Source organism: Gymnogyps californianus, chromosome 14, assembly GCF_018139145.2.
Source record: "Gymnogyps californianus isolate 813 chromosome 14, ASM1813914v2, whole genome shotgun sequence".
Lineage (NCBI taxonomy): Eukaryota > Metazoa > Chordata > Aves > Accipitriformes > Cathartidae > Gymnogyps > Gymnogyps californianus.
The window spans coordinates 21,068,703-21,140,791 of NC_059484.1; the positions used below are offsets into that span (position 1 = coordinate 21,068,703).

General features: G+C 43.7%; 1 long non-coding RNA gene across 1 annotated transcript; it reads right to left on the minus strand.

Annotated features, from left to right (window-relative positions):
- Positions 1–14,719: 14,719 nt before the first annotated feature.
- On the minus strand, positions 14,720–54,892 carry LOC127022120 (uncharacterized). The gene is made up of 5 exons (XR_007767305.1): positions 54,844–54,892; positions 24,126–24,214; positions 20,138–20,317; positions 18,229–18,314; positions 14,720–15,397 (listed from the first exon to the last, which is right to left on the minus strand). It is a non-coding gene; the product is annotated as an uncharacterized LOC127022120 (long non-coding RNA).
- Positions 54,893–72,089: the final 17,197 nt, after the last annotated feature.

Consider the following 72,089-nt stretch of genomic DNA (forward strand, 5'->3'; position numbering starts at 1 on the left):
CTGAAAGACGTGACCCAAATAGTAATGAAAACTAACCAAAAAACATTGAGTTTTATAATTCTTGTGAGGTATAAAAACAACCCTAGTTTATAAAAGAATATAACTTTTGGTAAAATAAACAAAAAAGGGATTACTAGTAACTGTTTTGTGAGATAACCATTATTTTAACTGAGTTTAGTGCAGTTTTCCGAAATGCTTTAAGGTTAAGAACTTATTTGCATGTTGCCCACGAGGAAATGGTTTTGTGCTGAATTACTGACCATTTAGTTATTTCTTGCACTTCCTAGCAGTCAGCTACGGCTCTGGACACCAATGTCAGCCAAGAGCCATCATCTGCAATTACCGAGATGGTTAAATCTTGTGACAAAGAATGCGTAGAGGAAACAAAAACATTACATATGTAAATAACAGAGAGTCACTAACCCTCTTTAATTTATCTGCCCCGGGAAAATGCCGTGCAGGCTGCAAAGCAAGATAATGTTCCCTGCCCCAGAGCAGATAGTGCTGGGTGGCAGCTTGTCCTTTTCTGAGAGAAACAAGGATGAACAAAAATCCAGCGTGTGAGTTATTTGAAAAATGCTGGTAAAATTGTCTTGATCTGAAAGAAAGCAGTGCTTTTCCAGCTTTCCCCAGCGGCATTTTGGATGCTTGTGATTCTTTTCTGCTTCTGAGGAATTTTGTGCTTTGCCAACTGCAACTCATCCTCCTTGCACAGCCACTGCTGCGGCACCTGCATTTTACATTTAGATTCTTGGCACAAGGGAAGAAATACTGCCTATTGTCATTTGTCTTCGCTTCCTTCTATTGTGATATTGTGCTTATTACAAGAGCGATTTAAATTTTAAATTCTGTAACTGAAATACAGAAACTATGCAGTAAAAGCCGATTGACGAGTAACTGTGTCACCTGCACATCTTCATCTTTGTTTATCCTCAGCATCAGATCTTCATCTTTTCTGCTGCCCAGCATTCAGCAGCTTTCTGCTGGTCTGCCTGAGCACAATGGTCTAAGGAGGAAAGAATGAGCAAGAAATACACACGGTTATGTTCAGTATAATCCAGTTTAAGGATATGAAAATACCCTGCCAGACACAGCAGACTCACTCTACACCACCTTCTTTCATAAAAACAGAAAATGGGTTTCTGAAGTTCAGTGGCAGGAACTGGCTGATGCCAATGGGGACCCAACTGATGACCAGCCACCAAGCACTGACGTTTTATCGCACGGAGATACCCCTGCATAAATGCCCCTTAGGTCAATAATCCCACCTCTCATACCCCAACCTCCCCAACCCAGCCTCTTTCAAATGGGCAGATGAAATCAGACTTTCAAGATTACTTTGTTCTGCAGGATTTGGGCAAAGGCATAGCTCGAGACACTGCCTCCACCCGAATCCTCCTCCACCCAAGTACCCTCATTCCGTTCCCTGATAAATTCACTGCGCTTTTAAGGATCTCCACATTTAACTCAATCACGTTCCCAGGGGCTGGCAGGAGAGAACAGAAATAAAGAAATCAATCACTCGATGAGAGACAGGCTTGAACCAGTGCCAGAACTAATACTCCCAAATTCTGGGAAGGGTGTATTTCAATATTTATTAGAAAGGCACTTCTTTGTCAGATGTTTACAAGTCTGTTTTTCCCAGCACTGCCTTCAGAAAGCTCACGCACCTTCCCCGAGGCACAGAGGGCATTCCTTTGCAAAGCAATCTCTATAAGCATCGTAGAGGATTGCCATCGCGGTTTCTGCAGTAACAACGTCCTTTGTGTCCTGGGGCAGCAGCAGCGGCGGCACCGGTGACTGGAGACACGCTGCCCGTGGTGTCACTCAGCCCATTTAAAACTTTAACACTTCTTTTTCCCTTTCGTGGACTTTAGGTTTTTCCCCCTCCTTCTTCGCAGCTGACTCCATTTTCAGACTGTTGAACTGTACTCGGTAACCTAAGAATAATTGAGGGCAACAGGTAACAGCTTATTGCCATAGGAATGTGAGTTCCCTGAGCAGTACTGATTATAATTCAGAAACATTTCAAGCAGCGCATCAGGTTAAGCCATTTAATGTTGAAAAGTACAGGTCAGCCTTCGGAAAGCAGGACTGAAGGTGTAATATTGCTTCTCTTCCTTTCACTCCTGTGCCAGCCACTTATTTAATTTACTTGCAACAGCATGAATTATAACTTAAAATACTCTATTGTTTATTTAATCTACTATCTTCAATCTCCAGTTCAATTTTTAATCATCTGAATTACTGAAACAGGCAGTTCAGACTCATACAAAAATGAATTTTTCCATCCAATCTTAGTTATATCTTTGAGAGGCTATTTTCAGTCTTAATTAAAATCTATACACCAAAACTACCGTTTTCCCACTAAAAGCAACATCAATGTAAATAAAATAAGTAGAAGCCCCTACCTTTCCAGCACCATATTGAACAGATTGATTCACATTAGCCAATGTAAGAATAATTTAATTCACCCATCAGAATGGGAAAAACCGTCGAATAGAATCCCTCCGACTGCGAGTGGAAGCGCGGCAGCAGCAGCCGTGGCGGGGCGGTGCCCACCGTGGCCACGGCTTGGCATGGCGTGGTGGGGCTCCCCAGCGCCCGCGCCCTGTCCCCATCCCATGCTGGGTACCTTCAGGCTTGTGCAACGCTCCCATCCACCAACTCGAGCCTTATCCCACGGGATGGGTGTGCGTAAGGCGTCCCAACGCCAACGCAAGGCAACGTGTCTCAGCGTGGGGCCACGAGAGCACATCCAGCCACCCCTGTGTGCAGGAGCTGCATTCTCTGGCCACGCAGCCTCAGCACAGCAGCAGACCCAGATATAAAACTACAGCTAGATAACCTTTTCTTGAACTAAACATACTCATCAGAAATCCAATTTGAACAAAAAGTGCATCTTCTAACACACCATCAAGAGAGAAGATGGTCCACGGAGGAAAGCCGGGGCAGCTGCCAGAGTATTAGGCAGGGTACTGGGAAGCGCTGGGCACTGGCGTTAGTTCCCACTTATCTCAGTTGCTCAGTCAGTGTTCTTCATCCTGACCTTCAGATAAAAGCAAAGTAATCTGATAAATAGAAGCACACTGCTTTGTTTACAGCTGACCAGAATAAACTTTGTTGTTAGCTTTTGGCTCAGAAAAATAACCAGAATAATTACTTGAATCAAGAAGAGATAGCTGAAACAGCTTTTAAACGTTTCATCTCCTGCCACTTTGTTTTTAGAGAAGAAAACCATGTGGCCACATGGAGAAGACAAAGGGCAACGGGTACAAGTTGCACTGGGAGAAATTTCATCTCAATTTAAAAAGTAACTTTTTTTGCCATGAGAACAATCAGCCACTGGAACAACCTCCCCAGGGACGCGGTGGAGGCCCCAGCTGGAGGTGTTCAAGATGCAACTGGACAGGGTGCCAGATAATCTCATCTAGGCTCCCTTGCCCACAGAAGGTTGGACCAGATGATGTTTTGAGGTCCCTTCCAGCCTGGGCTGTTCTATCTGATTCTAAAACCAAATCCCTAACTTTGTGTTTCTCCAGGAAAACAAAACAAGAGAGAGAGGCAGAATCAATAGCTAAGTAAGAAACAGGTCATATCATTAGTTTTAATATTTTACTCATTGACAAAAAGTATCGACTTTCATTGATGTTCTGTAATATGTATTTAAAGAGCAGATGATGCTTTACAGAAATATTTGGAGTGCATTAAGAAAAAGAATAATTCCACCCATGACAGAAAAATCTATTTTTGTTTGCCATCATTTTTTTATTAGGAGGAGCATTCACATCAAAAAATGATGCATCAAAAGGCTGATCTCCTTTCTGAGCTGACAATTTGTGTACTTATGGAACAGTTCTACAGAATTTAATTGCAAATAATAGATTTTTGCAGATTTATTGATCGCCTTTATAGAATTTAATCAGAAGTTACATTTGTGCTACAGAATTCACAACTAGATAAAGATGATGATTTTATACTGGACGTTACAGATTTTTGAAAAAAATCTGGAAAATGCTATTATGTTTCTTTTGAATTTCATAAATTTCATTCCACAATACCTTATGTGGTACTGATGATGAAAGACCTACAGAAATGGGACTGTTTAGGCAATGTTATCCTGGTGCTTTAGTTTTGCAAGTGCTACACCAGAAATCTAAGTTGCATAGGCAGCCATTTATTTCTACCTGTCTGCAACTATTCCTGTCCATTCTGGGAGTCTGACGGAGCAATATCTTCAGGTAAAACTTTTAGAAAGCATTTAGGGTTTAAAAGGAGGTTTTAGGACTTGACCCACATTTTCAAATTAACTCGGAGATAAAGTTTTAAAAAGCTCTACAATACTTAGAGTGCCTGAATTTTTATAATCACTGATTATTAACTCTTCCCTTACATGTAGGACAAGGGGTAACAGTTTTAAACTGAATAAGGGTAGATTTAGATTAGATATTAGGAAGAAATTCTTTACTGTGAGGGTGGTGAGGCACTGGAACAGGTTACCCAGGGAGGTTGTGGATGCCCCATCCCTGGTAGTGTTCAGGGCCAGGTTGGATGGGGCTTGGAGCAACCTGGTCTAGTGGAAGGTGTCCCTGCCCATGGTGGGGGGGTTGGAACTAGATGATCTTGAAGGTCCCTTCCAACCCAAGTCATTCTACGATTCTGTGTCTTTAACGAAGGTGTTTTTGACAATTATTTGGTCTGGTAGAGCTCTTTAAAGCTCAATTTTTTGAGTAGTGCCTCAACACTCAAATGTCTACCACACTGGACATCGCACCCTCGGTAGAAGCCCCAAACCACAGAGCCTGACCACGGGGCTGGACCGCGTCCAGTCCGTCCCCTGACGGGGGTGGCAGGACGTCCCCTCCACCCCCGAGGTGGACGAGCAGCATCAGGAACTGCCGCCTGCGCTCCCGCACCCCCAGCAGCGCTGGAGAGGTGAACCCCAGCAGAAGACGCAACCCTGTCATTTAGCTGCAGTCCATTAAATAGCCAGATGTGCCCGAGATCAGGTTCCTCCAATCTATTCCATTATGGATTAAGTGGAGTCACTGAAGAAAATCATTAAGACCGTTTTGCTGTCACATCACCTCCAAATGACTAAACGATTTACTGGAGTGCTTTCCCCTCTGCGGAGGCTGGACCTGGCTCACATTTGTTATGTGCAGAAGTCCCTACGCTCAACCACTGAAATCAAAATTCAAACTGAATTTCTCATTTCCCATGGGAATCTTAAATCAGTGCTTTTCATTACAAATCGATTTTTAAGTGCCATCTTCCAGATAGGTATTTTGGTTTAAAAACTGGAAACAAAAAGACGACTTACATTCAAATGCTAACCCAAAATGAAATAAAACATTTTCTCCAATATATCTTATGATTTTCTTTCATTCCTAACACTGAAATTTGAGTTCCAGCATATATCAAAACAGCTTTTGAAGTGCTGACTTGGAAGAAAAATTTTTGTTCTAAATTGAGTCACTGGAGACCTAATATTCAGAATATTAAATTAATACAGTGACTGTCATTGGTATAATGGTCTTATTTACTTGGTAGAAGAAAGAGAAAGCATTAAGAAAACACGAATTAACAGAGTACTACCATTGAAAACTAACCATAGAGCAGGCATGCTCTTATAGAAGCATAGGTGCAACTGTGCAAACTATTATGTTTTGTCCAGCTTTTCTCTTCTTGTGTGGAGAGAAGGAATAAAGCAATTTCATTCAATTTATATTTGATTTCACTGTTCAGATCTAGATAATTAATGCTGTTATATATAGCCTTCTATTTATTGGTTAAACATCAGTGTGCGTGAACTGGCATACTCACATGTATTGCATATATATATATATATATACACACAGACATATGGGAACGTGTGGTAAACGAAATGTGAATCAGTTTAACATGGAAGCTGCGATGAAATTCCTGCACGTCAAACAGAAAGCAATTAATAAAAAGATAGAGAAGAAACAAGTCAGAATTTAAAATCAACACCCCAAATGTCCACACAAAGGAAATGTCTATTAAAACCAACCTAAGCAACATTTTTTGTCAGCTGTGCTAGGTCTTTGGCCATCAGCTAATCCATTTCAAAAAACATTTCTAGCATTTGTTTTTGTTGAGCACTTACTATTTTTATACGCACTAGAACCACTAAGCCATATAGTTTCTCCTTCACTGCAAACTCTATACAAACCATAGAAAAGAAAAACTTCCGTTAAAGAAACATGGTCCCTGGGTTGTACACAGACAACCGCATGGCTCCAGATGTTTGCAGCAGGCTGCTGTTTGTGTAAGAACTCACATTAGCAGAACAATTTTATTCTGGCAACTGGCTGAAGCACTATTATGTTTCATTATGTAAACCACAATTTTTAAGGATACATGCCTGGGCCCACACGGATATGCACCACCTAAAACTGAAAGGTATTTCTAAATTGAGCAATATTACCAAAAGTGGAACCTGCCCTGATTGCCCTGGGACTGACCTCTGCTGAGGAACTGGCTTTGTGGAAAACTCGCTTCACTTCCCTAATATCCAGGATATTAAATCAGAGGTCAGTGCAAAGCTTTTTGCAAAAATCGTGAGTTATTACGTTTCACAATGGACTAAAGACAACCAAGTGTTGTGAATTCTAGACTTCATAAAATCTCCATTAAAGGGACAGTTGGCAGACACTCTGATGGGAGTAAAGGGGAAAATAAAAGCTAAAAAACCAGCACACGTGAGAATGATGAAGTGCAAACAGTTACATATAGGGTGACTGGAATGGCATTTGAAACAGTGGTCCATCTCACAGGTATTTTCACTATTACATTTAACATGGGTATTAAAGCAGTGCCCTGAAACCGTAAGTAAGAGCACAGCCCTGCCGTGCCAGGAGCTGCACAAGGGCACCAGCCCTGCCCTCAGCAAAGGTGCTTTCCCACCGCTGTCTTCCCTTTCTTCTGAAAGCACTGCTGGGATCTGACTTACGAGGGAAATCAGCACCAAAGTATTACGCATAGTCCAAAATCACAGGATAAGATGGAAAGCCAAAAGAGAATCCAAAGTTACAATTTCACAGTTTTTCAAGGCATTTTCCAGGCACCTCGCAGTGACCTGGGAGAGATTATTCAGCTCCGGATCAAGTACTCTGGTTCCTCACGAGCTACCTTGGTCCCGCAGCCGCCTGCAGTAAATGGTGCAGGTGCATATGGGGACGTCTCCTTTTTTAAGCCTACGAACAAACTGGTCTTTTCTCTGTGCCCCCCCTGCAGCCGTCCTGCACGCTCTCGTCGCCCAGCCTGGTGCTGGCCACCTCAGCCCCTTCCCCACGGAGCAGGGTCTGGCTCTCACAGGAGTGATGCTAAGAAGAGCAGAAGTATCCTTTCCACCCTTTTTTTTCCAGTTAAAAAGTAATTTTAAAAGTCTTAATACAAAACCTAGTAGTTACAGGTAAAAATGGATCTCCTTCAGAAAGGAGACAAAGCTTTTACGTTTTCTGGTAACTTATACTGAAACTCTATTACAGAAGTAAGCTGCTAGCCTGTCATTTTCACGTGTATAGCATTAGCTGCTACTCCTAATCTCATAGTCTCGTCACCAAGTCACCATCACTTTTGGGACAAAATATCATGTGCTCCAGTAAAATTAGAAGAGACTATGCAAATATAAAACCATAGATTATCATGCTCTATTACCATTTAGAATAATATATTATTATCCTATCGATAAATTTCAGTATTATCAAAATCTTCAAGATTCATTCTACTGGCAAAATTCAGTACCATCAAAATCTTGGAAATGTATAATTCCAGCAGTGCCCAGGACTGACAGTTCATCATGAGGCAATTGTATTTGCTGAGCCCTCATTCAGCGTCTTTTGACTCTGAGCAGTTATTTTGTGTCTTGATTCAACTGAAATCCACATAATGTGGCAGCCGTAAACTTGCTTGAAGGCTATAGTAACTGTTTTAGCACCTTCCCGTTAAATGAGGGAAGGTAAAGATAAATTACAGATCCCCACCGTTTCTATGAGATACGTAGAGATAGAAGAAGGTCAGGTGAGCTGTCTGCTTGGACGTTTTGAAGCAGACAGTATTGCTCTTTTGGGCCACTCTCTGTGTCCAGGCAAGACCAAAACAGCATCCCCAAAGTCCCGTTAGTCTCCTGAAGAGCTCCCGTATGTGGCAGAAGGCAAACCTTCAGCCCTTTGCTCCGGTCTTTGCTCTGCCCGCGGATGCTGGGAGGCAGGGGCTGCAGAGCGGCAGGGGCTGCAGAGCAGCAGGGCTTTCGCAGGGGAGCTGCGCAGATCCTGCCGGCCTTGGGCTCCTGACCGCTGTGCGGGTGGAAACGGGCCGGGAGGAGGGCAGCAGGTTTCTCTCCCAGGGAGTCACAGAGCCGAAGTGCCACGATGCCCCAAAACTTACAGCCCAGTTTCGTTGGGGACAAAACGCTTAAGGAACGTTATCAGATCTGAGGGAAAGCAAAACTGTTCTTGTAGTCAGGGCCGTCTTCACTGAATCTGGGTTTTTTGGGGAATGTTAAAGCTGACGTCATTACACTGACACCCCTGGGGCAGCTCTCGGCTTGTGCTCAGGTAAGCAAGAGGAAAATAAAAGCCGGTTAGCACGGTCTGTATGAGCTAGGAATTGGGTCCCGGATCTTTGGTGGACTTTTTTCTTTCCTTTCTTTTAAGTGAGCTGTGGGTCTATTATTTAGTAGTGATGTTTGTTTGGAGAATTTTGATGTATTGGAAAGGAAATCTGTAAGTTCTGAGATTAACAAATAGGAAAATCAACTTGGTTAATGCAAGAGTCATCCCATCCTTCCCCCCCGCTAATTTTAATAGAGGATAAATATTTACGGAGGAAGGGTGATGTCTGGAGGTGCATTTATCTCCTTGTCCACATGGCACCGATGCAATAGGCGCTGAGGACATGCCCTGGTAGAGATGCTACCGTAAAGCCTTTTCTCTGGGGTCGACAGATTAATTGTTAATATGGCATTCATGTTCTGCATCGTGGTTTTGGCTGTTACTGTCACCCATTTGGGGCCTCAGATAAGAGTGAAAACCTGGTGCTACCTGTCAGAGTGTGTAATATCCCTTCAATATGCCCGACCTGACGATCTCGGCATGGCTGTTGAAGACGGCTGCAGCTGGCAGGTGATTTCTGGTAAAACACAGCCTATTTCCTTACTGGTTTTCACGTTCCTACATCTGGTTCTAAATGTGGACAGCAGCACTTGAGAAGTCCCAAAGGCTCGTGTCACCTATTCATGGTTTAAAACAATTATGCTGATACTTACTTTTGGAAAGGAGTGGTAAGAGGTCACTGCATACCTGCGGCATACACACAGGCAAAATGCTCAAACCAGGTATCACTAAATGTATCAGCCGACAACCAGAGGGCTGCGAATCAAAGTACAAGTGCTAGATATCTCATTCAAGAACTGTGTTAAAATACTGGGAGCATGGGGCTAGGAGGGATGAGGAAGATGAGGAGGGATGAGGATAGCGCCTGCAAGGACACACAGCAATGAGCATACCTGTCACAGCAGAACTCTGGATTTCCTGGCTTTCCCATTGTCTTTCTTAAGTCGGAAAATTTTTTGCTACACTTTTTTCCCTCCTCAGAAAAATTATGTGAAACCAGTCCATAGCAGTAATTAAATCCTATTTCTTCTATTTCTTTTCCAAAAGATATGTTTTACAAATGGAGCTTGACTTTGTTTTAAATCATCTCCTAATAGATTTCAGAGGAAATGTAATAAATTTCTTCTATCCTGAAGTGACTCAGTGATGGAAAATAGATGTTAAACAAAAAAAGAACAATTTATTTATCTGCTCTTGCACTCGCTTTGCTTTCCTTTGTATGTAAGCTGTTTGCCTAATGGTGGGATAGGGAGAACGTGAACACTGCTCTCTCCTTGTTCTGCTGATGTAATGACAATGGGAGGATTATTTCTTAATTTTCAGTGTGGTAAGTGGGTAATTATTGTCCAATTAGACTTGCTATTAACCTCTCTGTATCTCATTTTGCCATCCATAAAACGAGAATAACAGCACTTACCACTCTCACTGGGATATGGTGGAGATTTATTAGTTAATGTACGTACAGCACAATGAAAATGAAAAGCACTGCACATTGGCTAGAGCATAATTATTAATAATGAATCGCTGTTAGCATTGTTAGCATGGTTATAGCTTCAGAAACTTGGTGTGTGATTTGATGCCTGGCAATAGGGTGCACCCGTAAGGGTTTCTCTTGTGAACCTTAGATCTTAAGCCTGAGTAGTTAGATGGAGAAACTAGAAAATGACAAAGCCAGTTTTAATTGTTGCAGATATGAATGTACCTTTTTCTTAAGTATTAAAAAAAAAACCAATGAATTAGCAAAAAAAAAATCTCCTAAAAGAAAAATTAATTAGCTGGAAAAAAATCTTCTTAAACTCTTCCTCCCTAAACCCATTGTACCTGAGCAAATACCTTGAGTCACATCTTGTCCATGACGTTCTTGTCCTCTAGAAGAAAGCTGTAAGGGGACGGAGGAGACATCTGGAGAGGCAACCTGCGTCACCGACAATAGCAGGACCGGAGCTGGTCAGTCACCAGCAGAAACGTGTCCTGCTGCAGCTGAACAAACAGGAGCAAAGGGCAAAGAGGAGAGGGGACAGGTAACAGTAACCGGTTACTGGCAGAATTACTAATAACGGTCTGGAGACACAGCCGGTGGTTTTACTGGTAGAAGGCTCCGTTAACGCCCAGCCCTGTCTCCTCCTGTTGCTGTGTGCACCTCTCCTTCCCACTTGTGCTGAAATGAACTGAAACGTGCAGGTTTTTTGTTTTACCACAGGGATTCCATCAAATCTGGGAAACCCCTCTGTCAGAATGCTGTTCCTTCGGGGACTATTTGGAGACAAGGTTTGTGACAGTGCCTGTGGTCACAAGCATCGACCGGGTTATTGGAGGACCCTTTTGGTTTAGCACACTGCTTTAAGTAGCATTAGAAGCAAAGCTGCTTGTGCAGTGACTGATTAAACCAAGCTCAATAACCACTTTGTTTGTGAATTAGCACTGACTCAATCTCAGATATCAGGGGGAAAAAAAGAAGAAATAGAAACCTTACATGTTGGTTAAGATAATCTCTTCTAAAGTTTTATCCAAATTTTATCATACCTTCTCCAGGTGGCTGTTTGTGATGGATAGGGAAGACCCCGACATCTGGAAGACGCGTGGCGATGCCAGCAGCGCTGCCCGGGCACCAGCTGAGACCTCGTCCCCGCTCAGTCCTGGAGCCCGTGGTGCTGGACAAGGTTCAGTTTTCATATCGACTGCTTAATGCCCAAGTACCAGACCAGAGGTGGATGACCAATGATGTTTGATTCGAGGAAGAGATGCCTGCAGGCATGTGGTTCCCCGCTCAGCTGACTGCTCTTTTTCTCCTAACTGCATGGAGATCGGCATCTTGCGGTATTGCTGGGGCAGGGACCGATGGCTCCAGGCTGAAACGGGACCACGAGGACATGGGCAGCAGTGGGGGGTCCCAGGCGGGGCTGGTCAGGGACCCTCAGGGCATTGAGAGCAGCATGGGACCAAGTTTGCTGTTAGTCTCTGTGCTGTAACAAATTGGAATAAAAATTAAAATAATAATGAAAAAAAAAATCATAGTATTTGGCAAGAGCTTGCAGTCAATAATGCAGCCTCCAAACAGGAGGAACTCACAGCCTGAAAGGCCACTGCCTTTTATTTGTAGCCTCGTGCCGCAGGCAGCCCCGGTTACCAACCTGTTTGCACGGGCAGCAGCAGCGTTGACGCAGATCAACAGACCCCATGTAACGGGAGCCTTTGCAGTGTTTGAAAACCAGTTGTTTTCTGTTTCACTGGTGGAAATCCAGAGTTACACACTGCTTTCCTGGAATAACAGCTGAAATTGGGAGCCCAGGTTGGGCTCCGTTTCTGAGATCGGCCAGGATGAGCTTTTCAGCCTGGAGCAGCAGGCAGTGGTGTCTCGGTTGGTGGCTGGGACGCAGAAACTTCTGAGTCCAGTTCTTCTGCTGGTCTGTCAGGGACTGGACCTACTGGTCTGCAAGGCACAGTAATGGTCCCCATAGCTTGTCGAGATTTCTGTTGTGCGGCATGAGTCTGTTGCTGTCTGAGAGACTATGACTTTATAGCAGTCAGGGATAATTTAATTAAAGACTATACTAACTGATGCATGGGAACACACCAGTATTTTATCCACTAAGGAACAGATACATTTTCAGAAACATTCTTTCTTCAGCTCACTTCTTGTTTAAACATTTGGATGGTTTCCAGTAGCTCACTGTTGCTCCTTCTCCCATCTGTCCCACTGAGAAATACAAAACATTGTTCTGCTCATGTATATATGTGTGCGGGTATGCACACACATATGCATTCATATATAAACCCAAAATGATGTTAAACCTTCAGTCATACCATCTGATACATCTCAGGCATGTGAAAGCAGCAGTCGGTCCCTCAGCACCAGTGCCAGGGCAGAGTCAGGCAGACGTCGAACTGAAGCCAACGTCAGGTATCGAGGTGCAACAGCGGGAGAGGGGATGCCTCGTCTCTAACATCAAGGTGTGCTGCTCTACTGATAAAATTCCTGGGCTATGTCCCAAAACTGTGGCCGCTAATTAAAAGTTCGGTAGCTTATTCCTTCCCACATACGGTGAAAAGATGGAATTTCAGCCAGCCGCACAAACACCCAAGCGGTATTTTCTCTTTGAATAAAAATAGAAAGAACGAATATTACCTGGGGTACTTGTCAGCTTTGCCTAGCCCAAAGAGAAGAATCAATCTGACTTGCGGTCCATAGTCTCTAAAGAAACAAAGTGGTGACTAAATAACTCTCCTTTTGTGATTATCCTACCAACAAATCGCTTCTAACAAAAAGATCTATGCATGCAGAGCTGGAGCGCAACTGCTTCTTCCAACACAGGAGATTGATATGGTGATGCATGTAGGTGTAGCAATAATGTGTTAATGAGTTATTGATTTTCTTAATTAAACTTTACTGGTATCATATTTTCAATCTAAATGAATGCATCATTAAAGTAATTAATAGCATGGCAATAACAAGAACTGTCTGAAATTGCAATTAATCGGCGGCGCACGGTCCTCCCGTAACACCCTGTACGCAGACCAGGAGCCTCGGCGGCGACGTTGTTCCTGTCTCTGATGGACGCTGCAAGCAACCCGTACGGCAGAGGTACCGGCACGGGGAGCCGGGCTGCGCGGTGCCTGATGCCCACACGGCCGCCGGACAGCCGTCATCCCCGGGCTCTGCGCTGCTGCTCTTACAGCCGTTCTGGGAATTAGTAACAAAGCAATCACTAAAAACAAAAAAAGGAAGAAAAATCCAAGCGTGCTATCTAAGGGCCAGACCCCTTGATTAAAGCCATGCTCCAGAGCTCAGCCATAGTGGCCTGTAACTGGGCGGATGAACCTTCTCCTCGTGGCACCGAAGACCCGTTGCTCCAGGGTTGTTTTGGCTTTTTCTGTTCTACTCTGCTGTCAAAGCCCGGCCCGCCACCGTGGAAGCCAGCCCAGTGGGAGCCCCAGCTGAACCCCAGCCCTGGCAGGATGCTGCAGGGCCGGCGTGCGCTGCACTCCCATCTCCCCCCGTCCTTCCTTCCCCTTCCAGCTCAGAACGAGCAATCGTCATTCATACAGCACTGAAATCAAGGAGTTTGATTTTCCTCCTGCTGATCATCACATTTGAAAAGCATCCTTGCTGAACCAAGGCATAGTTAGCCCTTCTCCCTCCTACACACACCAAAAACAGCCTCAACTTGTGCGATTTGAAAATGGCATATTAATTTACAGGACTTCTAGCTTTGCAAATAACTGCTTGGGACAGAAAACAGACCAGTAAACACGTTTGAAAGCTGATATTTTTAAGCACAGCACAAAAAAAAACCTAAATCAAACTCAATTGTTACACATAGTATGAATAGTAATAAATAAGAAAAAAGATGTAACTGTAATTATGTTCTGTAACATAATTACAGAACTCCTCCTGAAACTGAGGACACATTTTCCTGACTGAAATAGAAAGTTCAGGTAGAATTTTTTTTTAAAGATACTTTTTTTTTTTTTTTTTTTTTTTTAAAAGAGCATCTAACTTTCCCTGAAGAAGGAAGTCTATTGAAGCTGTCATCCTTGGGTTGGGAATAGGGCTACAGATCTGGTTATTGATGCTCATCAAGTTCTAGCCCTTCCACAGCTTCCACATATTTTAATTCTATCTAAAACCTCACTAGCTATTTTTAGCCTGCATTGATTTTTGTAGTCATATCTGTCAGTAGCAAACACATAATATCAGACTCACCCACAGTTACGACTTTCTGTGTTTTTTTCCAAGACTCGTTCTGAGCTTTTTACCCTGGAAGAACAGTGCAATAAGAAATTCTGAATTCTTCTGCTATAAACCAAAGAAAGAAATGTCCCAGCTGAAAACGAGAGCTAGGCAGCAGGACCATTTCATAGCTTACCCCGTCTTCTTGATGAAGACATCTTGCTTAGCTTTCCTTGCTGTGTGATGGTATCTGACCCATTGCAGAACCACATAATTGCACTAATCTGGCACTTACGAGGCTGGCAACTCACAGGAGACGGACAAGCAGGTGACTTCAGGGGCGGCGGAAAAAACCTAAATGATTCTTAGGGGTTCGTATAAAACTCAGCTTAAAAGCTCTTTTATTTAAACAAGTTGCCACTGCGAACAACATTATGTCCTTCTCATACTGAAAAACAAAACTGTTGTCTTATTTTAAAACAAGTGCTTCCTTTAGGGCTAATTAAGCTGACAAATAACACTTCCAAAGGCTGAGCAGTTTAACTGATCACAGTGCAGTGATGCTGGGGACCCTGGGGAGGACCAATTGCTGCTGTGCACAGCTGGGAAAATTACTGTGCCCCCTCTGTATCAGGACATTGAATGAGAGAAAAATAATACCTCATTAATCTTCCTAATGAACCTCTTCTAAACAAGATAATTCACAATTTTATGGTACACATGGGGTTGCCGTGGAGATTTGCTAAGCTGCCTACCAAACTGAATCAAAGTGTACAAAACCAGAAGCCGGCTGACAGCAGCACACTCAGCAAACCTCTCTGTGGTCTTCGCCTCCTCCGAGTTTCAGTAATATTACCTCAAAACCGGGGATGGGATAGACATGCCTTCAGAGAGAGAGGTTTAGTTCCCATGATTATTGGATAGAGGATGCAGTCAAAGCAGCACAAACTGACAAATGGGAGAAATAAAGCGTTCTGAGTGAGGAGCTGGGCTATCTGTGCCGGCGCTGTGCGTCTCCGGGAAAGTCTTTTCCCCCCTCTGGTCACACTGCCCTTCACAGGCTGAGCACGGCAATCCGTGACCACCTCTGGAAAGCGAGAACAAAAGGTACTGAAACGATCCTGCCTATGCTTCACATTTTCTACATCACAGGAAGATGGTGCCTTACATCCTCCCTAGGCATAAGAGGCAGACTGCGTTTAAAGTTTGAAATTAATTACTCTAGATGTAGTACTGTTAATCTCACACCATCACAATAATCTTCTTACATTCACAATTAATGTTTGAGGTCCCGACCTTTAACAATATTTGTATGTTTAATACTTGCTCAATAGGACTTAGAATTATCTTTGAAGATCTGGATTTAAGTGGGTTGCAGTCCCTAATAGGAAGATGCTTCAACACAGTACAGAAGTACACAGACTTTTTAAACCTTCTATGGGCTTTCCGTGAAGTCCCAAATCTACAGTGTTTCCGAGTCCATCTGGTACTTCTCCTGTCTTTTGTTACTGAACAGTACAGCAAACCCTCAAGCATCCATGGGTTTTTGTATTTCTAAATAAATACTATTAGTCACACAAACATCCTTAAGAAAAAGAAGCCATCAGGCAACATCTGTGTGGGAATTTCCTTCCTAGATGAAATATGAACCTTCATTGTTGAAGGCTCTGAAGTGTGTGAATAGAACTTTTTTTGGCAGGTCCATTAGATATTGTAAGAGTGAACATGAGTGCCATGGCGAGGCAGGTATACGTTAAACCTTTTAAAGTCACAGTTCCCCTTGATGCAGGCTGGGTAATGCTCTGTAGTCTGCAGCTTTGGGACAGCCTTATTCCTATTCCACAGGCGACAGCACTGAGCAATCACAGATGATGTTACAGCAGTTCATGAGACGCTCATGGATTTCTCATGGTCCATTATGCCTTTAAGTCATATACATTCACATTTGCATGTTAAGATTTTTACAGTCTAGGTAGTCTCATGGGAATAAATAAGGATAAAGCAACATCAAGTTATGTTTCTTTTTTCTTTTTCCATAATGGAAATATAGCTATCATCAGATCAACACAACATTAAGTAAATGATACTATTGCAAATATCCACCAATTTCCATAATGTTTCAATGCTGCATTTCCATAATTTCATGCACTCCTCTCTTTCCTTTTTATTTAACACTGTTTCTTTCAGACAGGAGCTCGGAGCCCATGATCATTTGTGCATGCTGAAGACATCGGCAAACACAGAGAGGAGGTAAAAAAAAACCACCTTTGAGTTTCCTGCGATCCAGCGGCTTTACCTTTAAATCCAAAATCGAGGCAGCTTTGCTGAACTCATCTACCAGCTGCTCGTCTGCGTGTGCCAAAGCACTGACCATTTCTGTAATTTAGTGTAGCCTGTGTGAATTATTTCATTCTGTGCATTTCCAATTTATTTCCAATTTATGTATGCACTCAGCAGAACTATCAGAGCCCAGGGAAAACTCCATATGGCAACCAAGAACCCTTTATTTAAGGAAGCTCACCGGGGCTGCGAGGCACGCAGAGCTGCTCCTGCTCATCTGGAGCTGCTCTCGCTGCTCGCCTTGCATCAGGCTTATGTGGGTCTAACCGTGCCTGGGAGAGCAAGGGAATATTATGCTCTTCCCACAAGGTCTTGGGCAATATCCGGAGAATTCTGCCTTTAGCAGAGATCGCAGAAATGTATGACAACCATTTCACAGTAGTCTAAATCACCACTGACATGTTATCATCAGAGCTAGTCAGACTTCATATAGCGCATCTTATGGAAACTGCTGAAGAGCAGCCAAAATCTTTGTTCCACGCAGGAATCTCATAACTACGAGCTCCCTTCCACAGTCTTATTTAAAGGGTTAAGACATTGAATTAAGCTACCACTGCTTTTGCCTATGAACACAGTATGGAAAGCACTAGCTCTGAAAAGTATTTAGTGATGCATTGAAATTGAAGCCTGCTTCTTCTTCAAAGTCTTTCACTTCTTTAAAATTGGTTTCCCACATGAGAAGTGTCTGTATAGATGAAGCTTTTACTCCTTTCCGTGACACTATGTTCCTTGGCCACAGAGCACCACAGAGACTGAGGGTGGTGGGAAATTCAGCTTTGGGTCTGCATTCATTTTCCAGCCCCTAAATGACACCACCAGTCACTGATGTCCAGGCTGTCTCTAGCACTAATGAATGAAGTCTATCTTTGTTTGCTTCAATATTGCCACCCCCCTCCTAGCTCTTCCCTAACATAATCTTGTTATCTTTGGGCCTTGCATGGTTTTTTAATTATCATTATTATTTATATGGCACGATGCACGCAGACAAATTTAATCATGTTGTTTACATGAGCTAACCTGATAGACTAATGGGGAAATTACGTATTTTGTTCCCACTGTTGGCACAAATACAATTTCTTTTCTCACTCTCATTAACACAGTAGTTTATAAAAGTCTGATGGTGCTGGAGCTGAAAGTGTTTTCTCCAAAGAACGGCTAAACTACAAACAATAACAAAAGTTCCTCCCACCCTAATACTGCAATGAATGTGTTTCAATCCCATGATGGAATGATTAGGTAAAGTAGCCAAAGAATCAAGTCCAAATTAATATTTCATGAAGAGCTATTGGAAAGCTCAGACAAAAATCATGCAGAAAGACAAAAAAGAAATTACTGAAAAGCACATACACAAACCTTCAGACAAAATATGAAACTCAGTCCTTCTGCAACAAGAAGAAAAGAACAGTAAAAAGAGGTGACAGCCAGAATAGGTATTCATCAGTGTATGAGATGGGAGAACAATTGAGAAGATAGGTTAGAAAAAAACTAAAAGTTTAAACAAAATACAAACCTACACACCACAATGGGCAAAGAAAGGAAGGGAAAAAGAGCAAAACAAAGTAATTCTTGCTGACTTACAAAGTTATAAGAAAGGTCTCTTGCTGCTTGAACAGATGGGTCGAAAATTGTTCTCTGTCAGCAGAAACATCACGGACTGTATCTGCCTGGAAGGGACAAACCCTGGGTGAGAGACGTACAAGGAAGAAGTGCCACATAGGTACTTAATTTGAGCATGCCTCTGAGCAGACGGACTGCAGTTGATGTGCCTCGTGCAGAGACCTTTATCTCTCCTTCCCCTTCTCTGGCCAACCCTTGCACAATTTACCAGTTACTTCTGCTCATGCACAGATTCAAGGAACACCAGAGCCAAAAATGAAGTAGAACAAAGACCCTTCCTCTATTATTCCAGCTCATTTGCGGAAGGCATCTTACGATTTTCTATTTAAAAGGGATATTCAGTCATCAGAAATGGAGGGGCAGACTTTTACCACGTGTGGGTCGCGCTGACCCTCAGAACAGCCCTGGCCGCTCCAGCGGCTGGCAGCCGGGGACGTTCCCTGCCCGGCGGTGGCTACCACACAAACGTCTCTTGCGGAAAAAAAATGGCTCCATCCCTCAAGATTTGTACTTGTATGCTGTATACCGTGGACTTGAAGACACCCTTGATAAACGCTTATGTTTCTGTATATTTACATTTTCCTTGGAAATCTTTCAAATTGAGGCATTTTAATCAATTCTCTGGTGGAACATCAAGAGGAGGTTTTGCCTAGCTTGTAAAACTGAGTACAGAAACAGAACTTTTCCAAAATTGCCCATGCAGAAAATCTCATTAGTGCACAGATTTCCGAAAGTACAAGGTATCTGCCTAGCTTCATCCCTTTATTAACTGTACAGCAATGGAATAATTAAGCAGTTCTGCTGGTTCCCTAGAAAGAGAAATATGTGGCTACTCTGACACAAATAAAGATGACTAAAAAACTGCTGCAACTGGAGAACAATTAACCATCAGCAGCACAAATTCTTGTTTGGGTACTTCTTTAACCTGGTGTCATTAATGCAGATATCATGACACAAAGGTACGGAAGACCTTAAAAGAAGACATATCAGTTCAATGAATGCTTTCACATCGACACACTTGGACACAGTTGAAATCAAGAAAAGCTTAGCCACATATTGGCTGTTATTGCTGTGAGCAGCTGACCGCTCCTGTATCTCTTGAGGGACAGCAGAATCCCAGTAAGTTTATGGTATAAATTCTCAATAGGAATTTAAAAAGTTGTTGTGTATCGGAGATGAATTCACTTTCCTTTGAACCCAGGGAAAACCGTGCAGCTGTGACAGTGATCACCATCACATGCTATCTACAGATGAGGTCAGGACATTGCTGACCAATACACATTAAATGAAACTATACCATGCCTTGACACATGCTAGTCAACATATCTCTGCAGCCACCACAGTGAGCCCCACTGCCAACAAATCCCTGGGTCCTACATGTACACACATGTAGCCTTAACACATAGCATCTATCATCCACTGCATCAGAGCCTCAAACAAAACTTCGTCAGAGCCATCAAGTACCGTGTGTCTGAAGGAGTTCCTACAGCCAGCCAGCGAAGGGCACAAGCTCCTGCTCGCCTATGGGCAAACCTTTCCCAAATAACAGCCGCTCCGTTGCCAGCTTCTCACTTGCCATTCTCGAGAGGCTTACAAAATACCTTTGAAGGACAAAAATTCATAACCACACTGGATGCTAAAAATTACAGAGTCAATCCCACATGGCTTTGTACAGAACACACCATCGGCAATCCCCCTCTCTCCGTAAGTGATTACTGCTTGCCTGTCCCTCTGTCCTGCAGGGAAGTGACCCTACCACCTCTCATTTTGCTGACACCCTCCTCTGTTCCTCAGGTGTCAGCCTTGCTTTCATCTCGTGTTACCTCAGAAAATGAGTAATTCAGGGCAACTATTCCAAACCTTTACTTACCTTGAAGTTTGTTCCAATTTCATCCCTGAAGGCAGGCTTTTGTGCCTGAACACTTGTCTGGTTTTGCCATCTAAATGAGTTGATCTACAGACCTGTCTTAAGCCATTTGTTCACCATGGTTAAAACCAGTCTCATTTTTGCAGTCTCTCTCCACCCAGTTCTGTGTTTTCCACAATATCCCTGCAAATACATCCAAAGAGTGTTTACATATACAACCTGTGAGACATGTTCTACATAATAATCCTCTTTCTGGTCTGCCTCAGTGATGGACTGGCACACAGGTAGAGTTTAGTTTGAAGTATTAAGGAAAAAGCATTGCAAATACAGTTAATGGAAATCCCTCCAGCAAGATTGTATTATGAGAACATATATGGAATTAGGATGCTGATTACATATTTCAGATAAGCTTAATTTTGCAGAATTTGTATGTGGTCCCATAAAATATAGTTTGGGAAAACAAAACTAAATTCATAGTCCCCCCTTTCAGACAAAGGCTAGCTGGCAGGCAGTGGTGGATTAATGTTTTCTTTCCCTGCAGAGTCTCCAGCTCTTTCTGATAAGCATGCAATGGAAGTGAGCAGTCGGATTTAAAATCTTTCTTTGGTGACTGACTGTTGCGGATGGAGTGGTTTAGATCACTTAAAGAATCACCGTCAAAGGTATTAGCAACAGTGATTTTAATATGAATTTGTAAAAGTGTGACTTAAAGTTCAATGGCAAGGTTCACTCTCTGACTTACTACATGGAAGAAACACGCAAAGGAAAATCGAGTTAGAATCAATTTAGAATGATTTACACAGAGACTGGAGACACAAAAGGATAAGGGAGACCCTCCCGTTGAGTCACGAGGTTCAGAATGGACCCCCTCGCTTTCTAAACTCTGATGAGCTTAGATGGCTAGATCCACTTAGTCCAGACTTGGTCATGTTTATGTTAATGATTAGTAAATTTGTTGATCACGAGGTTCATAATGGACCCCTTGCTTTCTAAACTCCATGTCAGGGAAGAGTCTAGGTGCAGCTGGATCCAAACTTAGTCTCAGACTTGGACAACGATTTATGCCTAATAGAAGGGATACAGAGGGTAACAAAAATCTCCCATTAAATTACTATGCCAGTTTGTTGGGGAATGAGTGATTATGGATCCTATATGACTTTGAGGTAGCAGCAATTTAAGATTTATTAACACTGTTATGATAAATCACAAGATTAGGTTATATGATCTTTAACAATACTTAATCATCAGCCAATTATCAGACTGATTTAATAAAGTTTGCTGTCAGCACTACAAAGTTTTCTAAATCAAATCACACACACACAAACACACACAGAGATATAGAGGTTAATCTATAATCACAATTTTTCTCTCTTGGTCAATTGTGATAAATTATTGGTACCAAATGATCTTTAAAAAACTTCACAAAATCTAATTGCAGTGAATTACTCACTATTCTCCTTCATCAGCATTTGTCAGCAGGCGATCTTTGACCCCTTCTTCTTCGTCGGCATCTATCAGCAGACAATCTTGGAAATCCTTGCGACATCTACTACTTAAAATCCTCGCGAAACTACCCTTTAAAAACCCTTGCGAAATTCTACCCTGAGAGGCATCCCAACTGAGGGGGAGATACCGGGTCACAGCCTGCTGCGATCCCGGAGAGCTCAAAGGGTCTCACTTAGGATCGCTGTTTACAGGATCACGAGATGACTGACTTTGGTCAGTAGATGATTACCAGTCTGGCCATAATTCCTGTCAGGTAATTCTGGCACCCTCCAAGGCAGGCCACGATCCAAGCAGCAGGAGTTTCAGGTATGGTTCCAGGCAATAAGATTTTCAGGTACGGTTAGGGAGTGCCTGGTCGTCCTAACTCGCTGTACCATAGCCAGGACAAGAAAGTACCAGATTGTCCCAACTCACCGCCCAAGAACACAATGTTGGCTGGTCCTGACATGGCAACGTGGCCCAGGAGGGGCTGCACCACCACACTGACAGACCTAGCTCTAAGTATTTATTCTTTTTAAAAGCAGAAAAAAACCTCAGGACTTTTCTGTTTGTTTTATAAAAATGAGTACCTCTGCGACAAAGCGAACCATAACGGTGCTAGGGGACAGAATCCAGTTTGAAAGTGTATGCAGTCGGAAGGCAAGCCCTGATCTGAAGGAAGCAGCAGCCCAAAAAAGATACAGAACTTGCAAGGGATGGGGCGGCTTCTCATCCCAAGGTTATGTCAGTTGGGTAATATTAGAAGCAGCAGGTGATGGAGAATAGCTTTTTGTTATCTGTTGGATTATCATGCTCAGATACCTGGGTCACGTAATGAAAGTTTCCATGACTGGCTCTAATTAGGCACCCATAGTTTACCATATGTTTCAATTTTGCAAGGACAAACGTACACATAGTTTGCTCACTGGGCACAGATTGCCTCTACTGTTGGAAGGTACCCTCTGGAGACCATGCCCAGAGGACTTTGCAAATCTCTGGCATGATGTCTCTCCATACAGGAGGAGAGTAACAACTTTGTGAGGTGACAATTCAGAAGAAATCTAACTATGTGAATATCTGTTACGGATTTTCATCAGGTGTATGTTCATTTTGTCAGTGTCTGTGCCAGTATTCAGTTACTAACGCACACTTTAAAAACAGGAGAGCATCACTTCAGGGATAATGAAATTTCATGAGAAGAATATCGGCTTTAAAGGTCTAAAAACACTGAGACACTGTTTTCAGACCAGCTGTGACTCATCTGCTTTGTGGAAATCCAGGTTATGATTTCCAATCACAGTCTTTGACGACCCTGATTACATTGATTGGATTTTGTTACATGTCTGCAATTTTCTGGTATTAGATTATATTTTAAAAAATAGAGAGCCATAAGGAGAGGGGTTTGCCTACCTGAAACCACATGGAGTGGAAGACTTCTGCCTAATGGCTTTTAATCCAAGGCTATGTAAATTTTAGACAGGATGATCTATGACATAATGAGATCTGCCAAGCACAAGTCATCGCACTGTAACTGAAATGTGAATAGACGTTCACATTATCTAGCATGCAGCAGATAGATATTGCTATTAGAGAAGAGAAGGGAGAGGTGACAAAAACGTCCCATTCCATGGTGAGCAGTGGTCACATTTCATTGTAATGTGAGCGAGAATCATTTGGCACTTTAATCAAAGCAGCATCTCCCGTTCTGAGAACAGATAACTATGGCAAAAGAGGCTGCAAGATGACCTGTACTCTTCTGTGTATCTCGTTGAGAGATTGAGGCAACTGAGAATTGCCTTGTGGTGTTGAAAGCAGAAGTGCACGTGGAGGGGTGAGGAGAGAAGGAGAAAGCAAATACCGTTTGGGGGTATCTGTTCTGGTTAGTACTTTAACATCTCATACCTAGCATAAATGACAAACGCATAATTGACTTCTTTGGAAAGCCATCCTTTCTATTCTGCCTGCATTGATAATCTGAGCACATAATTTGGACAATGTTTTCCAGTCTTCTGCATTCTGTCTTTCTCCCTCCAAACTATTCCACAGCACTGGCTCTGTGTCTTTGTCTTCCCCAGAGACCTTATCCTGCAGAAATATGTGAAAGTAAGAATTTCTTTTCAAAAAAACCCAACAACTCTGGCATAACATTTGGAACAAACTAGGCCATAATACTGATTCCTTTTTTTCTTTATTTTTGTTCTTTATGGGTCTGAGTTAGTTTTCCTCCTCCATTTTTTTTCTGCTGTTGTCATTCTCACCTTTTCATTCCAGTGGAAATGGAAATGAAAAAGGGAAGAGACTATTTGTCTATGCTTCAGTTTTAGACTTTGAAGACTTGCACATGTATACGGATCTGAACATTCAGGTTGAAGGAGAGTTTATTGGTGTGGAATAAGTGCCAGCTCTAACCCTCAGACATGCAAAGCTGACTGATCCCTTCTCAGGCAGCTCTGAAAACAGCCTTGCTCTGCAGTGGTAAATAAAGCAGTGTAGTAAACGCACAAACCTGGTCTTCCAGGAGTCAGACCTGATCTCTGTATCTGAGGACTAACTCTGTCCTTTCACCCCCTACGATTGGTTCTATTAGAGATGAACCTGTGTAAGAGATAGATGCATAAAATATTACTTTATAATAAAATATGCAGGAACCATAAAGTCCACAAATACTTAGCTCCCTCCAGAAGTGATTTGACAAGATTAAACTTCTTGTTATGCTATTCCCCAGTTAACAGTCCACTTAATATTTGACTAAGCATTATTAAGAATCAAAGACAACCAGAAAATAGCCCCCAATTCACTTCAGAATGAATGAGAGCGCGTTCAGATTGACTTGTGCTTATTTCAAAGCTCCTGTCCCCCAACTTCATCAAAGAGATATTTAATCTCTTACCTCATCATTTATTCATGCTGATAGCACATACAGGAAGCTGGAGCTAAGGGAAGGAGCCAGTGGCACGTACAGCGCTCATTATTAGATGGATGACTTTCAAATCCTATTGCTGAGCGTGGGGCTCCAGCTAGTGAAGGCAGTCATTTTTCTCTCAGGGTCTCCAAAATGCATCTTTAAACCAGTAAATAAGTGACAGCCACCCCCAGCTTACTGTCTGAACATATATAATCAGCAAAACTTCTTACGTAGAGTGAAATAACTCAGCAGTTCAGAGCCAGCTCACCCTTCCTTGTACACCTCAAGTCCCGTGTGGGATGAAAGAGAATGTCACGAAAAGCCAGTCATGCTCAAGACAAGAGGTGCTCCATGGAAGAGGTCTGCACAAGAGTCCCTTCACCACGGCGTGCCGCCTTATGGATGGCAACCCTTGGGTGTGAAGACGAAATTCAGACAGACCCACTGGCTGGGGCCGGTTTGGCCATGACCGCTCTCCCTCGCAGGGGACAAGGACGGGGCTGTGCAGCACCGCCAAAATCCTGGGCACAGGCAGGCAATTCTCCATGCTCAGTGCTTGCTGGCCAAACAGATGGAGTTCAGCCCTGAGCACCCTCAGAGGTAAAAAACTCCCGTTCCTAATACTTAAAACTCTCCAAAATTATAATCTTTTTGTCCAGCTCCAACTGCTGCTGCCACAGCAGTTCATTGCCAGCCCTCCTGAAAGCAGCCCTGCTTCTGCTCCTTTTGCCTTCAGCCTCTATAGACTCAGACTATAAACAAACTGATAAATGATATCTCAGTCTCTGATTTAAGCAAGTTTTTAATACTTGGAGATTCATTTTTGTGCCAGTTCAGTTCAAAATCATTTTTATTTCGCACTAAACAGAAATAAAAAGGTCACGCTGGAAGCTGGAAGCAGTATTTTGATATTTCCTAAATGAGATATGCCCCATGGAGCCAGCACATGAAGTTAAACGCATCCCGTTACCTTTCTCAGCTGTCACTGTGCAAGTTGTGAACCTCTGAGGTTCCCCTGTGCAATGCACATCGGGTGGGCTGGAAGCCCACAAGCAGCTCATCAGGGTGAAATGCCAGAAAAATAAAGTTTTGCAGGACGGACGTATTTTCATGACACCTTTCCGTTTCTGTTAACTGGCACATTCCAATGAAATCAATTTTGCCACAAAGTTCCTGACCTGCTCTGTCCACAAGCAGACATAATCTGTTGGAAGAATAAAGTCTATCACAAAATCAATGTTACATTTTTCTGCACTTAGTTTATCTCTTTCATTGATTACACCACTAAAAACTGTTGAAGCACAGCTACCAGAAAAGATCTAAACATTGAAGAAGTTATAAATCCATGTAGTAAATATAACGTTCCAGATCCTCAGCTGCTGGATGTCAAACTGTGTTGTTTTTTAAAAGCCCTAAAATTAACTAAAATATTAAGTTCTGCAATTTTTTTTATGCAGTGCAAAAACCTGCTTTCAGTTGTAGCATATTATATGCAGATACTCCATAAACATTAATTAAGCTAAAAAACATTTTATCATTTTATAATTAAGCAGCATCCAAAATTCTATTGAATTGAATATTCAATTGAATTCAGTTTCAATATTCAATTGAAAATTTTGAGTAAAGTCTAGCTTACAGGATTAGATTATTATGATATTTGCACAAAGAAAACGCCAAACTTTCTATGACTTCATAGAGAAGGGTGGGTAAAATCCAATTTAAAACTGCTGTGCCAGAGAAACTAAGAGCAGTGCATTTCTTGCATTACAAGAAGCAAGAAGTATTAGTATTTTAACAGCGAAATGAGCTGGTATCTGTAAAACTAGCACAGAATGGTATTTTTGCAATTCCTATATTGAAAGCTAAAAGTTCCAGAGACAGTTTAGTACAGAAAAAATAAATCACTGTATATTTACCACAGATCTCCACCTTCCAGTGCACACCAGTCTCTCGTTTGGAAGTTTGATCAGATTGTATCTGAAGACCCTGTCTTTTGAGGTTATTTTTCTAGCAGTCCAGAACCAAGAAAGCTGCAGCACACAACTATGAGCTCTGGTATGACTGTGCTCATCAGTCCCGAGAGAGGAACCAGTACCTCCCTGTTTGCACGCCCACCAAACGGCAGCCGCCTCACACACCTGCTTTACTACGCCTAGAGTCAGCTCACGAGAAACCTTTCCGAGTTTCCTAACATACGTAACCAGTTACGCATGCTCTCTTGAAAGGAAGGACAAACAGACACCATCCCTATGTGTCAGTACATACCTTTTTTCATGTTTTTAAATTAACATGAGATTCAATTAACTGTATAGCTGATAAAAAGATCACAAGTATTCCTGGAATCCTCACTGTCTATGTGGTTGAAGCTCTCTTGAAGACTTACTAAATTACCCGAATACTAATAAGCAAAATAAAAGCTGGTTACAGTAACCACAAGATTTTGCAGAGCAATCTGCATAAATTCCTCAACACAAATTCCTGCCTCAGTAACTGCAGTTAAGCATTCTGGATTAGATTTATTTTATGTTCTATCATCATAATCACAGCTACATGGCTGCAATCCACCACAACAATGATATTCCGGGGTGGGGATTCTGTGTATCTGCAAGTTTTGTAATTGCCTTTTTATTGCACTCCTGTAGTTTCTAGAATTTCTAAAAAATGGATATTAACATAATGTTCATAAAGAGTATTAATAGGTTACAGCACAGCAATCAGGGTACCTAGCAGCCTTGAAACGTACCACAGAGCATTCAAATTAAAGACGGCATTTGCAGGGATGACAACGCTGTAAAACCAGGCACCAAATCACCCCATCAGTCACACAAAATGCAGCTCTGAACCACTTGCATGGCACATAACTCCACGGAGCCATGTATAAGACTTTACTGTAAACAAAGGTATAAGCATAACAGTTTGATCACAATTTCAGCTTCATGAAGCCATTTATCTCTGTTGATTCTTCATAATTATCTCACACTTGCCAAAAGCACATCATAGTATGATCAGTAGTACGCCATGCATTAAACACTGCTTGCAGATGTAATGCCTAATTTCTCTTTGTAGATATTCTAGACATGACACAAAGCAAAGACCACTGCCTGGGTTTTCTTTCTTGAAAGAAAGACCAAACTGCTCACAATTCAAATGAAAAGTTCCGATCCCATATAAAAATACTGACAGTTTTCAGGTTCATTGGGCTCTCCCTGCTATAAATCAAGGTCGCAGACTTCCACTAGCAAAAACTATGTCAAAAGAACAGACCAAAGAAAATTTTCTAGCACTAGTTGGCAGAGAATGAAAATACTGGGAAGTTCCACTTCCCTTAAAGTGGAAACATTCAAACAGCATAAGAGACTGCAGGGGAAACCTAAGCGGTTCAGCATCCTTTTCACAACTGGAGAAAGAGGAGAGGATGAACCTGGAGAAATATCAGCTGCATAGATTATAAACTTCTCTGTGCCTTTTTCCATTTCCTAGCACAGTGAATAGGGGGCACATACATCAATATAGATCAGCACTATATATCTGTTGAGGTAAACATCTACTGTAAATGTATTGTGACAGTCACAGCCTTTGACTTTAGGCTTTCAAACATTTTAGCCACTGTGTATTTGCAATTCTTCATTCATTTATTTCTGACCAAAAAACCACCCCCACCCTGAATATATTTTCTCAAGAGACTCTTAATACTGATACCAATTAATGCATGAATTCTAGCAGGTGAGTCGCTTCCCTTTCCTCCCGGGAAGGATATGTTCAGTTACTGCCAGCAGATGTATGTAAGTAGGGGAGCAAAACACAAATTCTTTTTATTTCTGCTCCACGCATCGCTGAGTATTTTGAACTCGTTTTTATGCAGAGGCTTTTGTGTTAAAAAAAAGCTATTCACTCCCATCCTGTGCATTACGCTGTGCATTTTTAAAAATAATGTGAATTATGCTGGAATGTTTGTCTCTAACGACCTAGTGAGTGATGCCAGCCTGTTCTTTGGACATCTGTTATTGCAGGGAGGCCTGCACAGAGAGATGAAGCATTCAGATCATGCATCACACCAGGTCATGCGCAAGCATGTTTGAAAGCATCAGGGCGTAATTTGCACAAATGAGGGTCCTTGGGAGTTTAGTGCCTGATCTAAGAGCAGCTAAATGATTATCAAAACATAATAGCCTGTCTTTACAGTTCCTGATGTTCAGAATAACATTGAAATCAGCCACTGAGCTTGTTTCAGTTCAGAAGCCAGTGCCCCTCTCTCAATGAAGAAATTGTGCCTTGGGGAGATGATGTGCTATTCCCCTGAATCTGCACAGAATTAAGTTGTATTTACACTGAATAAGTATAGACTTTTGTATGTGAAAACTCTTGGGCAGCCATGGACCTTGAAGAATTTCACGCTTGTGTTCAATGTCGTATGTTACCTCTCATGCCAAGCTCTTGGTCCTACTTGATGTCGAAGCGACTATAGAGAGCTTCCATGGACACAAAATGACAAAGCAGAAGAATATGCTGTGAGTTTGATCCAGGGTTGATGGAAGCCAGAAGAAACCTTTCCCTTTCCTCTGGTGGGCATGACAGTTACAGAGTCCTTTGGGCTGCAGGGGACCTCAGGAAGTCTCTAGTCCAACCTTCTGCTCAAAGAAGGTCAATGCTGAGTTCTGGCCAGGTTGCTTAGGGCAGTTGGGTCTTGAAAGCCACCAAGAGCAGAGACTCCAGAAGCCCCCTGGGCCAGCGTTCAGCTATCCTTATAGTCAAAATCTGATCCTCTAGAACCTCCCCTCCTTCACCTTATGGCTGTCATCTCTCCTTCTCCCTCTGTGCATCTGAGCAGAGAGCCTGGCTTCATCATCTTTGGCGTCTTCACAGTTACTGGAAGGCTGTTGTTAGATCCCCCTGAAGTCCTCTCCTCTGCAGGCTGAAAAAGTCCAATTCCCTCAGCCTCTCCTTGCAGGTGAAGGGCTCCAATTGCCCGGGAACATCGGCATGTACACAGCTTATTACATTTCTGATTTGCTCTCCTAACAATCTGTTGCTCAGCCAACTTCATTCTATAGCCTGACAACTTAGCAGCGGTGGAGCATACTAGCACTTTTTTTCCTTGCCTTTTTTGAAAAATCAACAAGGTCCCACTGTGGTGACTGCATAAATTACCATGTCTTCATGGAAAAGGTTTAAGAGAGTTGTTTCAAAATGACAGGTTCTGGGCTTTCCAAAAATCTGCACCAATATATTTCTTTATGCCCTGAATGGGATGGGGTCATATGCTTAGCTGATGTAAGCGCTCATAGCACCATTACTCTTATGGAATTCCATTACCCTTTACTCCAGCTAAGGATTAGACCAACAGTTTCTCGTAGGAGGCTAGCCAGCATTTCAAATCACAGTGTTGTTATTTTGGCAGCTTATCTCTGTGTACAGAAACCAATTATTGCTGGAACGTATTCATTTTTTGTTCAGCTTCATTTTAAAGATTTAGCAACCCCTTCTTTCCACTGCTGTTGCTAGATTGCTTAAAGAACACCATAGCAGAATAATCAGAAAGGATCACATTGGTAAAGAAAAAACGGCGGGCATTTTCTTTTGAGCACACAGAAATCCTTACGTAAATACCTAAGGACACACAAGTCATCTGCTTACATGCACTAAACAAGAAAATCCCACATTCCTCAACATCATTTCTTCAAGTTTCTGTTCTCCTAAAAATCCCTCAGTCCAGACCTCTGGAAATGCAGAGCTTCAAAGCGGTTGCAGAAATGGAAAGGAAGGAGCAGTTCACCCCGGCAGAGCGATTAACCACACCACCCTGAACCACAGAGCCAGCTACAGGTGAAGAATGGTTAAATAACCTAGTTTTCACTCATGCTCAAGGTACTTCTAAGTTTATTCCCTGAACTCTTATTCAGGCAAAAGCCATGGCCATCACGGTGGAGAAAAAGATATCAAACCCAAAGGAAAGAGTTTGAGAGGTTATAAGCTTTGTCCTCCTCTCATCATTTATTTTCATATTTGGGGAAAAGAAGGCAAGGTCTAAATAGCATTTGCAAAGTTTCATCTCTCTAATAATTTCATCAGTCTGCCACATTCTTAATATAATAGAATTTCCTTTTTCTCTGTACTTGCATGAAGTCTTAGATACCATACCCAGTGCGACTGAACAACAGAATTAAATATCAGCTGAGCTCGGCTGGTTCAGTTGCACAGTCCCTTTCCTTCCCAAGAAATTCATTTTTTTCCTGGGACTTTTCATTTTCAACTCAATCAGAGTTGAAGCAAAGGCGCAGAATGTTTTTAACCCGTCTTGGATGGAAAGTAAGAAAAAGCCATGCTATGCACAGACAATGTTAATACAGAATTCTAGGAATGTTTGTTTCAGCAGCTGCTATTTGAGAAAAGGTCCAGAAAACTGGTTCCTACTTTGACCTCTGTCCCAAGCTCCCGGCATGAACCTGCATTCTTCTTTCTTGCCTCTTCTCTCCCACTTCTGTGGTGCAGCAGGCACCGAGTACTTTGGGAAGACCAAGCTCTCTCTGTGCCCCCTAGGAGGGCAAACGGGCAGGTCACCGATGCGGAGACGCGAGGGGTGCGTCAGCCACGGGCCTGTGGAGAGGTGGGAGATGTTCCCTACAGAGGGAGGGTTTGGGGTTACAGAAAGCTGCCTGAATAGAGAACAGAGCCTGACATGATCTTTCCTGCTCATTGAACAAAAAGTGACGTTTCATTCTCAAGTCCTCCTTTTCTTTTGTCTTTTATATATGTGTGTGTATATAGAGAGATGACACAGAAGAAAAATTTCCTTGAAAAATATTAAGCTTGTGTAGTTTGAAGTGGAAATGTTCTCAGGAACTCTGGACCAGGCTGGTTTGATGCCCGAATGCTTTGATGTGTGTTTGGATCAGGGTAGTTCTGCAGTTTAAAAACAGTTCTACTGATTTCTCTTTTCTTTTACTTTCTTTATATACAACTGCACGTCTCCCACCTTTGAAGAAGGGGAGGAGGACTGCCTGATCATGGAAGAAACCAGCAAGAGAAATTAACATTTAGATGCCAATTACCATTACATGAAGAACCACCCAAGTGATGGGATAATTCAGCTGTGTCGATTGGTGAGACAGAAGCAACTGCACAGAGCTTGGACTATGAAAAGAACATAAGGTGGCTCATTTTAAACTGTTTTACCAGAATCAATACACAGTGCTAGCAAGTGAAATACCCGAGTGGTCTGATGGCTAATACTCCTTGCTCATGTATCCTGCAGTGCTTCTGCCCTTGTGCTAACGTACTGATCCACAGAGACAAGAGAGGGCAGAGCTATGAGCTGAAACAGGTTAACTTGACATCCCGCTTTATGATGTAACATAATTCAACATAAAGTTCACCTTTAAAAAAAAAAATCATCTTGTCAGCCCTATTGCTGTTAATACCATTAGTTCGGTCAGTCACACAGCAGGGAAGCCCTCCTCTCCCTGCTCTCAAATAGTTTAGAAAAAAATCTGTGAAACACCTGAAAAATAACGCACTATTTACCAAAAGTAAAACAATTCCCTATCTACATCAAACACAAAAAACTCAGAAGGCAAGCTTTTCCTGTGCTATGCAAAGTCCCTGTAATTGTTCCATATGATCCACAGTTAAATGAATTTATAAATTATTGACATCTTACCTCTGTGATTTGAAATGAAAACCCATAAATTGTGTGCTAAGTATTAAGTTTAGAGATAAAATATCTGTTTAATCACAAATGATTTAAAAGAAAAGGGAGAGAATACAACACAGAAAATGACTAAACAGGCCGTTCACATTAAAAATCTGTTCAAAATATATTATGCATGTTGGGACTGAGCCAATGAATGTAACTGCCCACAGCTCTCTGCGGTCCTTGTCATACAAGACCAAAACTGACTAACACCTCTCTTAGCAAAACTTCTTAATTTTACAGAGGTGCCCAACTGATAAAACGCCCAATTCACTTATTTCAAATATTGCTTTAAAATTTTACAGAAAACAAAGGAATCATATTTTAACGCTCATGAGCTAAAATGTCTGTTTTTTCAGCAACCAGACGTTTCCACGTGCAAGCTGGTGGGATTTGTTTTTTCCTGTGTATGTCCTTTCCTGGTGAACGCCAAGGGAGCTGCGTATAGAGGGGGACGAGCGGAGAGAGCCTGGAACAGAGAATACTTTTCTACCCACGTGGAAATGTAAGGTTTCAACTGTTTTCAAATCCCACTGGCTTCAATACACTCTTCGTCAACCCTAAAAAAGCAGAAACAAAGGTTCTGCTACTGGGCTGAAGTGGTTAAAAAAGCCAACTGGTGGGAGTCGCACCAACCAGGGCTTGCATCGACACCGAGCCGGGGCGAAGGATGCTGAACCCCAGACTCGTGCTTGCTGCTGCTCAATGAGACGTTTCATTTCATTCTCATCAGGCACTACAGGCTTCCCGAGCTACAGCTAATTATACAAGATTTATCTGTATGAAAACATGAGGATTAGGCAGGCAGGAAAGCAGCTAAAATTTATTTGGAGGTTTTGTTTAATAAAAAGGTATAAAAAACAGGATTTGTACAGAAACAAATCATTTCTGAAACATGTATCTAGAGGCAAGCGGGGGAGGAGATTAGCATTCAGTTTTTTCTTTTCTCCCATCCTTTCATGCTGCTGCCAGGGGAAAAAAAAAGGGATATGAACTTGTGATGCAGCAAGGAGTCGATACTCCCGGTAGACGGGAGACTGCTGCTCCTCCCCATTGCTCCCGAGAGCCACATATTCCTCGCAGAGCTAAAATTAATTCTTTTACCAATCTGTATTGTATACCAGATGTTTAGTTCACGAGGAGGTCAGTCCCCACAGAGCGAGATCAAAACCCCCTTATTCAAACCTCGAGATGATAAAAAAAAACCCTAAGGAAGCTAACGTTAAATTGCAGTCGATATCAAAGCTCTCCCCAATTTCACCAGGAGTAGGATCAGTATGAGGTAGGATGGAGATACACATAGATGACAACATATGGATATGTAAAGGTCAACACAGTTCCCACTGTGCGAGCTAACAAACTAAACCCATTCACACCATAGGCAGTAAAAAACCTCCGGCATTACACAGCACTTCCATGAAAAGGCTCATTTGGTTTTACAGCTACCAGTAGCTGTGTGAGCAGCTCTTTCACTCATGCTGGACAAGATCATGACTCTCCCATTCATTGCAGTGAGAAATGAGAACACCACTGGACTTTTTTTTTTTTTTTAATCCCGACCTTTTATTTTACTCCCCTTAATTTTGGGAAAGACAGCTTTTAGTCTTATTTCTTTAAAAAAACTTCTTCCCAAACTCTTCCCCTATATTACTCTCTCCTGCAGTTTCTTAGTAATATTAATTAGTTATTGTACATTGATCCTAATCTGAGATACATGTGAAGAGAACCCGGCAGCGCTTCATCACGTGTGTTTGTAACTCATTTGCATAAGAGAGCTTCATAATAAATCAGTCTGAAGACCAATACGTTTTGCAGGTTAAACACGTACACCAGAATTTAATTCATCACCAACTTTTTCATCATATTTACATTTGATCACCTGAGGAAATAACACCATGTGTCTCCATTTCATTTGCAAGAGCGCAGTGCTCCTCCTGAAAGATTTGCAGCGACTCCTGCATGCACTGGAGCCACCGAAAAGTGACAGCACCCTTTTTGCAGCAGTTGCTCGACGTCTCAGGCAATACGTTCTTGAAAAGAAGCTCTACCACAGGATGACGCATAAGGAATAAAATAGATGAATAATGGAACGAATGCTATCAAAAATGTCCATGGTTCCCCCGCCCTTCTTCACTGCCGTTTAACATTTCGATGAACTGAAACTGGAAAAATTCCGAATAGCTGAACTGGCACCAGAACAGTTTGATACTGATTTTATAGGCAGCTGACTTCTAAAAAGTATATTTATGGTATCATAATTATCTTACAAATCCATTTGTGGGAGGAAGGCCTAATATTTCTTCTGCATTTAGACTGCAAGCTCTGAGAAGCAAGGACTCTCTGAGTCTTTATTCTATATGGTGCTTACAGTGGGAACAGCATGCAAATAAACGAGGTAAAAAAAGAGATGGTAAAAATAACTTTTGTACAGATAACCTTAAAAGTGACGGTAAAAATAACTTTTTGTACAGATAACCTTAAAAAAAGCAGACCAGCAGGGCCCCTTTCCACCTGGGACAAGCCCACACTGTGCTCCAGGCGTAGAAAATTTCCTCGGAAATTGTTCTCAGTTGCAATTTGCAGTGGGATAATCAGTTGCAATTTGCCATCAATAATCAGTGCAGTCAATATTGGATTGCATTGTCGTAATAACAAAAGAAGATTCATTCTAGCACCAACCAGACTTTGCAGTTCGTCTCCTTGTATGCTAAGACTCTAAGAGACGGTAAACACCACTCCGTTTGGGAAGCTCACAGTCGGCGTTGCGAGACTGGCTAAACGGTCTGTGTCGTGTTCACTTCTTCCCGCAGGCTGGGCTCTGCGCACAGGGATCGGAGCCGTCTGCTCCCTCGCTGGGCACAGCCATCCCGTACCAGCGCCCATCCGTGCCCCCGAGCCGCTGTCCCCAGCTCTGGGGTGACGTGCTGGAAGAGCGAGCTCAACCGCTCCGCTCCCGTGGCTCAGCGCCCGCTCACTGCTCTCCAGCCATCGCAGAGATACTCTCACAACCGTTGGGTTATTCCTCTTCAGAACCGTTGGGCGTCTGTGCAGAGTTCTCTCTCCTCTCCTTCAAGACCGGCCAAACGCGTGTGCGGCTCAGCCGCCTCCAACTGTCGCTGTCGAGGGTCCGGCACAGCATGTCACTTTGTATTTATCGCTAGCAAGAGCTCTGTGGGTCTGCTATCAGCATGCTAATCTGGCCTTTCACCATAAGCTTCTCGCTGTTTTTATTTCCTCTCTCTTCCATGGAAGATGCATTTTTTCTCTAGCAGCTCTTTTTTCCTGTCATGCTGCCTCACCATGAATCCTCCGAATTAAGCACCATGTCATCTGCACATCTGGAACAGTTAAGACTCTCACTACTGGTATTTCACTGTGGCTAAAGTAATTCTGTCAGCAGAAAATCTTCCTCTTCTTCCCGAGGCACATCCCGGCAGCTTAGGGTGTGACAGGGAGTCACCTTGTCCTGGTTATCTGCTGGAACTGGCACTGTCGTGGTCTCTGCATAACCTGTACCTCTTCACTTGCAAAGACATGTACGCTATTTCTGATGGAGCATCTGTTAAAAACAGTAACTTTACCAGTTTGAGCCTTCAGGCATTATGGTGGCTCTCTGACTGTGTAAGAGCATGACTGCTCACAGCCCAGAGCATAGCAGCACCTCTCGAGGAGTCCTTGCAAAACCAGATCAACTTCTCCAGTAGCTCATGCCATTTTTCTTCTTTTCAGTATTTAATAGATTGTCCACTCACCGGAGTGTTGCAGCAAACCCAGCAGTAGGTGCAGAATAATTGCACCAGCTTCTCTTTTTAAAATCTCAATTAAACAAAAGACCAGTAATACCAAATCAGGAAATGAAGAGAGAAATTAATTTGATTGTTTTCTAGTTTTCTGCTTCTCATTTGTTTTAGTGCAATCAAGAGTCACAGAAAAAAGTAGTTTGGATTTAGCTGGGATTTTGTAAGGGACCTAAAGCCACTGGAAGGCAGTAAGATCTGGGGTTCCTGCATCCTACTCAACACCAATCAATATTGATGAGCTTCGGGTACCCCACTCCCTAAGATTCAGACACACAAGTCAGATACTTAGGGTAGTATGTAATAGGAAGTGACCCATGGTATCTCTCTCTCTACATGAACACCCTCACTTCATAAAAAAAGACAGATAAATCAGCCTAATTTGATGGAAAAGTGCACAAACTGAAATTCCTCATGCTTTCCTCGCATATTCATACAGACCAGCTGATGCACAGGAACTTGGTAACCTTCATTAGCTGCACTGGGAGGAGCAACCTCATTATGTGGAGCAAAGCCCATGTCGCTGCACTTGAAACAAGCAGGACTGATGTGCATAAAGCAAGATACGACATCAGAGCTGCATGAAAGTTTAAATGCAATCCAAAAGATTTCAAGTATCATCTCGCTGGAGTGCACTGCATAGGAACACAAGATTATTCAGCAACATTCATCCTGCAGGAGGGAAAACCTCTCTAACATACTTTTAAGAATTTTTGTCTGAAACGTACTCCTGAAGGTGAATTGAAAAGTGTTGTCAAAAGACAATTTAACTCCCAAATTAATTCAAATTTTTCAAAAAGCCAAGTTTCACCTCCCAAGCAGCTCCAACACAGCCCTTTCTGCGTATCACATGACAATACAGCCCTTACCCAATTACATAATCAAATAGCGTTCTTGCTGTTAGATTTTCATCTCATGCCACAGGTTGTTGAGAAGATTGTAGAGGAAAAGGTTGCTTTCTATTCGGTCTTTCCATTTTTGCTGCCAAGATGGAAATATTCATAGTAAAGAAGGTGAGAGGAAGGCAAAAGGAGCAGTGAACACTCCCTAGAGAGTGCTGATCATAATGCTCTACACCAGCAGCATGATCAACAGGAAAACAAGCAAAGAACAGACAATTCTCTAACAGATGGTGGGAGGCAGAGGGAGCAACTGGCGCTGCTCTGTGCGGAGCTGTGTGCTGTGCAGTATGGCGATCAGCACGACCAAGGGGCAATGATGAGAGTCACTCCGCTGCTGTCACGATGGGTCACAGATACCTAAGAGGTACAGAAGAATGTGCAGATAGCATGCTAGAGGTGATGCTGGGGAGGTTTTACATGTGCTGCTCAGCACAAAAATATAAGCATGCAAAAGATGTCCCATTCACTGCAGTTTCACCAGCACAGGGAGAGCAGAGGTGGGTGAGACTTCTCCCACGCTCTTCTCCCGGGCTGGAGAAGTATCTGACATACTCCAGCGAGGCTCAGAGAACAGTTTTGTAACTTGAGTGAACTGAGAAATGATGATTTTCAGTAAGGAAATGTGCGTTGTAAATAGTGAAATATAAAGCCAGAAAAGAACAGACCAAGCTGAAGCTCAGTGATGCAATGAAGCTTTGAGCAGATACAGCTGCACAGTTGGAATGTTAAAATTTTCAGTGCTGTGCTGGCATTTCTCAGCTCCTGGTAAAAATAGCACCACTGGTGTGGTTACCAGGGATCGCAAAAACCTGTGAGAAAGTCCCAGTGTTGAGCAGGTATTAAAGATAAAACAGCCCGCTGGGAGTGCGGATTGAAAAGCCACAGGGAGAGGGATGAGGTTTGCATGTGTGAGAACAGCGACAAAATGCTGTGAAAAGCGCTCGGCGAGCAGGCTTGGAGCGGCTCGTTCTGCACTCGCTTTAACAGAAGAGCGACAACAGCCGCTGCAATGTATCCAGCCATGCAATGTGGTACGTGGTCTCCCCAGTATGATGATACGGCCCACAGCTTGCTACAACACATCTAATGGCTGTATTAGATTATTCGACACAAGTTCCTGGCTTTGGGGTAAAAGATCGGAGACCCAATGCCCACTTTCGACAGCACACCTACCAGGAAAGCACAATGTAAACTTTTCCACTGATTCTGCCAGCGCATCTCAGTCCTGAGACAAATGCTATTCACACTGCATCAGACAGCCAAGGGACGAGGACCTAGAGAAGACTACACACTTCTATATATACACACACACATTTTTGACTGAGAAGGTACAAGGTATCAAAGCAACTCAATCCCTACCTTAGCATTTATGTAACAGCAGCTGATGTCGTGTGGGTCAAGTCCTTTAATCAAAGGATGTAGAAGTTACTGCAACTCTATTAACTGGCATGTACAGTTGAAAGATAGCTCAAAAGAGAGAAAATCATCCTGCTGAATTGAAAAATAAGGCCTGAATGCCCTAAGTGTATATTACTCTTGACTTCGGCATCAACAGAAGGAGAATAAATAAGAGTAGAAACATGGTATTTTATGAGACTCGTTACAGAGAAGCACATAAAGGTCTTGAAGTATGCAAAGGGTCCTGTTGAATTAGAGTCATCACGGGAATTGCGGCGAGTTCAGTTCACTTTCAGAGATCCTATCAAGAACACTGTTAACCTGCTGCTCACAGCTTGATCCCAAAAAATCTCATGAAAGCATGTAACACACTATCATCCATAGCATCTTCTATCACTCTAAAAATGTACATTATACCAATGCCATTTTTTAACTCAAATGTATTCTGAAAGCAACCAGGCAGCTACATCAGGATTCAAGTCATCACTTTCCCTAAGCAGATAAAACAAGGAAAGAAGAGCTACATATACGCACAGACAGCGGCTCCGGTAGGATTTTGGTGGCTTCTGAAACAAAAGGAAGACCAACCGAGAGTCACGTGCTGTTTTCAGTGCACTGCAAGTAGCTAATAGGCCACCTGAAGTACGAACACTGTTGAGAGTGGAGCTCGAAGTACAAAAAAATGAGCATGAAACAAACCTGTGAACATATCATAGAATAAATATGCCGAACCAGAAGTTTTCCAGAAATACAGAGTAACAGCTGAACCTTGTGAAATTGTGACTTCACATTTTTTTGAAGCTTGTGTGGCTGATGACATCATATCACTAAATCTCACAGAACATATATAGGCAAATCATTTCCGATACAAGGCATGGCAAACGTCACATGAAGAATCAAAGTGATTAACAGTGATGCACTTGCCATTGCCTCCCTGCTCAAACATCCGCTTGTAGCTGGATCATTTGGGAAAGCACCTTTGAGTTCAAGACCAGAAGAAGGGTGTGAGCTCATGTCCTCAGCTGCATTAGCAAGATGCCTTCCCCGTTCCGAGTTAAGGTACAGAAATCACTGTCTTCAGCCGCTGTCTCAGGCCTTCGGTCATACAAGACTTTCAATAAGGGGCTTCTTTGCAAATCGGCATGAGTCATTCCTGCTGTGCCTCACACTTGTTACTTCTTTTGACCTACCACGAGCATATTCCAGAGCTATTGTCACTGCAGCGTGATTCAATTAGCCCTCTCCCTCCCCACTTCCTAATTCTCTCCTTTGCTAATTTTCTAGCCTGGAACAGCAGATGCCTTCCTATCAAAACTTTCAGTGCAGAGTGCTGACATTTGGAGATAAACAGAAAAGCACTAGACAGGCAGCTAATTCTCATCTCATCCTGCTCAGAATTTCGATTACAATTTGCTTTTAAGATGTCTATCCACAGCACTAGTACGGAGATATGTCAGACATGCAGCCCTGCTAATAAAAAGACAACATCGCACTTTGCATGTCAAACAGCAGTGTAGATAGGTTCAGAAATTTCACAGCACATGTAAAATCCTATTAACTGCACCACCATTTGAAGACCCAATTTGAAGCTGCAGCAAAAGCTCATTCTCCAAACTGATTATGGCATTATAGAACACACTTATCCCTCCGGGTCTGAAGATTTTATTTAAGCTCCCTGACCCCAGAGGCCAAAATTCAGTAAACTTTGCAGCAGCCGTAATAATTAGACATGCAAGAGCAGGCACCCCACGTACTCTCACTGCACAGCCTTCTTCCCTTCACCCCGCGCTCACTTCCCGAGCACTAAGCCACGTAATCGGGCTTATGCCTGAGTGCGAACATTTAAACCCATCATCATTTTAGGCACACAGACAGCCCCCAGGGTCAGGGAACGTGAATATCTACAGAAAATAACAATATGGTGCATTGCTTACTGCTAAGGTTCAAATCACACCAGGAATGGAGAAAAAGCACCAGGCTGGCTGGCTCACAAAAACTGTCTCTTTGGTAGCAGATCAGCATAACTCCAGTCTGTGCTCGATCCAAAGCCTCTCCCAAATTGAGAGCACTCATTAGGCTCACGTGTCTGAGAGCTTAACACATTTCCTATCTACATCAGCCCAAAGCTCTCAGATGCAGGACAAACTGAATCAGAGCCTGTGGGAGATGAATGCTCAGCATCTCCTACCAGCTGCTTCTGGTTCACCAGTTTGATGACTACCAGCACCCAGCTAGGGCACACGGAAATGGTTTTGAAAGACGTCTGAATGAACTGAGCCTCAAACTCACGCACGAGGATCCCTTGCCCAACATCCTACCTGGTTTGCATTACCGTCTCTCTTGCCTGTCGGCGTAAGTAGGAGCACACCAAAGCCACGAAGAGGTGTCATAAGCATTGACCATGAATACAGTAAGGAAATCATTCCCTTGGAGGGTTTATAATCTACATTAAATAGAAGCCTCTTCACCTGGGCATGTTGTTATGGCCACTGGATCTGGGTACTTAATATAGAAGCACTAAATGGCAGCTTAGGGATTTACAGGAATCTTCCGCTAAACAAAGAAAATGGAAAGGATGGGCAGTGGTGGTGTATGGATGTGCGTGCAGATAAATGGAATGGCTTGCTTCAATAATGATCTGCAACAATCCTTACCAAAGCTAAGAACATATTTAATTTGATCTCAAAAACTCATTCAGCCTTTGGTCTCTCTTGCAGTTGCCAAACGCTAGTATCATCTGTGGAGCTTGTCCTATGCAGACCCCTCCAAAACGAGAGAAAAACAGTCCAGCTTTATTGATCAATACACTTAATGCAACATAAAGCCACGGGTAAATACATATCTTAGCTCTGAATGAACACTGAAAACATGATCTTTTTCAGTAAGTTGGTGACTGCTTTTGTGGAGTGAGAATTCAATTACTTAATGGTAAAGGAAAGCAAAAAATAGCGAGTAGCATTGGGCAGATTTTCTAATAATTTCTGTGCAAGATGTCACATGCATCTCATCTTTGCAAGAACTTACTGCAAAGGAACAAATGACCACAAGAGGCAATTAGTGTACACAGCGTTGCTGTTACAGTGATTAGGCCCGCAACCGAAAGCTTAAATTAATTGAAAATCTGCTTCCTCACAGTGGCGTTTTTGTTTTAAAGGATGTACTGAAGCCATTGTAAGGTTATTCTTACCCTCCATAAAAGCTGTTTGCAACACAGACTGTATGCCAGCTGCAATATTCCCATCCACATGAAACTCCGTACTATGGAAACAACAAGCCAGCAAATGTATCCTGCTTGTAACACGGAAAAGTACTTGAGTTGGAAACTTACAGGTTTATAAAAGGATCTCTCGCAAGACTTTCTTGCCATTAGCGCTCCTGAATGTGGCATTCAGGGTTTCCAACAAGTACACCCATTTCCCTCAAACCCAGTTGGCGGCCAGGACGAGCTCGCAAGGTTGTTTCACCAGGTCCCCCACCGCAGAGAGCGGCTGGCAGGACAGCGAAACGTGGCTTAGTGTGCGCCTGGGAAGAAGGCAATGAGGTACAGACGCTGGTCAAATCCGACAGTCTGTCAGGCTCAGTGCAGTGCTTCAGAAACCCTGAATACCAGTGCCCCTGAGCACACAGGCACTGGAAACGCCATCGCCTTGCTGGGATAGATGCACGCGTAATGGGAGGAGTGTGAGGCGGTACCGCCGATCAACACCACAGCAACAAATGAAGCCTTTTCATCTTCCCACACAACTACATCCACCAAATTCAACTGGCTGTTTTCAAATACATCTTCTTCCAAAGTTCTGGTTAATGGCAGAGCTCCCAAACAAACGTTGATGCATTACTGCTAGCAAAGCCTTGAGGGATATTCCTGCCTCCAGTAGAGTTTATCACCTATACCGGGGCTTTTGGAAGCCCTCAGAACATTCCTGACAGAATTCTTGTGGCTGAAAAATGTTTGTGAAAGATAACCTGTGCGCCCATGGGATAGACCAGGTTGTGCTATACAACAGGTATTTGCAAAAGATTTCCCTAAGAGCTATAACTCCATACAAGTTCTCCCCTCCGCAAAGCAACTCTTGGAAGACTCTCTGCTCTACTGGCAACCTATCCAAGACATTTTTCAGGAGTGCTTTGAACAAACACCAAGCAATAAAAGCTTATTTGCCAAACAGGCCAAATGGTGTTACCTCTTCAGCTGCTGGAGTTATAAATTGCTTTGTTGTCACACAGAGACAAACAAACAGCTTTTACCCTACTCTCTGCAGAGGTACCGGGCTTATTCTAGCCTAAGAATGACCCCTTTTATTAAAAACACTTGTTAAAATACCAGCAGCATCTCACTGTGCCAGAACAGGCGCTGAGGAAGCAAAAGCCAGCCAGCTAATTCCCTGGATTTCATGATAATCCCGACTTCCTCTCCGGTTCAGTAAAATATTTGCACCCAATCTACAGGAAGGATTTTCTGGCTACGTTATATGCATAGAATATATCTTGTGTTGATTCTATGGGGTAAACCATGAAGTCAGACTCATGTATTATCAGTATTTATGGGCGTTGTGGGTATTTTCCCCCCACAGTTTAATAGATTTCCACCAGAGCAGTCATGTCATTTCTCAGGTGCCATAAAACATACCTCTACCCTACACACTGGTGTTTTACGGTGAATACTGTATATCAGATCAGTAGAAATTGATATTTTAGTCCAACTCAGCAATTGTCAATTAATCACCACACTCCTGTGAATATCACGATACTATTTTGGCATGGGATTTTTATGCTTTAACATTAGAGTATGCAACAGCTAGCTGCATGTACTTGAAAGTATATTCAGCTCAACAGCTGTCCATACATAGCTGCAGTCTCTGAGTTCGTACTGGGAAAAAAACTCAGGTAAGGGAACATTCCTTAATAACAGCCATCACAACATTTACTGTATCAGTAGCAGAAGCAGGGTATTGCATGAAGAATAAAATACCGGTGCACCCAACTTGTGCAGCCTTTATGCAGGGCTCCAGACTAGTCGGGTTTGTTGGGGAGAGGAGGCAGATTCAAGCAGAACGCAACTGTTACAGAAATACCAATGAGAAGACTTTTGAACATCTTTATCTTAAAGTACAAGCAGTTTGGTTGAAGCCACAGATTTCATCTCCAATACACCCGATGGGTTTTCTCCAGGATAAGCCCTTTTCCAGTCCTCAAATGCTGTGGGACTTCTCTATAACTTTTTTTTCCCCAGTTCTTTCGTTAGTGAAACTTTAGCACAACCCCTTCCCACACCCTCTGAGCTCTCTCTGCTTCTCTCGTTTAAACACCTTACAAAGCTTTAGTTGTCAGACTAATTATGTTAAAGCCAAATTCACCCCATCTAACCACGATTTTGAAATACAATAAGAAGAAACAATGCTGTTAATTAAGGTGGGACCCTGACAAATGGAAGAACACATTTACCTACAAGGTGGCAATTAGGACATTCTCCTTCCACTTTCCCAATACAATATGACACAAACAACATGAGTTTTGCTGCTGATTACAGACTTCTTCATAAATAAACATGCTTCAGAGATTTCCAGGTGCAGTTTCATGCATCACCACTTCAGAGCGCTTAGCTGAGCATCACCGATTGACCGCCTGAGGTCGTGCCCGCTCCCGCCTTGGGCAAGCCCTCCTACGGGAGCACCATGGCTGCTGATCGTGGAAACTGTGCGCCTGCCACGTCTGGCCTTGTTTGCCTACGCGTACCTGCTAAAGGTGAACAGCTCTGTACTGCGCTGTGGTACCCAGCAGTTTCTGCACCTATCGGCAGAAGATTTTGCCTTTCGCAGTGTATCTTCACCCCCAGTGAGTTCTGACTAATCCAGGCTGGATTTTCAAAACCACCCAGAGACATGCAATCCCAATTTCTAAGGCAGACTTGAGCCTCGGTGCATGGCCGTTGCCACTGGGTGCACTTTGCCTTTTCACCCATTGCTGCAGCGAGTGGGTGGATAAGCATGTTGTGCTAAGCAAGAGTATCAGCGGGACTTACTTTTGATCCAGGACATTGAGCAACTGGTGAACATCAGGTTTGAGGTGGTTTCGACATGCTCGCCAGTGCAAACTCCCCAGGTAAGGATTTATGCTAGGGCAACCTCAGAATTATGTGAAAACTGCACAGGAACTTAGCGAATGGCAGTGGTGCCTAGATGCTGGCCTTAGGTACATAAATGCCTTTCCAGGTATTGCCATCTGCCAGGGTGTTCAGCTCTAAGGAATTTGCACATGTTCTTTTCTCAAAGGTAGCTTAGTCTCTCAGGATCCCCGTTTCCATCGATGCCAACTGAACTTGGGCTCCCCAGAGCCTGTCGCCTCTGTTTTATGTGTGGATCCTCAAACACTGCTTATGTCTGAGGTGCTCTACTGCCCAACAGCAGCAGAGCTAGGTACCCTTGAAAAGACCTAAATCCATTTTAAAATGATGTTCTTTTCTTGGCACTTGTACCCTTCACACACTAGTAGCTGATTATCGCAGCCACTCTTAGTCGCTGTTTATCCAATTGAAACATTTTGTTCTTTTAATCTTTCCTTCCAAGTTCTTCAAGCTCCTTAATCATTTTTGTTGTATGTCCCTGACTTCATTGTAATACACATCTTGCTGGCATTTTGGTACTCTTGATAATAACACTTGTAAGTTAATAGAGTCATGCCAAGAATGAATCTGCCCAAATTTACAGAAACATTTTTAAGAGGCCAAAAACCTGTGATACCTCTTCAAACCACACTGGTAAGACTGCACCTAGGTTTCTGCATTCGGTTCTCCATATCTAAATACTAGAACTTCTAGGGAAATTAATGACTTAATTATCTCAACAAAATTAAAAGATGAATTGTTCCCACCCACTACTTGCCAACCTGACATAGTACAGACTCAAGCCCAATTGGCTTTCCTCCATCAGCCTCAGATTTCTTTGCCCCCCACCTGCCCCCCGGTTTTCTGACAGAGCTGCTGCTTTCCCAGTCTCAGCTTCTGCCTGACGCACACAGCTCCTGATAGAGAAACTGCACCTTGGAAAGATCATACCAGCAAGGAAACCTTTTTCCTTCCCAGGCAAAGACTGCGCTTTAGCTTATTTTCTACATACAAGATGTAATACTTGAATAAAGAGAGTCTCATTTTATAGATCTTCAACTTTTTAACCTTTCTGGTGATCCTTTTCTAAAATTATTTTACCTTCACATGATTTCCAAAGCCGTTCAACAACGTTGTGCTCCATGGATAGTGAAAAGTGCCCTTAAGGGAAGGCATCTGAAGCACGCATTAGTTCATGCACCTGCACACTGTTTACTCAAAAAAAAAAACCAACCCAAAAAACCCAAACCAGGTAAACTTGGAGGAAAAAAAAAAATTCTTAGCTTTCCTAGCTGAAAACACATTTATGCCTTACGGTACCCATTTAGATTCCAGAAACAATGTGTTTTTAGAGGCGGCACACTGAATCATGCAAGCAGAAAGCAAGCTGCTTGAGGCTGTCCATTTCTTCTGGCTGTCAGGGTTTTTCAGTTTTGTTTTATAGTTTCCTTTGGCTCTATAAAATACTTTGACATACTGCTGCAGACCTCTGGCTTGCTTTCTATTCCATTTTTTTCTGACTAAGTGAGATGCCACTTTGAAAGGCATTGAGGCATCACTGCTAAATTACACCCACCATTTGTGCAGACAAGCATGGAGTGAATTTACTCCTACTTACCAGTTCAACATTTAATTCAGTTCAGACTTGGGAGAACACTGGTGACAACACCCCTGTGCTAGGCTAGGCAGACAAAGCAGGGAGATGCACATAGCACCCCTTCCCCCTGGTTCCGTGCACACCTTCACCTTGGTCAGTTCAGCGCGTAGCGCTCGTTTTCACCTTTCTTTTGACGACTTTGACTGTTCCATTTTTGCAGAGAAGATAACACTGGGTTTTTTCGCATTAATTCACTTTGCTCCTCAAAGATTCACTTTCACTGAAGTGGAATCTGTTTAATCAAACATCCAGGCAGCCGCTTGGAGGGGCAGAAACCCAGCTGCCTCGGCGTAAATACAGAAGGTGTCACCCTACAAAAATGAATTTTCTCCCAATTTTGTACTTTTTCTTTTTGCACTTCATGATGTATTTTAAGCTACTCTAACTAAAGTTATTTCAGTTGGAGAGAAAAGAATCTGCATTTCTGAAATTTTATAGTTACTGATTATTTATAGTTGACTACTGCTCATTAACTATTTCTGTTGTGGAGCAATTGCTGTTTTCACGTTAGACAAAGCAAGACTTTATGCAGCAAATCAGCAGTTCGGTAGGCCAAGTTAAAGAAAGACAAAAAAATAAATTAACACAACGTAATTGGATTCTAGTCAACCTAGTATTTTATTTCTGTGAGAATAAATTCTAAAATTTACCTGTTGCAAATAAATTTGTTTGGACATGCTTATAGATCTCTAGCATTAAAACATTAAACCCTAACTGGAATTAAATGAATAACTGATCTGAAACTTTCCATCCCATTCTACCCAAGAAAACCCAGGACCAATAAATCAAGTCAATTAGATCTGAGTTGATCAAAACATTTACTAAATTAATATTAAAAATCTTTCAAAAACTCAAGCCAGTTTGTTTTGGCATGTTCAGATGATAGTTTTGATTCACCAAATTCACAGTTTAATTACTTTCAAATTTTGTTCTACTGAAAAAATGAATAAAACTCTTTCAAGCTAATCTAAAATTAAGTTTTTCAGTTTTGCATAGAAACTTTAAAAGGTAAAAAGTACTTAAAAAGTATTAATTTCAGCTAAAGAAAAACTCTTATGGTGGAAGAAACAACAAATTAACAAGAAAGCATTTTAAAAAATTGCTTATACATTTCTGTGCAGAGCGTGCATTTGCATGGGGAATCATTTTATCCAGCTGTACCAAAGTAACTGCGAACAGCAGCACAACAGCACGGCTCCTTTCACGGCTGCACTTGACCCTTAAAACAGAGAAAAGGCAACCAAAATTGCTTCATAAGCCAGCCCTGGTCCTAGCCCAACTGCACCATTATTGATCGTAGCTTTGTACTGTCCCTGTCTTTGTGTAAGGTTTCCACGACACGGGCTGTTTAAATGAAGTAATGGTGGTGACTAATTCGCTTTTGGGGCGTTAGTGCTCTTTTACATTCTAAGTCTCAGCAACCCTGGTAACACGCAGCCCGGTCTGTTGATGTTGGCATCACCCCAGCCCCGGGGAGCTCGCTGGGCGGGGCAGCAGCATCCCTTGCCGGGCGGGGCAGCAGCATCCCTTGCCGGGCGGGGCAGCAGCATCCCTTGCCGGGCGGGGCAGCAGCATCCCTTGCCGGGCGGGGCAGCAGCATCCCTTGCCGGGCGGGGCAGCAGCATCCCTTGCCGGGCGGGGCAGCGCCGGGTGCAGGAGGTCTGGCCTCAGCCGATAGCGTTTGTTTTTATGGGTGACTGAGAAAGGGAAAGTTTCCGACCCCAACACCTCATTTTGCCCCTCGGGGGCTGAGCGGCACCCGCTGCACCGTATGTTGGAGGTCAGCCCTCCCCAGCCCGAGGAGGAACCCGTGCAGGTTTGTCCTAAGGCTGCAAAGGACCTTTTTGCCTTTTGCTCAGCTGAAACCCCACAATGATTTTTTTTTTTTTTCCATCTTAATGAAACAAATTTGTAGAAATAGACGGTGCTATGAAAAGAAAAGACAGCTGTGAGATGGCCGGCTTCAGATGACATCAGTAATGGGGGCGAAGGAGAAGGGTAGAAAATGTATTTTTGTGTACTACAGATATTGTTCTTCAGAGACAAATGATACCAGCAAACACAAGCTCCCTGCCAAGATATAAATATCAAGCTGCTGATACAAGCCTGCTTTTGCTGGTAGCTAGTTCAGCTATTTGGAAACGATGCCAGAGGAGGGTGCAGAATTACAGATGTTGCCTCCGATGTCACCCACAGCAAAGGTGCTGAGGGGCCCATTTATTCTCCAGGAATAGCAATGTCATCACTAAAAAATTCCATGATGACATTGAGCTGTTCAAGTTGTACTAGCTTGTTTCTTTTAAAGGTAATACCAGATTTCACTTGGAAACATTAAATTACAGACATTTTTCAAACCAGAAGAAGCTGAAGTAAAGCGACCAACATAGTCCGCTAATGCTGCTTTATCTTTTCATTTTGGTGAACCATTTACTACCTGTCTTCATGCTGACCAGCAAGAGTGACCATTTCTAAAATACTGTGCTGAAAGACCTTTTCACATGAAGGATATTTAAGAATTCCCAGCAGGAAAGAATTTGCATGCAGTCCAGTATATTATTAATCAAATAAACCAGACATGCCAAACACAAAGTGAAAAGGAAATACTTAGAGGAGCTATTCTCTGCCAGTCTGAAGTAAAAGGATAGTTGGCAACTGAGATACAGCCTTTACTGGAAGAACAGTTTCTGTAGTGCTAATCCAATCTCAGATATTTAAATGCTTTGATTTTCACAGCCATCAAAAACCTCAGCGGACAAAAGACGTGTAAGAGGATCCATTAGGCAGAGAAATCAGGGAGCGTCAGAATGACTGAAAAGATGCAAAACAACTAGAGGAGTGGAAAGACCATTTAGCTTATCCTTAGCAAACAGAACGACATGTGGCTTGTCAGTGTTGGTCCAATGTATTGAATTTAACGCTATGTGCATATCGCTGTGAGCCTCCTCGATGCATTTGTAACTGCATCATTTTAAATGAGTCGCTAGTCCATAAGATACATCCCAGCATCTGGAAATAAAAAAGCGTGTGCAAGTCTGAAGGGGAACGATTCAAACCATATAAATAAATCTGCAATGGAACTTTTCAGTGCACGTGAAAAATAGCATGACCGAATCACCCGGCTGTGCCGGTTGCCAGCCAGGACGAGCCCAGACTCCAGCGGTCTGCTCACTCGGAGCGGGACAGTCTGCAAGGGGAGGGAGAGGGCTTTTGGGGGCGGGGGGGTCCCTTTTAAAAAAAGCTACAAAATTCAATACCTTCAGGACAATCAGACACACCAGTTCCCAGTGTGTTTAGACACTTGAGTCTATCTGTATGCTGTACACATGTACACACCCGTAGAAAGACGTAAGAGGCAGGTTAAGCGCTGAGTCTCCTCCTTTTGCTCTGAGAATCAAGCTGAGGTCAGTCCTCCCCTCACTTCGATAGCAAGACCTGAGCAGATCTGGGATGAGAACAAGCGCTTACACATGGAGGGAAGAAAGGCTGTGCGACAGAGACAAAAACTGTCTTGTATTCGAAATCACATCAGAAAACCAGAGCAGTCAGGTTCTTCAAGTGAGTTGCTAAACATGCCGAGAGCAAAACGGCTGCAAAGCACACTGACAATAGCTGTCTGCGCCAGGATCCGGCCAGGTACACTTCACTTGGAAACAGCATTACCAAAGCTTACAAATTCATGATCTGTAACAGTCTTCATATCCATTATTTTGTACTAAAATCCAGCTCATTGCAGAGTCATTGCAGAACACGACCACAACCAAGTGCAGGGCATCGAGGATGCCCTCAGGACTGCGCTTCAGCCTGGCTGGAGGGAACGCGTGCACAAGAGGGACAGAGTTTCATTCAACTGGAATGAAAAGGGGTTTTGCTGCCTCAAAAAGAGACCGAAATCAAGTACAGCAAGACCTCTCCTCCGACCTGTGCCTGTGCAGACCTTGCGTGCCATCATTCCCTCTGCAAGATTTTCAGGCCGTCCCGCTGTGACCTCGTTCCTCCCCTCCGCGGGCTGCTCCCAGCCACCACCCTGCACGTGCAAAGGCAGCAGCGAGGAGCAGTTTAACTCCCCGCAAGGGCCACGCTCCTCCGGGGAAGCAGCGAAGCACCTCTCCTCCCAACCCGGCTTCTGACACCGCGAGGGAGCCGTCAGCAAGTCGTGCACGAGCTGCTCCCTTACCGAGAAGTTTCTGCGCATTTTCACCGAGCACCCCGGCTCCGTCCCACCGAGGCCGCTCCCGGCTTGCCAGCTAACTGGCATTTGATGAGATGATTTCAGATCTGTTCAGAGATGTATTATAAATTTTAATTTGCTCTGTTTATTTAATGAAACTCATTGAGACTAATCCTCATTTTCTAGCAAGTGTAAAAAAAAGTTCCATTTAATTAAAATTAATGACCTTCACGCCTACAGAAGATTTTCAGGCTCAGAGGATTAGATTTAACACTTCGTGCAAGATGAGAATACAAAAGCAATGCTCAATTAGATGAGGAAAAATCTCTGAAAAAGACCATCATTTCTCTTAATAGTTTAAACTTTTGCTTGAAGGGGAAAATATAGCCAGTGGAGAGAAAAAAATGATGTTTCCTAATACTGGCTACTCTCTGCAATCATAAAAAATGTGTTTCGAGTTTAATTGCTTCCACTAAATTTACTGAAATAACATTCATCGCTTCTTTTCATTTTCATTTTTGAGAATTAATATCACAAAGAGAGAGAAAAAATTGGATATATCATCATTAAAAAGGCCTTCTTAATATGTGGGACTTCAGACATGGCAGATTTTAGAAACTAATGGCAAAATTAAATTATATTAAAGGTTCTGACATAAAACATGAAGGCTAAGCAAATGGTGAACCACTTTTGGCTGCTCATCACTATTATTCCCCTCACACAAAGCCTATATTGCATATTGTTATCTATATGTATAATTTATCAGAGAAATGCCAGTGAAGTCCCCTTTACATTGAACTGCTGAAATTACTTTCAAAGTTAATGGATACAGATTTAAAAAAAAAAAAAAAGCAGCAGCTTACATTTAAGGGAACACCCCCTTAGCCTGCTGGGACACTCAGAGCTCACCTCTGTTAATCCCACCCTCACATAAATATTAAGATACGAGAATTAACTCTATTGTTCTAAGAAAATCACCTTGTTTCATTACAACTGTAGGAAGCTATATTTCTATTTGTAAACAAGTTATTGTGCTCTACTTTGCTGTGTTTTTCTGACCTATAGTTGTGTATTTTTAATGAAATAATGCATTTCTGCTTTAGGTAGACGTTTATTTTAAACTGGCTGTGCATCACAGTGAAATTATGAAATCCTTTATTTAAATTACCGTGGCAAAGCAGAACATGACAAATTGATGTGTAGGAGTTGAATGTTCTTAATTTTCTAATTAGTGCTTTAAAAAAAAAATAACTGAAAAAAATCAAAAAAACAGAAGAAGCTTGCAACAACAAACCCCGCAAATGCAAGAACCATCTTAACGTCATACTCAAACCAACCAAAAGCTGAACTCCCTCCCAACCTGCTTTCATAATCACTCTTCTTTCTGGGGACACATTCAGCCCCTACCATTCATCTCAGATGTTAGGGACTTAGTATTAAATATAAGCTTTCACAGTCTAAAAGCTAGCAGCTTTCCGTACTGATGTGTTTTTCAAACAGAAAAAAGGAAAACATAACCAAAAAACCATTTATTTCCACATTCATCATGTTCCCAAATCCCTATTTCTTTTGGTGTTCACATTTTACTTTTTAATTACTGTTGAAGAAAGTCAATTTTTCTCATGGTCCAGCTGATAGTCTTCACAGCTTGTTGAGTTTTGCCAAGTTGCAAATGGTTTACATACTTTCACATTTATTTTTAAAAATGTAACTTTCAAAATTTCTCCTGAAGCAACATCTGTGTTTGCATATATTTTAATTTCTTCCCTGAAGTTTACTTGTTAGTGGCTTCTCCTTCTCCACACTTCAGTGATAAAGTCTGAGGCGTACATGAATAAATGCATTTTACTCAGTGCTGTCTTTTTGGTTTAAGAAAAGAATTAAACCCGCATGAACCCTGTGCCATTCCTCCCTTCAGTTTGCCTTTAATCCTTTCTGGTAGCACCACTGGCATCCTACAGGCAGCCAGGTTTTTTTCAGTAATTCTTTGCGATAACGCCACTGGCAATACAAGGGGTACTCCAAATACTCCAATGTAACCACGGTTTCCTCCAAAGGAAACGCTAAGAGGGTTTCACTCTCTTATTGCACCTCATACAGTAGCCATATCAAAGCTTGCAAATACCTCATCATCTGCATATCCAACCCAAAAAATATTCTACGCAATTTTCAACGTCCATTAGCCTTTATTATCATAAGGCTCTATTTCAGCATGGCTGATACAGTTTGCACTTATCAATAGCTGCTATAAAACGATATACCGAGGCATCACGGGCCACATGTAAGGGCTACGGGAACATCAGAAGAGATTTCCGTGAATATGTGTAAACACACGGCCTCCCAAAATCTGTTTGCAGCCCTCTGTATGAGGACACCAGTGAGCCGCTGCCTGCTGCAGATATTCAGCATCTACACTTCATCTGAGTAGCGACCTCGTAACTTGTCTGCAACACGAGGGTGGGCAGCGTGTGAAATTAACGTTAACGTCAAGCCGTGCAACAGCCCCCAGAAAACCTCCCTGCCCAGAGCGCGGAGCAGCCCCGTGCGCCGCTGGGCTCGTTGGGTGATGGGTGCTCGGCGGGGAGGGCAGCCCAGGCAGCACCCCGCTCCCCGCTCTGCCAGCCGCTCACACTGATGGAACTGAATATTGCTGCTTTCTGCTGATGCCCCAGCCTTTCCCAGCTGGAGGAGGATGTTCATAACCAGTGACCCAGAGGGGCTTCTTCCCTCGGAGCTACTGCCCTGTGCAGGACCAAAGCTTACAAAGTGCAAAGCAAGAGATTCAGAACAGGTTTCCGAAGGTATGCTTACAATTCCCCTTGAAAATGCAAAGCTGAAATAAACCAGACCCCAGCCACCTCCCATCACTCAGTCCTTGTGCAAGCAAAAAGCCAGAAAAGTCAGCAGGGATTTATCAGGTGGCAGCAGACAAACGCAGCGGGGAGCACCCGGGGCTCGCCTGCAACTCCAGCTACCTATCACCCGTGCGGCTCTACGCCCATGATGATGGATAATGAAATTAAGTAGCAATTAGGACGGGGCTAACCTCTAAAGGTTACAGGAGATCCTTAAGGCTATCCAGATACACATAAGCTACATGGCGCCTTTTGATTTATGAACCTAAGCCCGAAGCCTTGTGCTTAGGGGTGAGGTCCCCTTTCAGCTATTGCTCAAGTAAATTCTCCCAACGACCCAGTCACATCCTTAACAAGGCCTCCACATCACTGCATCTTGTGTTTAAAGAAAAAAAATCAGATCTATTTTTCGTACCATTTCCAAAGAACAACAGCAGGGATGTGTGCGAGGACAGGGGCAAGCATGAAATCAGAACGACGTTTGCCTCTCTGTCCATGGACATCTCCAACTTGGGATATGATGCAGATAGAGCATGAAGACCTCAGATTTCAGCTGCTTCCATTAAAAAAAAATCTAAATAAACATTCTTTACATAGATTAGACATCTAATCAGGGGTTTTGAAGACTACTGTCCTGCCTAACTGCCCAAGCTCCCCCAGACCTCAGTACAGCCGGTCACTGGAGCGGCTCCACCAGCACGCCTGCCGTCCCCGCCGGGAGCTGAGCCGCACCGCAGGATGCTGAAGTGCCCCTGAAAAGCCGCCCCTTGAACTCTGTATTTCCATTCCGCCGTCTGCAGCAGAGGTGAAACCTGCTTGCTTTCACCTGCCCTTGGAGGTCAGGCTAGGTGCCCAGGGTGCTCCCTTCTGGCCTCTAAATCTACACGCCGTGCTCCTGTCCCCGTCTGCGCCAACAGCCCCTGCAGCCGGGGGAACCTGCAGAGCTGCTGAACGCCTTGCTGACGGGAAACCGAGGCACAAGATGTGAAGTGACCTCTCTGAGGCCGTTCCACAGAGCCGGGTGTAATACAGTGACATTTGAAAAAAAATCATTACGTCTAGGGTCTGTAGAATTCCTCCCGATTAAGAAGTCTGCAACTAAATTAATGTTTTTGGACTCATTTGAATCTAAATTTGTTTCCTTGAGGAAAAATAACCAAATTCTAACTTTATTTGGTTTGAAAACATTGAAATATTATGCTTAGTATGACTTCATTTGTCAGATTTCAAAAGCCATATTTTTTTTTCTTCTTAAACCAGGAATTTTATAGGGACATATTTCATGTTCAAAATATTATCTATGTATTTCTCAAACCAATTTTTCTCAGCCAGTTACTTGTAACCAGCAACCTAAAGTAATAATCACCGGGTTGAATGAATTAGTAGGATCTTTTGTACCTGGGATTGCACAGATCACTCAACCCCACGTTCAAGAAAAATTCCTGAGGCTCTTTGCTGAAATACATCCCAATTACCCATCACCACTAATCACTTTTCAATGCATTTAGGATAGCAGTCATGAATCATAGTCTCATCTGCTCATTTCCAGAGCTTTATGCACTACCAGGGGCTCTCAGGAACATCTTCAGGGAGTGCTGAGATGCAATGGCTTCCCCAGAAAGCTCTTTAATGGATCTGGGAAACAAGAGTCTTACAAAAACTTGCTCCTAAATGGATCTAAAAATAATTTTGTTCTGGTATCTAAACAACTCTTTCAAATAGAAATATAAATGTTTAAAAGAAACAAACCTCAAACAACAAAGCTTTCCTCTGTCCAACAGCTTTAAAAAATGATGCATCGCCACAGACCTCCACCACGAGCTGCAGAAACCCTCCCTTGGCCCATGTGGCCCCTTTAGAACCTTCCTGGGAGTGACGTGCTCTCTCCTGCCCTCCTTGGGTCACTCCTAATGCCAGGTGGCTTCAATGGACTGATTCGTTAGTCAATTCAGCTAATTAGGGGTTTTTTTATGTTGAATAATTCAGAAGCATTTATAAAACCGTTTGAAAATTGTGGGCCAAATCCTGTTTAGAGCTGCTACCCTACAAAAACATTTGATTTTACATTGAAAGCGATTGATAAGCAATATTTAAAATTACCATTCAAAATTCCCCCGAATTCAGACAAGCAATACTACAATTGCCTTTTCTACAGAAATCAGCTAAATAAACGTCAAGCTACCAAGAGTTTGTTTCTTCCGTGGAAGCCTTTGCCACCAGTAATTGTTCAGGGCAAACAGCAGTATTGTGAAGCGTATTTGTTTTTATTTAAGTGAGCTCCAATTGGGATGGGTTGGTGTTGGGAGTAATTGGGTACACACGCTGAAATAACGAGGCACTGCGGTGCAAACGAGCCGGCGCGCTCCCGCTCCGGCCACACAAAGTCGTTAGCAGAGGACATTCAATGACAATGGTCTTTCTTGCCATTAGTACAAGCACGGTGAGGAATGACCCGACTCCGGCGGGGTGGCACATGGGGTCTAGCAGAGCGAGAAATGCAAAGCCAGCAGAATCGCCATACAGCATGGGGCTGCAAAAAACCTGCCGGTACAGGTTCACTACACCCCGAGTAAAGGGTGCTTGTGCTGCACGTGCTCTTGCACCATCCTCCTGCTGCAGACCTCCCGTCCCACCGCCCGCAGACGGAGGCAGCTCCCACGGGGCTGGGAGAGCCCCAGCTCCTGGCGAGAGCCAAGCTAATGCTGCTCTGGGCATCCCTACGTGCTTTGACTGACAGAGGTGCCCCAGCATCCTTCTAGACTTCTGTCACGCTTGGGAGCTTTAAATGGAAGTGCCTGTTGTTTCTCCTCCTCTTCTGCTCGGATTAGCAGATCTATAAGATGCTGTTTGGTAATGGTGACAGCTGAGTGGAGGTTTTCAGGATCAACATTTTAGTTTTGCAAATTTAATGTGGCAAATAGGTAGGAGTTGGTAACCAAGCTCCTTCTGTAGACATAATTTCTGTGCCTTCATTCCTCCTTCCAAAAATGACATACATCTCTAGTTTGTAACAAAGTACAATGATAAATCTATTGAGATTATAAAACATGTAATAAGATTATGAGACATTTACACACTGTATAAGGGTAAACTGTACATGTGACGTGGGACTAAAAGGGTAGGAAGGGGTGTCCCACCACCTTCTACACCTACTCCAGGCAAGTGTTTTATTAGCATTTATGAAAAACTAATGCTCAAGCTTTATTCTTTTTTTCTTTTTTTCCTGATTTACCTCCACTCTTTAATTGAAAATAAAGCTTGCGAGCAGCCTGGCCCTGTCAAGGCTCTGCGAGCGGAGCAGCTGGCCTGGAGAACGGCCGCAGATGAGCCCCACGCTGCTGTCCGTGCCCGGCTCGCTGCCGCAGCCAGCGGCGCAGCCCGGGGGGGAGCACGGCACCTCCCGCCACAGCCGGCCCCAGGCTCCCGGCCGGGCTGCGCACCGGAGCGCTCCGGTAGCCCATGGGGCTGCAGACTCGAAATGCCGAAACCTAGGTCGAGCCAGCTCCCCTGAAAACCGCGAGAGCTTCCAAATGAAGCCGCCAGCTGCCAGCAGAGCAGAAAGCCTCCCGCCCGCTCCTCTCCCCTCGCTGCTGGAGGCAGGGAGGAGGTGATGAAGATGAACGGCACGGATGCCGGCGGGGGGAGGCTGCATTCGCTGGGCTCTGCGGTGCCAGGTTTTACGGTGCTTTGTTTACGGCACAGATGGCATTTTAGGGGAGGCCAGGGAGAAGAGACAACAGCTCCGGGGATGCAGGGGCTGTTTGTCTGGATGGGGCTACCCCAGCTGGAGGCCAGTGGCCAAAGCAGCTCACATGGTGGTCACGCGGGGTCTCCAGGACGGGGGGGTCTCATTTGCTGCCTGTGATGGCTGAGCTCCGCAGTGCCCTGCTGAGGTGTGGAGAGGTGATATTATCACTCTGCTTTGGAGAGGGTAACATGAAGGACACCCCCAAACCAGCCTCTGGTCAACACGTGCTGAGCTAGGGACCTGCACGGACTTGGTAACATCATCTTTATGCTTTGGTGAGCACAGTGCAATTCTTGTTTCTTTAGGAATGAGTTGGCACCCTAAACGATCCCAAGGAAACAGATGCCAAAAATACAGAATTTATATTGATTTATGCAGGTAAATGCTATTGCAGAAGGGATTCCATCCAAATTATTTTATTTAGTATGGATCTGAAAAGTTATGGATTAGAGACAATCTTGCCACTGGTACCCAAGAACTGTTGTTGCAAAAATGATTCAGGAGAAACGGGAAGTGATTTTCATCAAGCAGTTGTGTCCAAAGCCCAAAGCTGCAGTGCAGAGCAACAGCAATGGGACTCCTCTCTTGAAACCAACCTCCCTTTTTTTCCTTTTCCGCATGTTTACTAAAGGAAAGCCTACCCACCATCTTCGCCCGAAAATTGAATCTTTCCAATGATGAGTTATATGCACATAAAAAATGAAAAAAGAAAGAGGAAAGAAAAGGAAAGATCCATAGTAGGAGGTTCAGGTGCCTCCTCTGGGGTCAGGCTCCTGTTAAGGTTATTACCCACTGCCACATCCAGAGGATTCGGATCTCGGCTCTATGTAATTCACACTGTTAATTTCCACTACAGGTAGCTCTAATCTCCTGGAATGATCGCCGTAAGCAAGCAGTGCTCTTGGGCTTCTGGAATGACTGTGCCGCTGCCGAGTAAAGCAGAACAGCTTGTAATTTTCCATGCGTGTACTTTGATTTCAAAATCTGACATAGCAGATAAGCATTAGTTGAAATAATTGTAGAAACTGCTTCTACTAAAGCATCTTTAATACAAACGAGGTATCATTAGCAGCAAGACACTTATTTTATTACAATTGTTTAAGACTTAGCAGTGATTATTGTTGGCACACATTCCGAAGCAAAAATCCTTTGACATTATTTTGGTTAAGACATTTAAAATATTGTACTAATAGAATAATTAAAGAAAAAGAGAGACAAAAATAAACAGAAAGCGAAGCTTAGAGAAGCAAAGAGAACAAATCGTATCACCGCCCCCGTATGCCGCACATCCCTGTCACGGCGGCTCACTGCCCGGGGAGGGCGGGTGGTCCGGCCGGAGCCCCGCAGGGCTGCAGGAGCCGTGCCCGGGGGTCCTGGAGCTGCACCCCGCGGTCCCGCCGCAGGGATGGGGAGCCCTGGCCACACACCAAGGCTTGGCGGAGGCATCTGGAGGGGAGGTGGGAACAGGCGCGCTGAGCAAGGATGAGCAAGAGACATGCGAGGGCAGGAGGAGATGAGTGGGGAGAGCGCGTGGGAGCGGCGGGAGCAGGCAGCGAGGAGCCGGCAGCGACGCAGGCAGGGCCAGCTCAGCCTTGGCCGGGGAGCGGGTGGGCGGCAGTAACACAGTGCAAGAAGATGGTGTCACGGCTTGGAAGGTTAGAAACAGATGAGTGGTGAGCAGCCACGTCTCGGGTGGCCGAGGTGACACGCTAGCTGAGATAGTTCGTTGTTTACACGTAACTTCCACAAATTTCATTTTCGAGTGAGAGAATAAAAGCAGCAGAACGTGGGCAGAGGCTGAGTGAACTTCTGTTGCCTTTGCTGTGACCGTACCATGCTCCACAAGAAAAAGCATCTCTAGATATCCAAAGACAGACTGCTAGGATTTTAAAGATGAATTACGAAGCCAGGAAAAAAGTAAAGGAAAAAAAAAAAAGAAAAAAGTACCTAGCTTCAATCCCCTCTCTAAGCTACTGGAAAACCAATCAGGCAGGTTTCAGTACCAGATTCTCCTCTCAACATGGACATCAGGACACCTGCCGGCAAGGCATTTGCGAGTGAAGCCCACCTCGCTTCCCTCAGTGCTGCTCTGATTGCAGCGAGTGAGTGCAAAGTGTCTCCTGGTGCTCTGGGAAACGGGGAGGAGATCCTGCTGGACTGATTTCAGCTTTCTCACGTTGCCTTTTGCAGCCGGTGCCTCTGGCTTGCCGCTGTCACAGCACGGGCTGCACCAACCTGTGCTGCCACGCGAAGTCCCGGGTTTAGTGTCTGCTCCTGATTTCAGCCTTCCAGGACTAGCAGGGAGCCACATGGAAACATAAAAACGAGCCCACGGAAATGGATTCTGGCAATGCCAACATTTTACATGCCATTTAGAGGCTGTTTCTAAGCAAGCTGTCAGCAAGAAACAGTTCAAAATCCAACACATCACCTAAATAATAAAAAAAGGAATTCTGAGTAGTAGTGCCAGGAAATAAAATTTACAATCACTTCTTCATAAATACCAGGAGGAATCTGGGGGGGACAGTGATAACTGGCATCTCTGAACTCTGGAGAAGTGGGAAGGCAAAGTTTATCACAGGGCGTAGTCATGGGCCTTCAGAAAAAAAACAACTGTATTCTTGTGTCACTAGCCACCCGAGATCACTTTGGCTTCATCTGGCAAACAAAAACTCCGAGCTCAGCCCACAGGCCCAGCTCCAGCAACCCACGTGAGAATTACTGACCTGGTGCTCACGTAGCCCTGCCCAGGCACGGCCCTCAGCAGGGGACTCCTGCCTCGTTCCCCTTACTGACTGCACGGGCAGCATTTAACTTAACATCGCTTATGTTTCAGTTGCTTAAGCTTGCAGCCTAAACAACTTCAACGTTGTGTTTGTGGGTGCATATATATCCATCAGAAGTATGGCAGCATGAATCCAAAGGAATCTAAATCTCAACAATGCAAAAATCCAGCTGAGGAAGATAAAAAATAGCCAAAACCCTCATAGGATTCAACATCAGGAATAAGTCCTCAAACTTTGATCCCTCATTTGCTCTCTAGTTCCATTTCCAAATTCAATATTTATCTTTCTGATTTGAACATCTCATGTGAAATGAGCAACATTTTTATTTTACTTGGATTTAAAATATATGGTGGCCTGAAGTGAAGCTGGAAGAACAGCATCAGCATCCAATTCTCTCTATGCACAACATCCGAAAGAAAAATCTTTATGAATGGGTTCCTTAAAGGCAGAAGTAAAAAATTCACATAAAATTCAATTAAAATAATTTAGCCTAATCTGCTGTTAAACAATTAAGACTTCACTAAATCAGGGGTAGAATTTACATAAAAATTAAACTAACCCATGTGCAGTATTGAGCCATTTCAGAATTACCAGTAATTTAATTGAATATGTTTAAATGGTTTGTTATCAGTACGATTGTTGTGGATTTCTTCAACGTCAGGAAGGTAATCAGAGTAAGCACCCGACATGCACACCCCACACAAATCAATTATGCCATAAAACTGAACTTAATGAATAGACGTTTTCATATTTTTGTTTTATCTGAAGTTGCTTTATTTGCATGTTAATATAAACATGTGCAGCTAATTTCAGAAAGCAACTTGCATGCATAATTCTGCACAATTTAGGGAGCCCGTGCTGTGCAGCGACGATGACTCTCGCAGCGTTTGCACCGGGTTGCTTGCTAGGTTTGAAGCCAACACAAGTCCCACCAAGGGAGGGCAGAGCATCCCCTCCCCGCACAAGCAACAGGCACCCCCGGCAGGAACGCCGGCCCTCGTGTGCTCTGCACAGCAAGGCGCCGAAGGCCAGGCTAGCCTCCTGCTTACAAAAAATCATGAGCACTCCGTGACCAGCTATAGGCTTTCCTAAGAAAGTCTTCAGTACCTATGAGAAAGGGAGGAGAGCGCTCCCCTCCATCCTGAAGAAAGCTGAGAAATGTATTCTATCTATCTAAAACAAATTTTTATTTTCAGTGGTGCAACCAATTCAAGGAAAAAGTTATCTGCATGGTGCTGAATGCAAATTTATAACAACCCCTTAGACAGGTATCTGCTACTTGCCTCCTCTGCTCGGCTGCCGAGAATTCATACTTTCCACTGTGGAAGTCATCAGCGTTCAGCAAGATGGAGTCCCTGTTAAATACGTGCATTTTCTCTGCTAAATGAATCCGCTTGTTGCCTATCTCTGCCTATACGCGAGCACCAATTTCTCATTTTAACTCCATTTTAACTACAGAACGTTTATTCTTTTCCATCATTTCTGCGTTTGGAAGACACGGCTGCTCCCTAACGCGAGGCCAATGAAGTCAGCTGTTACCGCTGTGTACGTGTGGTCCGAGCCCTCCACGCAGCCGGGGAAGCAAATGAGATGCCTGCGGATCGAGTCGAAGCTGTACAGCTTGGCTGCTCAGCTGAGAAATGGGAGAAGCGGGAGGCTGCGGCGTGGCGGGCGGTGGGCCAGGCTGGATGGGCTGGCTGCATCGCCATGCAAATCCACGGCACGTACTCAAGCACATGAAAGAATAATTGAGCACACGTTTAAAATAGTCCAAAAGTCAAGGAAAAACTGACACCGCACTTACTAATGGGTATGATTTATTGAGCAGCATTCTTTGAGGTTTTATATCTTGTCAGCAGAGTTTATAATACGGTCCTTTAGGACAGGGAATATAGAAGAGTTCATCTACTATCTGTTACAGAAACCTCTATTTTTTTTAAAGCTTGATTCAAATGTGTAGGGTGGCTCTAAATGCCAGGTCACTTGTTTTTTTAATTAGTAAACTTTTTTATAAATTTAAACATGCAACACACACAAATATATAAAAAGAAAAGTGAAAAAGGTATTTTAATCAGTTAGAATATGAAATTGAAGTAGGATTTTAGGGTATAGCTTCAAAGACTCCAGTGTCTTCTATCAATGTACTGAGCCGCATTCAGTTAGCTAGCTCAGATTTTGCTAGCTTTGTGGACGAGGAAAGCTGGAGCTCCGTACGGGCTCCTCTTGGAGACATGCCCGTGTCTCTGGGTTGGTTTTGCACAATCAGCTTGAGCCGTCACTGGTGCAGGTACGCTATTATCTCTGTGGGACCTGGCTGGTTTAACACCAGCTCAGGTTTGTCTGCTTGAATTACAATATAAGCATGCCCTTCAGCACCTAAAAGTTTAACACTTATGCTTAAGTTAAATTATTAGTTCCCACCCACCTGGCCAGTGGAGTGACTGAGTTCAGTGTGACCATCACAAAGGTCAGAGGCTGTTACCAAACCCAGCACAGGGCATGAATCTTTTTGCATATCAGAAACTGCAGAGGATAAAGACAGTCTACCACATAGTTTGTTTTTGTCTAGATTCATTTAGTGAAAATTAAGTATTTTTGTTTCCTGGCACTGAAACAGACAGTCGTGTTTTATCAACCGGTACAAACAGGCAACAGCAAAATTACTTGCCCTGCAGTGGCTGTGGAGACCTAATGTGGACTTGTGGCTTTGTTAGAGGCTGAAGTAGTAAATAAAGCTCCTTTGTCCCAGCGGTCACAGTTTAAAACACCAAAGCTCACAAAACTAAAACCTTAAGTCCTGAAATACCCCCCTTCCCTTTAGGTAAGTCGGGAGCCCCGCGGCAGGAGGCCAGCGGGGTGATGCTGGGTCCAGCCCTGCGCGTCGCTGCTCGGATCATCAGGACCAAGGGCCGGTCAGACCGCAGCGGGGGTGCTGAAGCGACCGGCAATTAACTGGGTGCCCCCGCGACAGTCAGAGCTGCCAAAGCACCCTGTCCTGCTCCGTTTATTAAGACAGCAGGGCCCCAGCAGCTGGAGAGTCTAGGAAATGAGGGAACACACCCCGTCACCATGCCGAAGAGCCCAGCCAGCACATCTCTACAGAAACCATGTGCTGTTGTTATGGTCGATAATATATTAATATATTAATTTATCATCAATTATGCAGCCTTGTTTCATGTCTGGAAGCAGCGCAGGGATGCGGCCACCTCCAGCACTGCATTTTCTTACCTTGGGGCTCTGCTTGATACCAAGGAGCAGGAGATGGCAGCTCTGCCAGCAAGCTGAAGCAGAAGAGAAAGCTTCGAACAGATAGTTTCAATTACAGCCCCGTCACCGAATCTGAATAATGACTGTGCAGCTGGCATAATATTAAGAGCATTGTTAACGCTGTTAATTGTTAAAGAAGAGCCTGCAAAGCAAGGATGAATCGCACGTCATGAGCACCTCGGCAGGAGCGTTATTAACTACCAGGGAAATGGTCTGAGGTTAAAGCTACTAAATAAGGGTCAGATTTTTGAGACAGCAATTGTGTAGCAAGTGAATTAATACGTGGCAGAAGACATCTAAGGGGTGGATATGGCTGTAATATGCAAATAACTGAGTGCTGTTATTCAATCTCTACCCCAAATTTACTAATGTTTGTTGCTGTGTTTACACCAGACAACTTCAATACTTGTTATTTACTACTTAATTTATGTTAAATAACTCTGTTTGACAGTCACTAGGCTGAGTGCTTAGTATTTTGTTTCAGTACAAAAAATACAAAATTACCCAAAGAGACAGTATTCTTTCCATTCCAAATTCAGCCACGCAAACTGGGATCTTGTTCTCTCTCTGATTTCAGGTGCCTTTTGTCTCTTACTCTCTGGCTGGTGAGACTTGTCACCCCATTTTCCTATTGCTTTGGTACAGTTGTTGTTGCCAATAACAGCTGAAAAAGAAAGAGAGATTATATTATATCTGAATTTTAATCAAGATTTTCCTAAGAGCTTACTACTTATAACTGGGACCAACTGGAGTCGTCCGTGACTGTTAATTCTTTCATGCTTGCTTGAAGGTCACACCATAAGTGGCTGCATTTCCCGAAGAGCTCGAAACCACTTCAGACACTTAGATGCACAGAAGAGCTGTTTTGAAAACACGTCTCCAATTTTGGCTGCAGAAGACTTCAGTATTTAACCCACAAATGCCTTTTGCCTTTACACAACTTCTCCACGAAGCGCGCAAGCCCAGGTTTCTCCCCTCCGTGGGGCACTCGCCACCACAAGGAACGAACAGCGAAGGGGTGAGGTCTGGGAGATGTCGGTGACTTAAGACGCCTAGGAAAGCCTGTGAAATGAAGGGCAGCAGTACATCACGTTCGATACGTCATAAAGCCACCCTGAGAAGCAGCACATTCGAGCTGGGACAGCAAGCCTCCGACCCAGTTCCCACCAAGAGGCGCAGACCGGCTCCCCCGCGCAGGCTGCCCGATCCGTGCCAGCAGCAATGGAAGTGAAACGGAGGGGGCTTGCCCCTTTCTTCAAAGGCAAAGGAAAGTTTTCTGCAGTTCATCTGACTTTTTCAGCCAAAAACAGCCGAGACAAAAACGCAGAAGGATCAGGTTTGCCTTTTCCTTGCTGACTCCCACCGTCCTAAACTTCCCAGCTGCTGATAGCTCAGTTGGAAGAGGCCGGGTGGATGGAAATGTCACATTCTGTGCTCTTACTTGTTTGTCTGAAAAATTTTAGTCATAATGTCCTGGACATTTCTGAAAATAAGTTTACTAAAAATAAGAGTGACTTTTTTTCCCTGTAAAACACCCCAGCTTTCCCCAGGCTTTGCAACAGGGATTTCTGGGGTGCAGTTGTGTCAGGTGCAGCCTGCGTGACCGCTGGGACACTCCACCCAAATCCGGCCCTTGGAGGAAAACAAGGAGCAGGCTGCACGCAATCAGAGAGCGTTAAAGAGTCAACGGCTGGATGTCCTGCGGGCTCCCTCCACGCCGGCGGACTCCAGTGCCATCTGGTCCCGGTGGGTGCTTGGGGCTTCAGGTAAATCTCTCGGTGGTTAGGACACGGGTTGTCACGGGAGTTGAACTATAAAAACATGAAAATGGAGGCTGTCCAGACATGGAAACAATACGACAAGCTTTAACAATACGGAGGGAAGATCTTCGCCTGGACCGCACCGATCCTCTGCTCCACCTTGTTCTCCTGTTCTCAGCTTTGCTCGGGCTGATCGACATCAGGTTTACAGTACGGTAAAGAAACACAGAGCTGCAAAACTACTGACAGCCATTAGCAAAAATAAAAAGGATAAACAAAGCGGTTGGGTATTATTCAATAGACCATTAATGCTACAAAGACACAAAATAGGCACTAGGGAGGTATGCCTATAATCAAATTTAAAAAAAAAGATTAAGGTCAGGATGAAATCAAAAGCCAGACATACTTGATTCTCTCTGCTAATTAAGAGAATTACATGTTACACAATGGAAGAACTCGGTAACAAAAAAAAAAAAGGGGGAATAATTACAGTTATTTTGGAACAATGAGAAATCTGGGAAGAGAAATCGAATTTTTTTCTCCATTTTCGGCACAAAGTCCAGTCGTTTTCAGTCTAGGTTAACTTCAAACATTTATTTTCTATGTCTAAGAAGCTTTCTGAATGGGAACAAAGTGAAAGGAAAAAAAATAATTTATATTTGTAAGCCTTTTCTGTTTGAGAAATAACTATTACAAGCAGCCAGACTAGTGCATGAAGTCAATCTTAAACAAGGTTGAAGCTTTCTTATTTTTCTTCTTACCCAGAAACAGCAGCCACTTCTATCCCCCTGTGGATTGCAAGTTGTTTGCTGCAGTTTAAGGTTCCCCCTTGGCAGAGGGTGCGGATCCCTTCTCGGCACCGATTTCCCTGGCCAGGCACTCACCAGGAGGATAAAGTGTGCTGGGAACGAGGGCTGGAAGATCAAACCTCTGCGACGTTTCCAGGCCCTATACATAACCTCAAGAGGCAAATAGCACCAAAGATCGACCCACGCACACGTACCACGTGGGTTCACACGGTTTGCAGGGCAGCGGCGAGCCCACGGGGCGCTGGCTGCTCCCGGAAGGTGCTTTGGCATTGTCGGGAGGGACGGACCAGCCCCAGCAAGCGCTCGGGCACGTACCTTCCGCTCGCCTGTCCCCACTGGTGACCCAGGCAAACGGATTTGGTCTTTGAAATGTTTCTTAGGCTCAGGAGAAGGCTAGCACAAATACCAGGTTAAACATCAGAGCGTTGATCTGCTGGGTGAGGAGGGACAAAGGCTTTGGCGGAGGCTTCAGGTCCTTTTCAAAAACACACAATACTCTGTGAGGTACCACCCAAAACACAGGGCTTTCCCCTCTGCTTGGCTCTGACCACCAGAAATACTGTTTCCCTCCCTCCCTCTTGCTAGTCAGGTTGAACGTTTATTGCACTAAAAACTGGAGCAGCTGGGACAAGGACAGGTAAAATTCCCAGCCACAGCACTTCCACTGGGAAGGAGGTTGGAGCATCAGCGGGGCTGGGATGATTTGGCTGCTCTGAAGGGAGCCGGGCTCAGCCCGGGCTCTCCTGCCCTGCCCTCTGCTGTGAACACCCATCTGTGCCCCCCCAAGCTGGCTGAGCGCCGGGTTTTGGGAGAGGGCTCGGGTCCCCGAGCAGCCCCCCGCCGACGGTCCTCCCTCTCTGGGCACCGAGCGCGGAGGAGCTGGCAGTGCTCGGCATCGCCATGCCAAAGCACCGGCATGGCTCCCTGCTTCCCGAGCCGGGGTGCTGGGCAGCAGAGCTGCAGCACGCAGGGAGGGCTGCAAGACGGGCTCCACTGCGGCTGGAAACATGGCCCAGATCGTGAGGAGTCGCCGCCTTCTCCCTCCTTCGGTGTCTTCTGCAAACCCGGTCCGGCAGTTCCTCCCTCGCCCTCTTGAAACACGCAATTTCTCAGGGCCGCTGTGTGTACGCATCACACTCAGTGTCCTGCACTAATAGCCAAAGCTCTTCTAAAATGAATCTCTCTCCTCTTCTAAAAATAAATGCAAGTAATATCAGATGCCATCCTGGGTAACAAGAATTAATAACTTGGTTCTTCAGAGTCAAGTGCATCCCATGGACAGGAGGGGAAATAACGGTAACCTGCCTCTGATTACAACAGAAGATAATGGGGCTGTTCCTGGGCCTTCCTCATATGTCACTGTCTCTTCTTGCCATTAGCTGTTTACTCCGCACTCGTTGAATCATACCTTGGATTTCATTATCAAAACCAATAAATGTGTTTTGTTACAAACCAGAGTATGTTGCGCTCTGCCTGAAAAAAAAAACACTGGCATTGTATTTCTCATAATAAGTTTTAATTGGATTTTAGCTCTCTGCCTTTTATACTTCATCTGAGGCTTTATTGGGTTTAATTACAAATCCATAGCTATTTGTTATGTGGCTCTGGTTTGATATTTTGCACTGACAATTACATTTTTATCCAAAGAAAAAATGTATTAGGGAAAAATAGCAAGAGTCAGGCTCATTGTATGAGCTGATTAATTGAATTCCAGTTTTATGTGCATTTATGATGAATGATTGCATGCCAAAAAATGACTTGAATATTAGATCAGAGTGCACTTATTCATTTTAATTGGTTTGCACAAAGTGCAACCCACTGTTATGATAGATCAGCTGTGAAAACACAATAGCAATGGAGGCACTCAGTGCCCGGACTCCAACGTCTCCTAAAACTCTGTTCATGATTCTTTACAATCTTTCCATGCAGAAGAGCGGTGAGATAGATAGTGAAGCTTCAGCACTCTCAGTTAAAGAAAGCAAGGACAAAACATCACTACTTCTGCTATGGTCCCTTCTTTTGAGAGTTGCAATTTAGGTTTAATTATTCATAACACTTATTAGCAAATAAGGTGCTATATACTTTTGCAGAAAAATAGAGAAGACTTAGAAATTAGAGACTGTAGCTCACTGCCACTAAACCTTTTTGGAATCATTAAGCAAATATGCATAATAATAGATAATAATAATAATAATAAACAACAATCCCCTCTGTATTGGCCATGAGCTATTTCAGGACGGGGTATGGATCTGGTGACCGCACTGACAAACTGCCCCAGGGCCTCGTTACGGCATCGCGGGGACGCTGCTCCGGGCCCCGGCACGTCCCGATGCCGCAGCTCCGCTCCCCTCGCTGCTCCCTGCCCCGGCCCTGATGCCCGGCCAGCGACAAGTCACCTGCCCCGACAGCGAGATGCAATCCTGACCAGCCCTGGGAAACAGAACTCCTAGGGGAAGCCTCCTCGTTTTTCTTCACATCAACACAACTCGGTTTCAACATTTGGGCCACAGGAGCAAGAAACAAACTGACTTTTCTGTTACCCGTTTGCCATACGGTAGCACAGCGCTCGGTCACACCCGCCGGGAGCTGCAGCACCAACTCCAGTGTCCGTCTACTGCAAACTAACCTCTTTGGCTAACGAGTCGCCTCAGCCGGGACTGCACATCCTGCAAGTCATTAGAAAGAGCTGGAGCCTGTTGCAGAGGAAACCTAAATGTGTATTTAAAGTCATAGCAAACAGCCTCACAGTAAACGCACCTGTGTAACCACAGAGGCTTTTCACCACATTTTGCATTTTGGTAAAAATAACTGGCAGTACTCTCACTTGAAGCTCGGATGTGATGTTGTGCAACTGCAGTTCAGCACCATCCCACAGCATCACGTAATGTGACACGGCACTGGGAAATACAACCTGACAAACCAGTGGCCACCATAAGTCTTGCTGGAGAAAGCAAATTTTACTATTTGCTTTCCTCACCGACCACCATTAAATATAGTTTGCCAAGTATTGAAACTATTTAGTCACCCCAGTTTTATCATGTCACATCAAATTAATTTGAAAGTGGGCGAGGACAAACGCTAGCACATGAGCACACCAGACTGATGCCCTGAACCAAGACCTAGAGTGGAAAAAGAAATGCAAAGTCCTACTTTTAGAGGCTGGAGCATTGCAATGACAGAAAACTTGGTAATTTATTACCACAAACTGATTCAATACAAAAAAAAGGAAAACATTTCTTTCTCAGCTCTGAAAACCTGCTGGAATAACAGAAACAGGAGGACCCCTCCTCCTTCTGTATTTAGCCTTCCAGACAGCAAAGTTTATTGTATCAAGCCTTCATTTCAAGTCAATATTCCTAGTTACTCCTTTGGCCTGTGTTTATTGACCACAGCTATCCTTGCAGCCTTCTTATTTGCAAAATGCAGTTCACAAATAATGAAATTTGAGGGGGAAAAAAGCATACTTCACTACTCTCAACTTTGCAAAGCAAAGGACAATGAGCATAAGCCAGAAAAACAAATCCAAACCTTTTTTCCCTAGCAAGCTGAGCGCCAAAACCTGGATAGGGACATTCTACAACCTGGAAGTTCGAAAACCCTTGCAAATTTTGATTTTGTGGGTTTTTTTAAAGCTTACCAAACAACTCTGGAAGGAGAATTTGGTGTCACAAGCACTGACCTAGATCATAGCAAATTTACTGTGTAAAAAATAAACTGTACACTCTTATTAAGTAAAGCCATTGTGACTGTTTGATTGCACTGACACTATGCTTGTACCGCATCAGTGCAACGGCTTTATAGAAATTCCTCCTGATCCTCAGTGACAGGAGAGGGGGGAGCTGGGCTCCTGCTATTAAACAGTCAGCGACATGACGAATGGACAACAAGCGTCCAGATCCTTTTGCAATAATGCTGCTTTTTAAACCAACCCCTCAGCTGCATTCCAGCAAACTTAGGAAATACCATACCTTGTCAAATATCATTAGACAGTCATGCATTTTTTCTTTATTTTTATAATACCTTCCCAAGTAATTTGTTTGTGTAAAACAAAAACTTCCCTTTTGCGTGCAGCCTAAGAAGTCAGTGACTGCAAGCACAGGAGCTGCTGGGCCCTTTCACGCACATCCCACCAAGACTTTTCAGCCAAGGCTTCAGTTTTCTGCAGAGAACAGGACTCTTGCGTGCTCGGTGTGTGCTGCAAGGAGCGCAGAGGAAGCAAATAACGTGTTGGGTGTCAATACAAGAAAGGCACCCACCGGCTGGTGCAGCGGCTCTTGGCACGGTCTGAATGAAACAACTTTCTTTTCATCCGCCCGTGCTGAAAGCCTGATGTGCTGTGCTGCGGGAACGCTGGGAAAAAGCCTGGCACAAACAAGACGTGTCAGCCTATTAAACATATTAGAAAAAAAAAAAAAGGCTCGTCTGAAATGGTCTTCATATGGTCGTATCTAGAGAAATCAGGATCAGTCAGGAAAAAAGTGGAATTAATGGAGATGGTCAGCATCAGACAAAAGGCGCGCTGCAATAACAAGATGAAAGAGATAAAAAAAAAAAACAGACGAGGAGATAAAAGTCAAGCCAAACACTCAAATGCATTTGGTCCAATGAGAAGGGAGAGACATCTGCGCAACACAGATCCAGTTACTAGTTTTATGAAATTCATTATCTGGAGATAGATTCACATCCCAATACAGGTGAGTCCACAAAGCACAGCTCACGAATGGATTTGGAGGGAGGTTCTCTCCATTTCGGAGTACTAGTTAGAACCATCCCGTTTTTATAAGATAAAACGTTCTTATCGTAGCACTGCAACACAGTATGAAAGCCCATTAATAGAAATGGAATAATCAAAACACTCATTGTGAACCCCTGAATTGAAATGTGAGTGCACAACAGCTAAGGAAACATAACACTTTCCTTAAATGTGTTTGTAACTCACAGTGAAATATTTAGCATCTGCTCTGCCCACCCTTAACATCTTTCAATTTCACCTGCTGTAGTCCTTGACCTAAAACCAGTTCTGATCCTCAGCTTCCCAGACTTCGTAACGTGACCATCCCAAAGACAATAAGCACTCCGCAGCTGTCACCACTGTGTGGAAAATAAGCTTTTTGCAGCTGGTACTGGGGAGGTTGCCCAATTAATTTTTTCAGACCCGAGCAGCAGCACTGGAAAAGAAATGACATCTTCGAGATCTGCCAGTTTACTGCGCTTGAAGAGTGAGTACAGGTCAAGTAAAAGCAAAGTAACAAATGCCTAAATATTTACATGCAGGTGGTTTCAAGGGATTTTCCTGAATGCTTTAAAGTTCTCAGACTGACAAATTTGAATAGCTTTTGTGCCTCAGCCCATATATTCCACAAAAATATAACGTGTGAGTGTTAGATGTTGCCATCAGCATAAGATTAAGAAAACAAAACAACCTAAAAAACACCTAGGAGAGAAAATGAAGAAAAATCCGTGTTTCTCCTCCTTTCCCTCATACCAGTCCTGCCCCTCCTCTACCCACCCCCCCATCCCGAAGGATGCGGGAGGTCAGACGCCGCACGGGGTGGTGACTCCCGCCAAGAGACAGGATCTAGAAACAGGGACGTCAAACACATCGGCGCTGCTGCACTTCCCTGCCTGCTCTGTGGAGGTTCCCTGGGTGACACCAGCTCACACAACGTGCCTTTGTAGGACAGGCTATAGCCCGCTTTTTCCTCTTGGCATTTCCCCGGCGGGTGCCTATGCTTTGCCTTTGGATCTCCCCGGCAGCTCTTCCTGGGTGTTAGGGGAAGAGGGGTAAAAACCCATCAAGCTCTAGACTGGGATTGAAGCATGAAACTTGCTGGTTGGGTTCTCACCACTTGCAGAGTCATCCCAAGCAGGCTGCAGGAACAGAATGTATATATATTGATATATATATATATTGATATATTAAAAGCCACAAGGCATACCTTAGCTACAGAATAAGCAGCCTTTTTCACAAGGCTTGTTTCCTTTCATGTACAGAGACATGTTTAAACTATTGGTCATGAATATTGGTTACAGACTGGACCAGAGGGTCTTCGGCTGATCCTGGCTTCTTCTGGTTATTCATTAACTAGCACTAGAAGATAAGCATTAAGTCTTTTCCTGTGTTACCTGGGTGAACTGGGTGCACGTCTGTCTGCTTTGTGAGCAGACCCATAGCAGACAGCTTCCACTTAGCTGCAGGAGGGAGGAAAAGAGCCAGTGCTTTCCAGTACACGTTCACAGGTGGAATGATGCTCAGGAAGGTGCACATCACCAGCGGTTATAGCTGCTGGTGGGTTGGGTCATCCCCAGGGTAACCTTCTGCCATTACCAGCTCAGGGAGCAAGAGCTGGGAGCTGCATGGTGGTGATGAACAAGTTTAAGTGACAGACTTGAGCCCCGTGAGTCACAGGAGTGGTCACACCAGTGTTTGCGCTTGGCCCAGAGGCTGCTGAGCCAAGGGCAGAGCAGCCCAGCAGCCCGACCGACCCCCGCCGGCCCCCCGCCGCGGCCGTGACAAATTACGGGTCAGTAAAACATTGATTTTCACGGGGCAGTGAACTACACCTAGCTTTAAAGCAGCACCAGCAAATAGATATGGTTGTTCTAGCCAAGAAGAAACTTAAAA